The 71,775-nt window shown below is 51.0% G+C and overlaps 1 protein-coding gene across 3 annotated transcripts; it reads right to left on the bottom strand.

The window, feature by feature from the left end:
- Nucleotides 1-32,594: 32,594 nt before the first annotated feature.
- LOC139249528 (proline-rich protein HaeIII subfamily 1-like) lies at nucleotides 32,595-55,001 on the bottom strand. 3 transcript variants are annotated; one of them, XM_070872455.1, is made up of 9 exons: nucleotides 54,870-55,001; nucleotides 50,214-50,352; nucleotides 48,078-48,160; nucleotides 46,577-46,765; nucleotides 45,072-45,290; nucleotides 39,497-39,700; nucleotides 38,500-38,553; nucleotides 34,253-34,522; nucleotides 32,595-33,530 (listed from the first exon to the last, which is right to left on the bottom strand). In XM_070872455.1, exons 1-9 carry the CDS (start codon nucleotides 54,931-54,933, stop codon nucleotides 33,466-33,468), a joined length of 1,287 nt encoding a protein of 428 aa, XP_070728556.1. In that variant the 5' UTR covers nucleotides 54,934-55,001; the 3' UTR covers nucleotides 32,595-33,465. The 3 variants fall into 3 exon arrangements, with proteins under 3 accessions (XP_070728556.1, XP_070728557.1, XP_070728558.1); XM_070872456.1 differs by lacking the exon at nucleotides 38,500-38,553; XM_070872457.1 differs by lacking the exons at nucleotides 38,500-38,553; nucleotides 39,497-39,700.
- Between the last annotated feature and the right edge of the window lie 16,774 nt (nucleotides 55,002-71,775).

The raw sequence follows: 71,775 nt of genomic DNA, 5'->3' as shown, positions 1-71,775 counted from the left end.
GCAATGGAATTAACCATGTTAGAACGGCACTGTTCAAGCCCGCCTCAAACGGCCAGGCAGAACGAGCAGTGCAGATAATCAAACAGGGGATGCTCAGATTCCAAGGGGGTTCCCTACAAACCCGCTTATTACGCCTCCTGTTGGCCTATAGAACCTGACCACACTCGCTCACAGGGGTTCCCCCCGCAGAGCTACTAATGAAAAGGACGCTCAAAACCCGATTATCCCTTATACACCCCACCATGAAAGAAATTGTCGAGAGCAGGCACCAGTCACAATATCACTACCATGACAGGAATGCGAGGGCGCGATGTATTGATGTAAATTATCCTGTTTTTGTCCTCAACTACGCTGCAGGGCCCAAATGGCTCGCAGGCACTGTGGTTGCCAAAGAGGGAAATAGGATTCTGGTAGTTAAACTTACCAATGGACAAATCTGCCGCAAACATGTGGATCAAACAAAAAGGAGGTTCAGCAACCCCATAGAAGAAGCAGAGGAAGAGCACAATATAGAGTTCACTCCTCCACAGGTGACCGAACACCGGAACCAAAGGAAGGAGAGCCCAGTCACTGTGGACAGTCCGGACAGGCCTGAGGCACCGCAAACAGCAGACATTCAGGCCAGCGCCCAACAACCGGAGCCCCAACTCAGGCGCTCTACAAGGGAGCGTAAACCACCAGAGAGACTCAACCTGTGATCCCAATAAGACTTTGGGGGGAGGTGATGTCATGTATTCAACCAGCATTGTAACCCATGTATAAACTGACCTAAGTTGTACACTGTGAGAACAATGACCACTAGGTGGGAGACACTCCTAACCTGGACCTTCAGATATAAAAGGGGAAGCTCCACCCAACTTCATCACTTGAATGCTAAGGAATAAAGGACAGGCCACAGACTGACCTTCTCTCAAGCATGGGCCTCATGTGCATTTATACTGTGTAGTAAGGACGTATGAGGGATGGATTTTGTTGACAGCATTAAGGGCGATGTTTAAACAACTTAAGGAAAGTGAGGCAGAAAACCTACAGTTAAAAACAGCTGTTAAGGTTTTGGAAAGTCAAAACTCGACTCTGACTGAAGCGGTCCGCACTGCACAAGAACGGGCGGACAAGGTCAATGAACAATCAGAAACTTTAATATGCCGTCTGGCGACAGTACAAAATAAAAAGAAAGCCAGACGCCGGGAATTACAGATAGATCGGTGAAAGGTACGTGCGTTGGGAGCGGGACCCACTTGGGATCCGGCTCGTTGGGACGGAGACATGTGGTACTCCTCCGACTCAGAGTATGATGGACAGATGGAGGGGGGGGGGGCATTGGGAGGAAACTAAAGACCCTCCCCCATACGCTCCGAGCACGGAAGCTAGACCCCATATGACAAATAAGACGAAACAGCAAGATGGGGAACAGCCGGTAACCACTTGAGGGATGTGTGACTTCATCACTAGTGAGTTACAAGAAACAGGGTCTCGATTTCGCCAAAAACCCGGGGAATCATTGTCAGAATGGCTAACTTGGATGTGGGACTAGGGAGCATCAGGCGTAATACTTAACCCTGAAGAGTTAACAAAAATGGGGACTATGACTACGGACCACCTTATCACAACAGTGCTATGGAATGTCCAGGGCACAGGTTTGCTATGGGACATGGTTACTATAGGGGTCCGGCAAAATATCCCTCTGCCGTTGATTGGGAAGGGGAGGTAAAACCTTGGAATACTATGGCGGAGGGTGCGATACAGTTGTGCAACATGGCAACACAGGGAGGAATATATCACCAACAATATAGGGGGCTAGATCAGGAGCTCTTTACGGCAGGAATGCGGAGCAGGCTGATGAAGAGTGGCCCTCCTATGATGAGGGGTGCGCTACTCACATTATTGGGACCAGCCCGAGGACAGCGGGTGGGGCACGCTTGCCGATTGTTTGGACAGTTAGAGGATGCAGAAGATAGTGTGCGAGAGTCGAGAACGGCTAATGTAGAGGGGGATCGGGACCAGCGACAGGGTTCGACCTCTGGGAAAGATACAGGGTCGGGAAAGACAAAAAAAAGAATTACGCGGAGGGACGTGTTCGTGGCTTTACTGAAGGCAGGGGTCCCCAAGGGAAAAATTGATGGAATCCCAACAGGAGCGATGTATTCTATGTGGAAGCAACACTGCGTCCCGGGAGCAGGGAAGGGTGAAAGAAGGAGGTAAGGGAGACTAAGTCGGATAGCGATAAGTCTGCGGATGTTGAGAAACCACCTCCCACTAGCCTATACCCCAACGCAGAAGAGCTGTGGAAGGCTAGTAATCCCCTCGACTAGGGGTGTGGCCGGGATCCGGGAGTACCCTCCGTTAGAATCACATCAACCCAAGCTCCCGGGGACCTGAGGCCACACATTCCGATTACGATACATTGGCGGGGGAGGGGGAGCATACAAAGAGATGTGGCTTTACTAGACACAGGGACAGAAGTTACTATTATCCATGGAAATCCTAGGAAACGCACAGGGAGCCGTATGATGATTAATGGGTTCGGGGGGGCAGAAACGCCCGTGTCCGAACAACTGTCAGAATGGCATTGGGAAATGGGCCCCGCGCTGGGTAACGGTATTAATATCGGCAGTAAAGGAACATATTATTGGGATCGACCTTTAAAAGGGAACCACACACTACACCTCGTTCGGGTGATTCTCATTTGGGATATGGGCGATCACTGTGATAGCGGGAAACAAAGTGGGAACCAGTGGTAATACCAGGGCCATTGCGTATAGTGACTATGAAACAGTACCGAATACCTGGGGGGCACAATGAAATAGGGGAAACCATACAAGGGCTCTTGGGGGCGGGTATCATTAGACATGCGATGCCCCCCTACAATAGCCCTGTTTGGCCTGTGCAGAAACCCGACAAAAGTTGGAGGATGACTGTGGACTACCGACAACTGAACAAATGTGCCCCTCCCCTGGCAACTGCTGTCCCAGATTCAGTAACTAGAACAGAGCGGCTGTCTGAAGAAGGTGCGGAGTGGTATGAGGTAATCGACCTGGTCAATGCCTTTTTCTCCATTCCAGTAGTGGAAGAATCCCAGGACCAGTTTGCATTCACTTGGGAAGGGAGGCAATACACGTTTAAACGCCTACCTCAAGGTTACCTACATAGTCCTACCCTATGCCACGGATTGGTGGCCTGGGACCTGGACATGTGCACGTTGGCTCCTAATGTCTCACTGGCACACTACATCGATGATGTACTAATAAGGGGTCCCACCGAGGCAGTGGTGTCAGAAGCCCTAGCTACTTTAGTCCAACACATGCGGGACAGGGGCTGGGAGATAAATCCGAAGAAGGTGCAGGGCCCTAGCCAGACTGTCCAGTTTCTGGCGATCCAATGGTCTCGGGGTGAGCGCATCAGACCCGAGCCTGTGAAGAATAACATTCAAGAAATGGTCACCCCCACGAATAAAACTGAGACACAACGGTTTGTGGGACTACTGGGTTACTGGAGGAGACACATAACTCACCTCACGATGTTATTAAAACCGCTGTATGCCGTAACACGAAAAAAGGCCCACTTCCAGTGGGGAAAGGAACAGCAGGTGGCTTTTGATGCAGCCATAGAAGCCGGAGCTCAAGCTTTACCCCTCGCCCGGCGAGTGTTTGGGCAGCCTGTTGAGCCCCAGGTATCTGTTACCAGTGATACTGCAGTATGGAGTTTGTGGCAGGTTCCACATGGCACTCGTGTACGTTAGGGTCTGGTCTAGAATATTGACAGATGCTGCAACTCATTCCATTCCATTTGAGAAACAATTATTAGCATGTTATTGGGTCCTAACAGAAACAGAAGGACAGACAGGGGATGACAAAGTCAGTTTAAGACTAGACCTACACATATTATCCTGGGTTCTCTCAGAAAATGAGACACACAAGGTTGGGCGAGTGCAGCAAAGCTCCATAGTGCGCTGGAAATGGTATATCACAGACAGAGCAAGTAAAGGGAAAGAAGGAATCACCCGACTACATGAGCATGTGGCTGAATACCCACAAACAGCTGAGAGTGAACTTACGCAGTCGTCTGTCAGTTTAACCCAGGAGTCACCGATCTCCTGGGGCGTGGCTTTTGAACAGTTAACACCTGAAGAACGTAGCCATGCCTGGTTCACAGATGGCTCAATGGTCTGGCGAAACGGCCTTCGGCAATGGTGAGCCGCTGCCTTCAATCCAAAAACCCAGACAATTGAGCATGACGAGGGCGTGGGAGGCTCCAGCCAGCTAGCAGAACCAGCAGCTGTAGTCCTTGCGTTAGGAGAGGAACAGCAACAAGTACACATATATACTGACTCATGGGCAGTAGCCAATGGCATGGCGAGCTGGATGTGAAACTGGCATGAACATAACTGGCAAATAACTGGGAAAGACTTGTGGGGAAAGCACCTATGGGAACAAATATGGTCCAAAGCCCAGAAGATGAAAATAACTGGATATCATGTGGACGCTCACATGAAAAACACTTCAAAGACCTCTGAATATAATAACACCGTTGATAATACGGTACGGGCTGTCAAAGAGGCGGAAGGGGAAGAATATGGCATAGGCAAGTGGGCCCACCACAAATCTGGACATTTGGTCATTCAGGGTACGACACAATGGGCACGGAATAGGGGGTTACATTTGACTACGGACGGTGTTAAACAGATCATAAACACCTGTGAAATTTGTCAAAAGGTGAAGCATTTTCCCGACAACAACAACCCGGTGCCCATATTAAGAGAGGGACTCAACCAGCACAAATATGGCAAGTTGATTATGTAGGACCTTTACCATTGCAACAACGGTTCCAATATTTGCTCACTGCTGTTGATACCTATTCTGGACTTTTGATAGTTTATCCAGTGACTAAAGCGAATCAACAAAGTACGATTAAAGGACTGGAGAATTTAATCACATACTACAGTGAGCCAGCAGAAGTGCAGTCCGATAATGGGTCACACTTCACAGGTCAAACAGTGCAACAGTGGGCGGTAGACAACGGGATCTATTGGATGTTCCACATACCTTACTATCCACAAGCTGCAGGGTTGATAGAACGCATGAATGGACTACTTAAGCAACAGATTAAAATATTAACTCCCACTAACACATTGCAAGGGTGGTTAAAGGTCTTACCACAAGCAGTGCGCAATCTGAATCACCGACCATTGCGGGGGGGATCTCTCATAAGCCACATGTTAGGCAAAGTTAGTGTCCCTACTATTGAAAAAGGAAATCAGACTCAGGACACAGTTTGTGAAGGAGGAAAAGTGTGGGTGCAGTACCCCCAGAAACCCTTACAAGCAGGGGAAATCTTAGCGAAAGGATTGGGTGCTCCTGACTGGTCAAGATATTCCTCTCTGTGTTGACAAGGGTAAATTGACTAAACGGGGCTGAATTAATATACTTATGCTTCCTCCCACAGGAATTCTGCCCAAAATGGTGACTTAGCAACTCGTGCTGGCAAGTCTCTGTGTCTCGTTATCTGTGACTGTGTACTTCCATCCTCAAGCACAGCATGGGATGGCCGTATAGGGTGGCGGTTACCTAACACCGATCGTACACAAGACAATTAGGTGGCAGTTTATAGTGCTTCCCCACCTGTATGGCCAAAATCTGTGGGTACCCGAGTTCAAGGGTGGATGGATTGATGCTAGCAATAGAACTCACCAAGCTCAAGATTGTCAAATATGGCCTTTCGGTATCATATTTGTATTACTAGTATCTATCCCATTTATCTTGACGGTGCCCGTAAAGATCTTCCTCTGAATGCTTGCTTTAAAGATGTGTATACCATATATGACCTTTATTCTAAAAGGTCATATCGATTGGGGCGATGGAAAGATGTTGTGAGCCTCGGCATTACTAACCTTTCTCCCACTGTAGACCTAATTCGTTTCGCACAATTTCTAAAAGATAACTAAAAGTTCACTGACGAATTGAGCAAACGAGGGTGTACTCTTCATACTCTGCAAGTTGCTATGAGTCACAGTGAAGGCGCCTTGGTCAGAGTTGCGACAACGGTCACTGACCTTACGGTACACCATTGGTGGGACATCTTTTACGGAGGGTCCCCAAAAACATCCGCCGCTTTGAAGCTGTTACTACATCCTATCGTTGTTTTATTACTGATATTACTGCTCGTATGTATTCTTTGGTGTAGATTGCGGGCGTTGCTTGCGCTTACTCAACGTGTAACTGATGCATTACGCCTTCAACTCGATTATATTACTTAGAATGTCTCAATATCAAGGGTGGATTGTATTATATAGGGTTAATCACATCGGGTTAATGATGATATTCCGACATTTACAGTGTGTTTTCTGCTTCATGCCTCGTGGAATGTTGTTGATGCAGAGAGCGAGAGCGAGAGAGACCTTGATGCACACACCATCTTGTTTATCGGCGCCTCGAGATCTCATGCTTTGTGGAAGAACAGCTGGGGCCTTACAGATTAGGAGTTGGCCATAAGCCACATGCACCCATGTTTGTTCAATAGTATAAAGGAACGGAACTGTCCAGTAGCTCTTTGAACTTCACCTTGGACCGTGATTGGCGAGCGGTGCTGGGACCCCCAAGGCTCCTGACCAGCCGTCGTTGTGGAGTTCCCGACGGGCCGAAGGCTGTGAGCTTTGTTGCATCTTATCATACTTCTCTTTTCTTCGTAAACTCTATTATGTTTCTTTTCTCTCAGTAAATGGTGTTTTATCTTTACTTCATTTCTCTTGTCTCTTATTTAACATTCATCCAGATCCCGAACCTGGGTCTATTATTATCGATCCAAAACAAAAGGTGATGTTACGGAGGTGGAAACAGGTGGGTTTAGTTATGCTGTGGATATGTGGTCGAAAACTCATTTCAGGGTCAAACATGACACCCAGGTTGCGAACAGTCTGATTCGGCCTCGGACAGGAGTTGGGGAGAGGGAGGGATTTGGGGGCGAGGGAACGGAGCTTGTGGCGGGGACCGAAAACAATGGCTTCGGTCTTCCCAATATTCAATTGGGGGTGAGGTAGAGCTGGGGGCCGTCAGCGTACATGTGGAAACTGACGCTGTGTTTGCGGATGATGTCACCAAGGGACAACATGTAGATGGGGAATAGAGGGGCCAAGGATAGATCCTGGGGGGAACACCAGAGGTAACGATGCGGGGGCGAGAAGAGAAGCCGTTGCAGGAGATTCTCTGACTATGATTAGATGGATAAGAATGGAACCAGGGGAGTGCAGTCCCACCCAGCAGGACGATGGTGGAGAGGATGGAGTGGGTAACCGTGTCAAAGGCCGAGAGGGATGAGGAGGGATAGGTTGCCTTTGTCCCAGTCACACAGGATGCAATTTCTGACTTTGATGAGATCCATTTCGGTCCTGTGGCCGGGACGGAATCCAGATTAGTGAGTAGGTGGGACTCAGGATATGGTATGGTGGAGGAGTGTTTCTGGGAAACACAGGCTTGTTGGGCCTCGTGCCATTTCCTTATTGATCCATTCCGCTGTTGACCTGTATAAATGAATTCCTTGGTTCTGGTTAATGATTGAACTGGCAATGAGCTGCAAAGGGTGGGAAAATCTCCTCGCTCACTGAGCAGCTAAAAGTGTTGAGACAGAATCTGCTTCTGAGCTTGGTGCTGAAATTATCCCAGGGGGCTTGTTATCCCGCAATTCATCACTTGTGCGGTGGGGAGGGGAGGGTCTCTCAGTTCCAGGAACATCCTAATCTGTGTCACTCTCTCAATCAGGGTCTGATCGAGTTGGGCAATTAATTCCCTCGGACAGCCGTTGAAGGGACTGCAACTCATTGGTTCAAGAGACATCGAGGTGTGATTCTGGGCCTGCAACGCTATTGGTGGGGAGGTGGGGTTGAGGGATTGGCTCAGGAGCTGGTGTTGGACATCGTGAAAGTTCAAAGTTTAACAGTCGAACGACTTAGTATCTTAAAGCGACAGGCTTCCCTGGGAGGGCCACCAAGTGACTGCATGGCGAGGCTTTCCGATATTAGGAGGATAGCAGTGAAATGCCCGAGGAGACGGCACGGCGTGTTTCTGAAACGTAAAGTGCTCGAGTACGCGAGTGAGTGTGTGCAGTGACATGGTCCACCAAGGCTCAATACTCAGTTGTAGGGCAATCGACATGGGACGTAGAATGCAGTAGATACAGACATCAATTGGCCAAGAATGCCGCAGAACGTTACATTCGGAAGTCTCGAGTTAGGAGGAAGGAACAAAAGGGAAGGTCAGTGATTGGACAAAAGGCCACCACCACCGGATTACCGCCGAGAAAAGCCGCTAGGATTATTTCATTCAGATCGGTGAAAAATTAATCAACAAATGTAAAAAAAAAAACACAATCTACCCGGCGGGAAAATTTCCACACGGATTCTCGGCGGAAAACGCGATCCTGGTCAAATTCAGTCACATTTCAGTCAAATTTAGCCCGAGGCTGTGAGCTGGGAGGAGGAAAACACAAAAAATATATTTTCAAAAAAATTAAAAATCGGGAAACATTCACAGGACCGTTATCCGCGGAGTCGCTGCAAAAGAATTTTTAAAAAACCCGTTCAGGCACCCTTTTTTCGCAGGGTTTCATACCGACCGCCGGTCGAAGGACCAGAGCGTTTGGTTTCCGGCGTCGCGCGCCGGCAGTCCGCACCCCAGTGGTGTTTCCAAACCGCCGGCGGTACACTTTGATCAAACGCTCGGCGGGGTGGCATCCCACCCCAAAAAAAATACAAATACCACCAAAAAACGTGATGCAAGTGCCGGCCAAATCTCAGCCCGTTGAGACAAGAGGGGGCAAGGCAACAGGAGATGGCGATCGGACAAGTTAAGAAACAAAAGATGAGTCTAGTTAGGGTGTAAACGCACTCTCTGCTCCACTCTATCGAAACCTTTAATGACCTCGAATAGGCCTGCTCTGTTTTCAAGAGAAAAGAGACCCAGTCTGTACATCTTGGGTAGAACCTGGCACTTCGGGTATCATCCTTGTAAATATTTTTTTGTGCCTCTTAAATGCATCGATACTATTCGCCTCAACCCCTCCCTGTGGCAGCGAGTTCCACATTCTCACCGCTCTCTGGGGAAAGAAGCTTCTTCTGAGTTCCCCATCGGATTTATTAGTGGCTACCTTATATTTATGGACCCTAGTTTTGGATGTCCCCACAAGAGTAAACACCTTCTTTGTGTCTACAACCGAACCGAGGGGGCATAGTTTTAAGGTGGTTGGTTGGAAGGTTTAGAGGGGATTTGAGGGGGGCTTCTTTACACAGAGGGTTGTGGGGATCTGGAACTCGCTGCCTGGAAGAGTGGTGGATGCAGAAACCCTCACCACTTTTAAGAGATGGTTGGATGGGCACTTAAAGTGCAGCAACCTGCAGGGTTACAGACCTAGAGCTGGTAATTGGGATTAGACTGGATGACCTTTTGTTGGACGGAGCAGATATAATGGTAAGTACTGCAGGGAATAGTATATAGCCAGGGTGATCTCCTGGAGTAGTGTCAATCGCCTGGATGGGTCGGAGAGGAATTTTCCCAGATTTATTTTCCCCAATTGGCCTGGGTTTTTATCTGGGTTTTCCCCAGGAGATCACATGGCTCCGGTTGGGGTGGAGTGTAGAATGTTTCAGTATAAGGGGTGTCGCAGTTGTGTGGGGCAGACTGGTTGGGCTGGGTGCTCTTTGCCTTTTCGTCATTGTTCATAGGTTTATCAGTAACCTTCTGACCGAGGGCCGTGTGGCTCTTTGTCGGCCGGGGCGGACACGATGGACCGGAATGGCCTCCTCCTGCGCTGTAAATTTCGATGTTTCTATAATCTTAAAGACCTCGAATGGGTCACCCCTCATCCTTCGCTTTGCTAGAGAAATGAACCCCAGTCTGTTCAGTCTTTGCAGATAGTTATAAACCGCTCAGTTCTGGTATTTTCCTTCTGAATCTGTTTTGTACCCTCTCCAGTGCCTCTGTATCCTGAAGGAGTCGGGTGTGTGCCACAGGGAGAAAGCAAGAAAGAAAGACTTGCATTTATATAGCGCCTTTCACAACCACCGGACGTCTCAAAGCACTTTTGGAGTGCAGTCACTGTTGTAATGTGGGAAATGCGGCAGGCAATTTGCGCACAGCAGGATCCCACACACAGCAATGTGATAATGACCCGATAATCTGCGTTTTGTTATGTTGATTGAGGGATAAATATTGGCCCCAGGACACAAGCAGATGGCACCAGAGAGTGGCCTGGAGGGAAAAGCACGTTGTTTATGTGAATTCCCTGACTGCAAGAAGTCTCCAGACTTGAGATTACAGCAGTGTGGGAATTCCCTCAGGACTCCGGACAAGCGCTAACTGTTGCAAGAGAGAATCTCTTGAACTTTCTCTGTCTGCTTCAGAACACCAGGCATGATGTAATCGCATCCTGTGCTTCAAGCTGTGCCTTCCACGCAGTCCATTCAAGTCATGGCTCAATCTGAACCACAGGTCGTGGGTTCAAGGCCAGAGACTTGAGGTCAAAAAGTCAGCTGATACTCCCAGTGTAGTACTGAGGGAGCGCCGCACCGTCGGAGGGGCGGTACTGAGGGAGCGCCGCACTGTCGGAGGGGCAGTACTGAGGGAGCGCCGCACTGTCGGAGGGGCAGTACTGAGGGAGCGCCGCACTGTCGGAGGGGCAGTACTGAGGGAGCGCCGCACTGTCGGAGGGGCAGTACTGAGGGAGTGCCGCACTGTCGGAGGGGCAGTGCTGAGGGAGCCCCGCACTGTCGGAGGGGCAGTGCTGAAGGAGCCCCGCACTGTCGGAGGGGCAGTACTGAGGGAGCGCCGCACTGTCGGAGGGGCAGTACTGAGGAAGTGCCGCACTGTCGGAAGGGCAGTACTGAGGGAGCGCCGCACTGTCGGAGGGGCAGTACTGAGGGAGCGCCGCAGTGTCGGAGGGGCAGTACTGAGGGAGCACCTCACTGTCGGAGGGGCAGTATCGAGGGAGCATCGCATTGTCGGAGGGGCGGTACTGAGGGAGCGCCGCACCGTCGGAGGGGCAGTACTGAGGGAGCGCCGCACTGTCGGAGGGGCAGTACTGAGGGAGCGCCGCACTGTCGGAGGGGCAGTACTGAGGGAGCGCCGCACTGTTGGAGGTGCCGTCTTTTGGTTAAACCGAGGCCCCGTCTGCCCTATCAGGTGGATGTAAAATCTCCCACGGCCACTATTTTCCAAAGATGAGCAGGGGAGTTGGCCTCGATGTCCTGGCCAATATGCATCCCTCAATGTTTGAGACCACTGCTGTCTGTGGGAGCTTGCTGTGCACAAATTGGCTGCTGCGTTTCTTGCATCACATCAGTGAGTACACTCCAGAAAGTATTTCATCGGGTGTAACAGGCTTTGGGAGGTCTGGTCAAAGGCGTTTTGGGAATGGAAACAGTTCTTTTCTTTTATTTCTGCCTACAAGTGCGCTGTGTTGCTGGCAGACTGTGAGCCCCGTGGTCCAGAACTCGATAACCCCTACCCGACCCCTGCTCTCTCACTGCTGGCTGCTGACTCTGTTTTTTCAAAATTACATTCAAGTTACAGCGAGTTTACAGCCCAGAAAGAGGCCACTGGGCCCCACCGCTCCGTGCCGGGGTTTATGCTCCACACCAGCCCCCTCCCACCCCTCTCCATCTCACCCCATCACCATATCCTTCTATTCCTTCCCCCCCCCCCATGTGTTTATCCAGCTTCCCCTTAAATACATCGATACTATTCGCCTCAACCCCTCCCTGTGGCAGCGAGTTCCACATTCTCACCCCTCTCTGGGTAAAGAAGTTTCTGCTCAATTCCCCATTGGGTTTATCAGTGACTGTCTGATACTGATTGCCCCGAGTTCTGGTCTCCCCCACAAGTGGAAACATCTTTACGGATATCCTATCGAACCCCTTCATAATCTTAAAGACCTCTATCAGGTCAGCCCTCCGTCTTCTACATAAGAAATAGGAGCAGGAGTCGGCCATACGGCCCCTCGAGCCTGCTCCGCTATTTAATACGATCATGGCTGATCCGATCATGGACTCAGCTCCACTTCCCCACCCGCTCCCCATAACCCCTTATCCCCTTATCGGTTAAGAACCTGACTATTTCTGTCTTAAATTTAGTCAATGTCCCAGCTTCCACTGCTCCCTGAGGCAGAGAATTCCATAATTCCTCCTCATCTCAGTTTTAAATGGGCGGCCCCTTATTCTAAGACCATGCCCCCTAGTTCTAGTCTCCCCCATCAGTGGGAACATCCTCTCTGCATCCACCTTGTCGAGCCCCCTCATAATCTTATACCTTTCAATAAGATCACCTCTCATTCTTCTGAATTCCAATGAGTAGAGGCCCAACCTACTCAACCTTTCCTCAAAGTCAACCCCCTCATCCCCGGAATCAACCGAGTGAACCTTCTCTGAACTGCCTCCAAAGCAAGTATATCCTTTTGTAATTCTAGAGAAATGAGCTTCAGCCTAGTCAGCTTTTCCTGACATTTATAATCTCTCAGTTTTGATATTATCCTTGTAAATTTTTTTGCATCTTTCTCCAGAGCATCCATATCCTCTCTAGTGCCTCGATATAATTCGGCAATCAGAACTGTACACAATGCTCCAAGCGCGGTCTAACCAAAGTTTGACACAGGTTTAGCATAACTTCCCTACTTTACAATTCTACACATCTAGAAATAAACCCTAGTTCCTGGTTTGCTTTTTTTACGGCCGCAGTTACGCAGAGCGGCGCACGTGCCTGGCCTCGGCCGTGCTGTGGGAGGCCCTCAAAACCTGCCACCAAGCTCATGGTCTACAGGGCTGTAGTGATACCCGCCCTCCTGTGTGGCTCAGAGACATGGACCATGTACAGTAGACACCTCAAGTCGCTGGAGAAATATCACCAACGCTGTCTCCGTAAGATCCTACAAATCCCCTGGGAGGACAGACGCACCAACGTTAGCGTCCTCGACCAGGCCAACATCCCCAGCATCGAAGCACTGACCACACTCGAACAGCTCCGCTGGGCGGGCCACATTGTCCGCATGCCAGACACGAGACTCCCAAAGCAAGCGCTCTACTCGGAGCTCCTTCACGGCAAACGAGCCGAAGGTGGGCAGAGGAAACGTTACAAGGACACCCTCAAAGCCTCCCTGATAAAGTGCAACATCCCCCACTGACACCTGGGAGTCCCTGAGCCCAAAGACCAGTCCGCCCTAAGTGGAGGAAGTGCATCCGGGAGGGCGCTGAGCATCTCGCGTCTTGTCGCCGAGAGCGTGCAGAAACCAAGCGCAGGCAGCGGAAGGAGCATGCGGCAAACCAGTCCCACCCTCCCCTTCCCTCAACCACTGTCTGTCCCACCTGTGACAGGGACTGTGGTTCCCGTATTGGACTGTTTAGTCACCTGAGGACTCACTTTTAGAGTGGAAGCAAGTCTTCCTCGATTCCGAGGGACTGCCTCTGATGATGATGATGTGGGAGAGAGACGTAGAGCAGAGACAGAGCCGGGCAGAGACTGAAACAAAATGCCCCGGCAGTATTTCAGCAGCAGAGTTGGCAGATTGCAGACAGCATGTTGCCTAGCGACCATCGAGCCTGGAATGTTTCAAAGAGAAAGCAGCCAAAGTGGCTGAAGGGGAAATGTACATTGTTTCTTGAAATCACCGACTGCAAAAAGTACCCAGTCTTGAAATTACGGTCATGTGGGAACTCCCTCATGACTCTGCTCAAGCACTAACTGTTGCAAGAGAGAATCTCATTAACTCCGGCATAATGTGTTGAGAGAAAGGATCAGCCATGATCTTATTGAATGGCGGTGCAGACTCAAAGGGCCGAATGGCCTACTCCTGCATCTATTTTCTATGTTTCTGCTGTGTATGCAATAACTGTTAGACTGAGTACTGTTTAACTCCAAGAGGTATGACCTTGGCTCTGCTTTATTAAGGCCCAAAGTAACTAATATACAAAATGGCTCATTATCGATTGACTCGCCCCATGTCCAGTTCCATCGATACCGGCACCCCATTAAATTTCCCGTTGATCATTATCGGTTTGCTCTTAGTTAGGGACGAGTACAGTCCATACACTTCCTCCTCTGGTATCTCGGATTGTGTATCCGGATCCGCGCTAGTCTGACCATCATCCTCCACGTGGTATGTCGCAGCACGCTTGCTCATCTGCAGACACTTGCGCTGGAGATGCCCCACTCTCAGACAGCCTTTGCAACTATATTGCTTAAATCGGCACTGCTGGTGCCGGTTATTTCCCCCACAATGCCAACAAGGAGAAATCGGATGTATTCCCGCTGGCGGACTTTGGACAGCCACAGGTTTCACGTACGCAGTCGGATAGGCCCTGCCATGTGCCGCTCTGCCGAACACCGAATCGATCATATTTACAGCACTTGCCGAGTTTCAATTTTTCACCGATATCTGCTTTAGACTTCTATCCATCGCCATGCATGACTGAGCGATCGCGATGGCCCTGTTCAAGTCCAACGTCTCCACCGCCAGTAGTTTACGCAGGATCACAAAGAAGTCCCGCAGCATGTCTGCCAACACAGCCCCGAACTTACACGGTCCCGCTAGACGTCTCAGGTCGGCAACGAATTCCGCCGCATTCTGGCCCTCTGAGCGAACGTGCGTGTAAAATCTGTATCTCGAGATGATGTCTTCGTCTGGCTTAAGGTGGTCCTGTACCAGTTACACAATTCTTCGTACGTCTTCTCTGTCGGACTCACAGGCAGGAGTAGATTCTTTATCACAAATTTTTGGACCGCAAACCGCGAGGAACAGCGCCCGGCGCCGATCTGCGTCGCCGATCTCCTCCATTTTGTTGGCCACGAAGAACTGTCTCAACTGACTCACAAAGTCGGCCCAATCGTCTCCTTCCACTAATCGCTCCAACAATCCAATCATTTTTGCAGGCAAAGGTTCTTGTTGCCTCGTCGCCAAACGTTGTGTATGCAATAACTGAGTACCGTTTAACTCCAAGAGGTATGACCTTGGCTCTGCTTTATTAAGGCCCAAAGTGACTAATATACAAAATGGCCTACACACACGTGCGTGCAGCCCCAATGGCCTCCAACAGTGATGCCATCTAGTGGCTAGTGATCACAAAAGTATTTACATGACAATACCCCCCTCTGAGATATTAACAGTCTTTCACAAATTGAGACGGTCCGGTGTTTAACACTCCCGGGTTGACTGTCTCAGTTCAACTCCAGCCTTGGGTGAGTGTTCAGTCTGTTGTGACTGGTGGCTGGGTGGCTGACCTGTGGGAGTGGCAATGGCCATGTCAGGGATTGAAAGTCCATTTTCATTGAACATGTCAGTGATTGAAAGTCCCGATTCACTGATGACCACTGAGTCCTCTGATGACTGGGGGTAGGTTGGTGGGTCGTCGATTGTCTCTTCCTCCGACTGTTCCGGTTTGTCAGTGTGCCACAACTTTGTCTGATCCATATGTTTCCTGCATGTTTGCCCATTTTTGAGCTTGACGATAAATACTCTGTTGCCCTCCTTGGCCATGACAGTACCAGCGATCCACTTGGGACCCTGACCATAATTCAGAACATATACAGGATCATTTACAGAAATATCGCATGACACAGCTGCGTGATCGTGATACCCTTGCTGACTTCCCCCCGGCTAGCATTGCAAACAAGTCATCAGCCTTCGGTAACGGGTACTGATCCTGCTTTGAAACCCTGTTGATCGTAGCCTTGTAGTCTTCACAGATTCTGACTGTGCCATCACTTTTCAGCACAGGAACAATGGGGCTGGCCCATATATTAAATTCAACCGGTGATATGATCCCTTCCTGCTGGAGTCGGTCCAGTTCGATTTCGACCTTCTCCCTCATCATATACGGAACTGCCCGAGCTTTATGATGGATGGGTCTTGCATCCAAATCCACGTGGATCTGCACCTTGGCTCCTGTGAAGTTGCCGATGCCTGGTTCGAACAGCGAGGGGAACTTGCTCAGTACTCGGGCACATGTATCTTTCTCTGATGCCAATGCCTTGATGTCGTTCCAATCGCATCTGATTTTTTTAAGCCAGTTCCTGCCGAACAGCGTTGGGCCATTGCCTGGGTCAATCCATAGCGGCAACTCGTGAACCGCACCGTCATACCACACTTTAATTGTGGCACTGTCAATCACCATTATGAGTTCTTTGGTGCACGTGCACAACTTGGCATTGACTAGACTCAGCCTGGGCCTCACAGCCTTTGTATCCCACAGCTTGTTGAATGCCCTCTGGCTTATTATTGATTGACTCGCCCCTGTGTCCAGTTCCATCGATACCGGCACCCCATTAAATTTCACGTTGATCATTATCGGTTTGCTCTTAGTTAGGAACGAATACAGTCCATACACTTCCTCCTCTGGTATCTCGGATTGTGTATCTGGATCCGCGCTAGTCTGACCATCATCCTCCACGTGGTGTGTCACAGCACGCTTGCTCATCTGCGGACACTTAGAAACATAGAAACATAGAAAATAGATGCAGGAGTAGGCCATTCGGCCCTTCGAGCCTGCACCACCATTCAATATGATCATGGCTGATCATGCAACTTCAGTACTCCATTCCTGCTTTCTCTCCATACCCTTTGATAACTTTAACCGTAAAGGTCACATCTAACTCCCTTTTGAATATATCTAACGAATCAACAACTTTCTGTGGTAGAGAATTCCACAGGTTCACAATTCTCTGAGTGAAGAAGTTTCTCCTCATCTCAGTCCTAAATGGCCTACCCCTTATCCTAAGACTATGTCCCCTGGTTCTGGACTTCCCCAACATCGGGAACATTCTTCCTCCACCTAACCATTCCAATCCCGTCAGAATTTTATACATTTCAATGAGATCCCCTCTCATTCTTCTAAATTCCAGTGAATATAAGCCTAGTCGATTCAGTCCTGCCATCCCGGGTGTTGTGTCCTTACACACTACAGCAAATCAACACGAGGCACATACTGGATACAAGGTCACTCCATGACCTGTACCTTTATTCACAGGACCAAGGAGTGATGACCCTGCGTGGGACCTCCCTTTATATACCTGGATGACCAGGTGAGGAGTGTCTCCCACAAGTTCGCCCCCTTGTTGTTACATAAAGGTTACAGTTATGTGAAGGTTACATACATGACATCACCTCCCCCCAACGTCTTTGGGTCAAAGGTTGAGTCTTTCAGGCGGTCGACGCTCTTTCGTGGAGCGCCACAGTTGGGGCTCTGGTTGTTGAGCCTTGGCATGCGTCTCTGTCACCTGTGGTGATTCCGGCCTGTCCGGGCTGGCTGCAGGGACTGTGCATGTTGCTGAATGTCCTTGTTGCTCGTTCACTGGCGGTGGTGTGGGTGACATCTCATGATCTTCCTCAGGTCCCTCAGTGTCCATGCTGAACCTTTTTTTTACTTGGTCCAGATGCTTGCGGCATATCTGCCCATTGTTGAGTCTGACCACTATGACCCTATTCCCCTCTTTACCAATTACAGTACCCTCAAGCCACTTGGGCCCCAAAGCGTGATTAAGAACAAATACAGGGTCATCAATTTCTATCCATCTCTCCTTTGAGTTACGGTCATGGCACTCATTTTGGGACTGGCGCCTGCCCTCAACAGTGTCTGACAGGACAGGATGAATGAGGGACAGCGAGTTTTAAGTGTACGTTTCATGAGTAGTTCCGCGGGCGGGACTCCCGTGAGCGAGTGCGATTGGGACCTATAGACCAGCAGGAGGCGCGATAGATGGTATTGAAGGGATGGTCCTTGAATCCGGAGCATGCCTTGCTTTATGATTTGGACCGCACGTTCCGCCTGGCCATTGGAGGCCGGCTTGATCGGTGCCGTCTTGACATGTTTGATGTCATTACCTGACATGAACTCCCGGAATTCATAGCTAGTGAAACACGGGCTGTTGTCGCTAACCAGGATGTCCGGCAAGCCATGGGTCACAAAGACCACACGCAGACTCTCCACGGTGATGGATGTCGTGCACGAATTCAATATGATGCACTCGATCCATTTCAAGTATGCATCAACAACAATGAGGAACATTTTCCCCATGAACGGGCCCGCGTAGTCTACGTGATGGGCCAGGGCCACGGGCTGAGTGGGGCTTCCCTGGGGGCATTGCCCAGCTGGGCACATGTGCACCTGCGAACCCAGTGTTCCAGGTCTGCATCAATTCCCGGCCACCATACATGTGACCGGGCAATGGCCTTCATTAGCACTATGCCTGGGTGCTCGCTGTGGAGTTCCCTGATGAACGCTTCCCTTCCTTTCTGGGGCATGACTACCTGGCTGCCCCATAGTAGGCAGTCAGCTTGGATGGAGAGCTCATCCATCCGCCTGTGGAACGGTCTGACCTCCTCAGGGCACACTCCGTGTGCGGGCGCCCAATCCCCAGTCAGGACACATTTCTTAATCAAGGATAGGAGGGGATCTCTATTGGTCCAGATTTTGATCTGGCGGGCTGTGATGGGGGAGCCTGTGCTGCCAAAGGCATCGACAGCCATGACCATCCCAGTGCTTTGCTCCGCTGCCCTCTCAGTGGTGGCCAGTGGAAGCCTGCTGAGCGCGTCAGCGCAGTTTTCGGTGCCGGGCCGGTGCCGGATGATGTAATCATACACAGCCAGCGTGAGGGCCCATCGCTATATGCGAGCTGACGCATTGGCATTGACAGCCTTGCTGTCTGACAACAGGGATGTTAATGGCTTGTGGTCCGTTTCTAACTCAAACCTTCTGCCAAAAAAGTACTGGTGCATCTTTTTCACCCCGTAGACACATGCGAGTGCTTCCTTTTCAACCATCCCATCCCCCCTTTCTGCTTGGGAGAGCGACCTGGAGGCATAAGCCACAGGTTGGAGTTGGCCCTCACCATTACTCTGCTGCAACACGCACCCAACCCCATAGGATGATGCATCACATGTCAAAACCAATTTCTTACAGAGGTCGTACAGGGTCAATAACTTATTAGAACAAAGCAGGTTCCGCACCCGATTGAAAGCCCATTCTTGACAGTCCCCCCAAAACCAATCGCAACCCTTACGCAGGAGCACGTGTAGCGGCTCCAACAATGTGCTTAAGTTCGGCACAAAGTTCCCGAAATAGTTCAATAGTCCCAGAAATGACCGCAACTCCGATGTGTTGCTGGGCCTGGGCGCCCGGCGGATCGCCCCCGTTTTGGATTTGGTAGGCCGGATCCCGTCTGCGGCAACCCTCCTGCCTAAAAACTCGACCTCTGGGGCCAAAAACACACGCTTGGACTTCTTTAGTCGCAGGCCTACCCGGTCCAGGTTGTGGAGGTGTTCCTCGGTGTCTCGACCTGTGATAAGGATGTCGTCCTGAAATACGATTGTTCCGGGGTTGGATTTGAGCAAGCTTTCCATGTTCCTCTGAAAGATAGCGGCTGCTGAACGAATGCCAAACGGATACCTGTTTTAGACAAGCAGCCCCTTGTGCGTGGTGATGGTGGTCAGTAGCTTGGATTCTTTGGCCAATACCTGGGTCATGTAGGCCGAAGTGAGGTCCAACTTGGTGAACAGCTTGCCACCTGCCAGCGTGGCAAACAGATTCTCCACCTCGGAAGCGGGTATTGGTCCTGAAGGGACACTCGGTTGATGGTGGCCTTGTAGTCGCCACAGATCCTGACCGATCCATCCGTTTTTAGAACAGGAACGATGGGGCTTGCCCAGTCACTGAATTCAACGGGCGAAATTATGCCCTCTCTTAGCAGCCTGTCCAACTCACTCTCAATTTTCTCCCGCATCACATACGGCACAGCTCTGGCTTTGTGGTGCACTGGTCTGGCGTCCGGGGTGATGCGTATCCTTACTTTGGTGCCTTTGAAAGTCCCGATGCCAGGTTGAAATAATGACTCGAACTTTTGTAGGACCTGTGAGCATGAACTTCGCTCCACAGATGAAATGGCGTGCACATCCTCCCATTTCCAGTTCATCTCGGCTAGCCAGCTCCGCCCCAAAAGCACGGGACCATTTCCCGGGACAATCCAGAGTGGCAGCCGGTTCTCTGATCCATTATGTGTGACCACCAACATTGCACTGCCCAGCACTGGGATGATCTCTTTGGTGTATGTCCGTAATTGCGAGTCAATGCGTTCTAGTTTGGGTCTGCTAGCTCTGAGTGGTCACAGTTTCTTGAATTGTTGGACACTCATAAGTGACTGGCTGGCTCCTGTGTCCAGTTCCATGCGTACCAGGATGCCGTTTAACAGTACTCTCATCATCATAGGTGGCGTCTTTGTATATGAGCTGTGGATGTTTGCCACCTGAACCCGCTGAACTTCAGCGTCCATTGCTGTGTCCCAGACATACCCCTGCCTTGCAGACCCCTCTTGTGGTTCATCCACTTCGTAAACCAGCCTCGCTGTGGGCTTCCTGTACATCCTGACTAAATATCCACTCAAGTTACAATTTCTGCAGATGAATTGTTGAAACCAGCAGGTCTTCGCAGCATGTTTGCCCCCGCACCTCCAGCATGAGCTGAGATTGTTGTGAACAAAAGAGCTGTGACCAGGCATTCTTCTCTGATTGTCTCTTTGATTACTCTTGAGCACTCTGTTTGTGGGTGTCAATGGCCCCATCCCGGGACGTATTATCCCTTGTGATGGTGTAAATGTCCGTTCGACCTGCCATTGTCTCTGTTGAGGACCCACCCTAGAGTCTGTTGCTGTCTGGGATGTGTTGAATTGCCCTTGCCTGCCTGCGGGGTTCTGAGTCGCATTTACCATGTTAACTCCCTGCTCCATCGCCACGTTGGGAGCAGAGTTGCGTGCGCATATGATCTTGGTTTCCTCCTCCCCCGCCATGAAGGTTTGACCCATTAACGCCGCTGCTTCCAGGATCAAGTCCTTGGTCTCAATTAGCTTCCTAAAAATCCCGGCATGACCAATGCCCTCAATGAAGAAATCCCGTAACAGCTCCCCCCTGCAGGCGTTAGTGAACTTACAGAGGCTGGCCAAGCGCCGAAGGTCTGCAACGAAGTCCAGTATGCTCTGTCCTTCCCGATGTCGGTGCATAGAGAATCGGTGTCGGGCCATGTGTATACTGCTCGCCGGTTTGAGGTGCTCACCGATCAGTTTACTAAGCTCCTCGAAGGTCTTGTCCGCCGGCTTCTCGGTGCGAGCAGGTCTTTCATCAGCGCGTATGTCTTAGGTGGTCAGTAGATGCGCCCTTCGCTTGTCAGCCGCTGTCGCTCCCAGCCAGTCCTTCGTGACAAAACTCTGCTGGAGCCTCTCAAAGAAATTATCCCAATCCTCACCAACACAGTACCGTTCCTCCGTGCTACCGGTGGCCATTCTCTTGAGTTGTTGATTCCCGTTTCTCGTCGCCAAATGTTGTGTCCTTACACACTACAGCCAATCAACACGAGGCACATACTGCAGACAAGGTCACTCTGTGACCTGTACCTTTATTCACAGGACCAAGAAGTGATGACCCTGCGTGGGACCTCCCTTTATATACCTGGATGACCAGGTGAGGAGTGTCTCCCACAAGTTCGCCCCCTGTGGTCAAGGTGTGCATTTCTCAGGTGTATACAGTGTACAGTGTTGTTACATAAATGTTACAGTTATGTGAAGGTTATAAACATGACAGGGAGTCAGTCTGGTGAACCTTCGTTGCACTCCCTCAATAGGAAGAATGTCCTCCCTCAGATTAGGAGACCAAAACTGAACACAATATTCCAGGTTTGGCCTCACCAAGGCCCTGTACAACTGCAGTAAGACCTCTCTGCTCCTATACACAAATCCTCTCGCTATGAAGGCCAACATGCCATTTGCCTTCTTCACTGCCTGCTGCACCTGCATGCCAACCTTCAATGACTGATGTACCATGACTCCCAGGTCTCATTGCACCTCCCCCTTTCCTAATCTGTCACCATTCAGATAATATTCTGCCTTCCTGTTTTGCCACCAAAGTGAATAACCTCACATTTATCCACATTATACTGCATCTGCCATGCATTTGCCCACTCACCTAACCTGTCCAAGTCACCCTGCAGCCTCTTAGCATCCTCCTCACAGCTCACACTGCCACCCAGCTTAGTGTCATCTGCAAACTTGGAGATATTACATTCAATTCCTTCGTCTAAATTATTAATGTATATTGTTAATAGCTGGGGTCCCAGCACTGAACCTTGTGGTACCCCACTAGTCACTGTCTGCCATTCTGAAAAGGACCCGTTTATTCCTACTCTTTGCTTCCTGTCTGCCAAACAGATCTCTATCCACGTCAATACATTACTCCCAATATCATGTGCTTTAATTTTGACACTAATCTTTTGTGTGGGACCTTGTCAAAAGCCTTTTGAAAGCACAAATACATCACATCCACTGGTTCTCCCTTGTCCACTCTACTCGTTATGTTCTCAAAAAATTCTAGATTTCTCAAGCATGATTTCCTTTTCATAAATCCATGCTGACTTGGACAGATCCTGTCACTGCTTTCCAAATGCGCTGCTATTACATCTTTAATAATTGATTTCAACATTTTCCCCACTACCAATGTCAGGCTAACCGGTCGATAATTCCCTATTTTCTCTCTCCCTCCTTTTTTAAAAAGTAGGGTTACATTAGCTACCCTCCACTGCATAGGAACTGATCCACAGTCGATAGACTGTTGGAAAATGATCACCAATGCATCCACTATTTCTAGGGCCACTTCCTTAAGTACTCTGGGATGTAGACTATCAGGCCCCGGGGATTTATCGGCTTTCAATCCCATCAATTTTCCGCCTAATAAGGATTTCCTTCAGTTCCTCCTTCTCACTAGACCCTCGGTCCCCTAGTATTTCCGGAAGGTTATTTGTGTCTTACTTAGTGAAGACAGAACCAAAGTATTTGTTCAATTGGTCTGCCATTTCTTTGTTCCCCATTATAAATTCACCGGATTCTGACTGCAAGGTACCTACTTATGTCTTCACTAATCTTTTTCTCTTCACATATCTATAGAAACTTTTGCAGTCAGTTTTTATGTTCCCTGCAACCTGACTCTCATATTCTATTTTCCCCCTGGAGATGCCCCTCTCTCAGACAGCCTTTGCAACTATATTACTTAAATTGGCCCTGCTGGTGCCGGTTATTTCCCCCACAACGCCAACACGGAGAAATCAGATGTATTCCCGCTGGCGGACTTTGGCCAGCCACAGGTTTCACGTACGCAGTCGGGTAGGCCCTGCCATGTGCCGCTCTGCCGATCGCCGAATCGATCATATTTACAGTATTTGCCAAGTTTCGATTTTTCACTGATATCTGCTTTAGACTTCTATCCATCGCCATGCATGACTGAGCGATCGCGATGGCCCTGTTCAAGTCCAACGTCTCCACCGCCAGTAGTTTACGCAGGATCACCTCGTGGTTGATGCCGATTACAAAGAAGTCCCGCAGCATGTCTGCCAACACAGCCCCGAACTTACACGGTCCCGCTTGACGTCTCAGGTCGGCAACGAATTCCGCCGCATTCTGGCCCTCTGAGCGAACGTGCGTGTAAAATCTGTATCTCGAGATGATGTCTTCGTCTGGCTTAAGGTGGTCCTGTACCAGTTACACAATTCTTCGTACGTCTTCTCTGTCGGACTCACAGGCAGGAGTAGATTCTTTATCAGAACATAAATTTCTGGACCGCAAACCGCGAGGAACAGCGCCCGGCGCCGATCTGTGTCGCCGACCTCCTCCATTTTGTTGGCCACGAAGAACTGTCTCAACTGGCTCACAAAGTCGGCCCAATCTTCTCCTTCCACAAATCGCTCCCACAATCCAATTGTGGTCCAGAATGACATGAATAGCACATTTAGTGAGTTGGTCACACCACAAGTAAAGGGTACACAGCCAGATAGCAAATGGGTGACCAACAGGAAGAGAAGTGCAAGGAAGGTAGTGCAGGGGTCCCCTGCGGTCATCCCCCTGCAAAACAGATACACCGCTTTGAGTACTGTTGAGGGGGATGACTCATCAGGGGAGGGCAGCAGCGTGGCTGGCTCTGCTGCACAGGTGGGCAGGAAAAAGAGTGGGAGAGCGATAGTGATAGGGGATTCGATTGTAAGGGGAATAGATAGGCGTTTCTGCGGCCGCAACCGAGACTCCAGGATGGTATGTTGTCTCCCTGGTGCAAGGGTCAAGGATGTCTCGGAGCGGGTGCAGGACATTCTGAAAAGGGAGGGAGAACAGCCAGTTGTCGTGGTGCACATTGGTACCAAAGATTTAGGTAAAAAAAGGGATGAGGTCCTACAAGATGAATTTAAGGAGCTCGGAGCTAAATTTAAAAGTAGGACCTCAAAAGTAGTAATCTCGGGATTGCTACCAGTGCCACGTGCTAGTCAGAGTAGGAATCGCAGGATAGATCAGATGAATACGTGGCTTGAGCAGTGGTGCAGCAGGGAGGGATTCAAATTCCTGGGGCATTGGAACCGGTTCTGGGGGAGGTGGGACCAGTACAAACCAGACGGTCTGCACCTGGGCAGGACCGGAACCAATGTCCTAGGGGGAGTGTTTTCTCGTGCTGTTGGGGAGGAGCTAAACTAATATGGCAGGGGGATGGGAACCAATGCCGGGAGACAGAGGGAAACAAAATGGAGTCAGAAGCAAAATATAGAAAGGAGAATAGTAAAAGTGGAGGGCAGAGAAACCCAAGGCAAAAAACAAAAAGGGTCACATTACAGCAAAATTCTAAAGGGGCAAAGTGTATTAAAAAAACAAGCCTGAAGGCTCTGTGCCTCAATGCGAGGAGTATTCGGAATAAGGTGGATGAATTAACTGCGCAGACAGCAGTTAACGGATACGCTGTGATTGGCATCACAGAGACATGGCTCCAGGGTGACCAAGGCTGGGAACTCAGCACCCAGGAGTATTCAACATTTAGGAAGGATAGGCAGAGAGGAAAAGGAGGCGGGGTGGCGTTGTTGGTTAAAGAAGAAATTAATGCAATAGTAAGGAGGGACATTAGCCTGGATGATGTGGAATCTGTATGGGTGGAGCTGCGGAATACCAAAGGGCAGAAAATGCTAGTGGGAGTTGTGTACAGGCCACCAAACAGTAGTAGTGAGGTTGGGGACAGCATCAAACAAGAAATACGAGATGTGTGCAATAAAGGTTCAGCAGTTATCATGGGCGACTTTAATCTACATACAGATTGGGCTAACCAAACTGGTAGCAATGTGGTGGAGGAGGATTTCCTGGAGTGTTTTAGGGATGGTTTTCTCGACCAATATGTCGAGGAACCAACTAGGGAGCTGGGCATCTTAGACTGGGTGATGTGTAACGAGAAGGGACTAATTAGCAATCTTGTTCTGCGAGACCCCTTGGGGAAGAGTGACCATAATATGGTAGAATTTTTTATTAAGATGGAGAGTGACAAAGTTAATTCGGAAACTAGGGTCCTGAACTTAAGGAAAGGTAACTTCGACGGTATGAGACGTGAATTGGCTAGAATAGACTGGCAAAGGATACTTAAAGGGTTGATGGTGGATAGGCAATGGCAAACATTTAAAGATCACATGGATGAACTTCAGCAATTGTTCATCCCTGTCTGGAGTAAAAAATAAAACTGGAAAGGTGGCTCAACCGTGGCTAACAAGGGAAATTAAGGATAGTGTTAAATCCAAGGAAGAGGCATATAAATTGGCCAGAAAAAGCAACAAACCTGAGGACTGGGAGAAATTTAGAATTCAGCAGAGAAGGACAAAGGGTTTAATTAGGAGGGGGAAATTGAGTATGAGAGGAAGCTTGCAGGGAATATAAAAACTGACTGCAAAAGCTTCTATAGGTATGTGAAGAGAAAAAGATTAGTGAAGACAAACGTAGGTCCCTTGCAGTCAGATTCAGGTGAATTTATAATGGGGAACAAAGAAATGGCAGACCAATTGAACAAATACTTCGGTTCTGTCTTCACGAAGGAAGATACAAATAACCTTCCGAAGGTACTAGGGGACTGAGGGTCTAGTGAGAATGAGGAACTGAAGGATATCCTTATTAGGCGGGAAATTGTGTTAGGGAAATTGCTGGAATTGAAGTCTGATAAATCCCCGGGGCCTGATTGTCTGCATCCCAGAGTACTCAAGGAAGTGGCCCTAGAAATAGTGGATGCATTGGTGATCATTTTCCAACAGTCTATCGACTCTGGATCAGCTCTTATGGACTGGAGGGGAGCTAATGTAAAACCACTTTTTAAAAAAGGAGGGAGAGAGAAAACGAGTAATTATCCACCGGTTAGCCTAACATCAGTAGTGGGGAAAATGTTGGAATCAATTATTAAAGATGAAATAGCAGCACATTTGGAAAGCAGTGACAGGATCGGTCCAAGTCAGCATGGATTTATGAAAGGGAAATCATGCTTAACGAATCTTCTGGAATTTTTTGAGGATGTAACTTGCAGAGTGGACAAGGGAGAACCAGTGGATGTGGTGTATTTGGACTTTCAAAAGGCTTTTGGCAAGGTTCCGCACAAGAGATTGGTGTGCAAAATTAAAGCACATGGTATTGGGGGTAATGTACTGACATGGATAGGGAACTGGTTGGCAGACAGGAAGCAGAGAGTCGGGATAAACGGGTCCTTTTCAGAATGACAGGCAGTGACTAGTGGAGTGTCGCAGGGCTCAGTGTTGGGACCCCAGCTCTTTACAATGTACGTTAACGATTTAGATGAAGGAATTGAGTGTAATATCTCCAAGTTTGCAGATGACACTAAACTGGGTGGCGGTGTGAGCTGTGAGGAGGACGCTAAGAGGCTGCAGAGTGACTTAGACAGGTTAGGTGAGTGGGCAAATGCATGGCAGATACAGTATAATGTGGATAAATGTGGGGTTATCCATTTTGGGGGCAAAAACACGAAGGCAGACTATTATCTGAATGGCGGCAGATTAGGAAAAGGGGAGGTGCAACGAGACCTGGGTGTCATGGTACATCATGTCATTGAAAGTTGTCATGCGGTGAAGAAGGCAAATGCTACGTTGGCCTTCATAGCGAGAGGATTTGAATATAAGAGCAGGGAGGTCTTACTGCAGTTGTACTGGGCCTTGGTGAGGCCTCACCTGGAATATTGTGTTCAGTTTTGGTCTCCTAGTCTGAGGAAGGACGTTCTTGCTATTGAGGGAGTGCAGCGAAAGTTCACCAGACTGATTCCCGGGAATGGCTGGACTGTCATATGAGGAGAGACTGGATCAACTGGGCCTTTATTCATTGGAGTTTAGAAGGATGAGTGGGGATCTCATAGAAACATATAAGCTTCTGACGGGACTGGACAGGATAGATGCGGGAAGAATGTTCCCGATGTTGGGGAAGTCCAGAACCAGGGGACACAGTCTTAGGATAAGGGGTAGGCCATTTAGGATTGAGATGAGGAGAAACTTCTTCACTCAGAGAGTTGTTAACCTGTGGAATTCCCTGCCGCAGAGAGTTGTTGATGTCAGTTCACTGGATATATTCAAGAGGGAGTTAGATATGGCCCTTACGGTTAAGGGGATCAAGGGGTATGGAGAGAAGGCGGGAAAGGGGTACTGAGAAATGATCAGCCATGATCTTATTGAATGGCGGTGCAGGCTCAAAGGACTGAATGGCCTACTCCTGCATCTATTTTCTATGTTTCTATGTTTCTATGGTCATTTTTTCATGCAAAGGTTCTTGTTGCCTCATTGCCAAATGTTGTATGTGCAATAACTGAGATATGACCTTGGCTCTGCTTTATCAAGGCCCAAAGTGACTAATATACAAAATGGCTGGCCTTTTATACTTGGGCTGTACACACGTGTGTGCAGCACAATGGCCTCCAACAATGACGCCATCTAGTGGCTAGTGATCCCAAAAGTACATACATGACACTATGTAACTCCGGCATTTCACGTCTGCTTCAGAACACCAGGCATGATGTAATCGCATCCTGTGCTTCAAGCTGTGCCTTCCACGCAGTCCATTCAAGTCATGGCTCAATCTGAACCACAGGTCATGGTTCAAGTCCCACTCCAGAGACATGAGCTCAAAAATCTAGGCTGACACTCCCAGTGCAGTACTGAGGGAGCGCCGCACTGTCAGAGGGGCAGTACTGAGGGAGTGCCGCACTGTCGGAGGGGCAGTACTGAGGGAGCGCCGCACTGTCGGAGGGGCAGTACTGAGGGAGCGCCGCACTGTCAGAGGGGCAGTACTGAGGGAGCGCCGCACTGTCGGAGGGGCAGTACTGAGGGAGCACCGCACTGTCGGAGGGGCAGTACTGAGGGAGCGCCGTACTGTCGGAGGGACAGTACTGAGGGAGCGCCGCACTATCGGAGGGGCAGTACTGAGGGAGCGCTGCACTGTCGGAGGAGCAGTACTGAGGGAGCGCCACACTGTCGGAGGGGCAGTACTGAGGGAGTGCCGCACTGTCGGAGGGGCAGTACTGAGGGAGCGCCGCACTGTCGGAGGGTCATTCCTGAGGGAGCCCCGCACTGTTGGAGGAGCAGTACTGAGGGAGCGCCGCACTGTCGGAGGGGCAGTACTGAGGGAGAGCTGCACTGTAGGAGGGGCAGTACTGAGGGAGTGCTGCACTGTCGGAGGGTCATTCCTGAGGGAGCCCCGCACTGTTGGAGGGACAGTGCTGAGAGAGTGCCGCACTGTCGGAGGGTCAGTACTGAGGGAGCGCTGCACTGTAGGAGGGGCAGTACTGAGGGAGAGCTGCACTGTCAGAGGGGCAGTACTAAGGGAGCCCCGTGCTGTTGGAGGGGCAGTGCTGAGGGAGCACCGCACTGTCGGAGGGGCAGTACTGAGGGAGAGCTGCACTGTCAGAGGGGCAGTACTGAGGGAGCGCCGCGCTGTTGGAGGGACAGTGCTGAGGGAGTGCTGCACTGTCGGAGGGGCAGTACCAAGGGAGTATTTCATTGGCTGTAAATCGCTTTGAGATGGTTGTCATAGGTGCTATATAAATTGCAACATCCCCACCGACACCTGGGAGTCACTGGCCAAAGACCAGTCCGCCCTCAGTGGAGGAAGTGCATCCGGGAGGGTGCTGAGCACCTCGAGTCTCGTCGCCGAGAGCGTGCAGAAACCGAGCGCAGGCATCGGAAGGAGCGTGCGGCAAACCAGTCCCACCCACCCCTTCCCTCAACCACTGTCTGTCCCACCTGTGACAGGGACTGTGGCTCCCGTATTGGACTGTGCAGCCACCAAAGAACTCATGCTAAGAGTGGAAGCAAGTCTTCCTCGATTCTGGGGGACTGCCTGTGATGAAGGAGAGAGTGCCACACTGTCGGTGTTCCTGTCTGTCGGGTGAGGCGTTGAACCGAGGGACGTAAAAGATCCCACGGCCACTATTTCGAAGAAGAGCAGGGGAGTTATTCCCGGTGTCCTGGGGCCAATATTTATCCCTCAAAAGAAACAGATGATCTGGATCATTATCACATTGCTGTGTGTGGGAGCTTGCTGTGCGCAAATTGGCGTTTCCCACATTACATCAGTGACTACACTCCAAAAGTATTTCATTGGCTGATAAGCGCTTTGAGATGGTCGTGAAAGGCGCTATATAAATGCAAGTCTTTCTTTTTACATGTAAAAATTTTATTGCAAAAATAGACTCATATAGTACGGGAATATTGTTCCAAAATAACCGGACATATTACATAAAATTCACAATTCAGGACCTGTCATTGGGCCCCACCGCTCCGTGCCGGGGTTTATGCTCCACACCAGCCCCCTCCCAGCCCTCACCATCTCACCCCATCACCATATCCCTCTATTGCTTTCTCCCCCATGTGTTTATCCAGCCTCCCCTTCAATTGCGGTGTTTATTGTTAAAATCTGTACATCGTCAACACAGCAGTAACTCCATTGCCAGTACCAGGCACCAGTTGCCAACTCTGCTGGACATAATTCCTGGAGGTATCATCACTTATTTCCCATGTCTGATATTTTTAGCACTAATAAATAAAAGTTGTTCCATTTTTTTTTGCATAAAGCATCGCTTTAATTTTTCTCCCCGGGTTTTGACCTGGAAAGCGATTTTGAATTCCTGGAGACACCTGGCCAATCCTAGAGGGGTTGGCAACCCGAGTGCCCACCTTTGCCAGCTGCCACGTTGGTTTTTATTATTACTGAGGGATGGGCAGCGGGCGTACCGAGCCGCCCTGCAGGGAGGGGGCAGTGGGAGGGGTGGGTTAACTGTGTCCATTGCCCCAGCGATGCTGGGTGGCTCAGTGGGCAGCACCCGCGCCTCCGAGTCAGAAGGTGCTGGGTTTGGTTCCCACTCGAGTCTGACGATGCCGCTGCCTTGGCTGGGACCCAGACCTTACACACGGGGGGGGGGACGGCTAATGACTCAGAGACCCAAGTTCCACCCCCACCATGGCTGCTAAGTGAGTTAATTAAATAAATGGGGAATAAAAAAAATTGCTCGTATCAGCAATGACCATGAAACTATCAGATTGTCAGGAAAAACCCTCATCTGGTTTCGAAGCCCTTTGGGGAAGGAAATCGGCCACCCTTACCTGGTCTGGCCTACACGTGACTCCAGTCCAGACCCACAGCACTGTGGTCGAGTCTGAACTGCACCCCGACGTGCAAGAAGGGGGCTCAACACCACCTTCTCGAGGGGCAATTAGGGATGGGCAATAAATGCCCGGCCTTGCCAGCGATGCCCACATCCCGTGAACAAAAATATAATAATAATAATAATGATAGCCACCTATTTCCCGGGCTCAGAGCTGAGTGACAGACTGAAAGGTCTCCGCAGGAGCAAGGAGACTGGGTGGAAGAGGGAACGGGCACAGAGCAGTCAAAGAAGGCGGGCTGGGTCTGAGCGACTATTACAGAGGGAAGAGTTTGAGGTAACGTGCTGGGCTTGAGGGATGAGGGGAGAAGGTAGGCGTGAGGGAGATGGTGGGTAGGTGGAACCGGCTTCTACACAGTCTAAGGAAGCTGGTTTGAGATCCTTCAATAGGGTCTGTGCTGGTTGGGTCTCCTGCTCTTGCCTATTCCTAAAAATTCTTCTGCAACCCAGGAATGTGAGGAACCAGGGACCAGATCTATCAACGAGTCATGTCAATTTTGGGATGATGTCATGGAATGGTTGTAACGTACAGAGCACAGGCTTGGAACATATTCTGAAATGCTGGTGCAATGTTTAATAATGGTTTATCTCGCATATTACATGAGTGGTTATGGCACATAACGTTAGCACAGACAGTGACAGGCACAAGGTAACTGGAGGGAGCGAGGTCCTTCGTGCTGGACATCACCAAGATTGATGAGTAGGAGAGAGGGTTAATCCGGGTCAGAGACAGCACTTGCCGCTTGAAAATCTCTGACGCTTATAAGTCGGGGAGTCTGAGAGGAGCAAGAGTTGCTCAGTTTTGAAGTATAACTGGATTTGTAACACCCCCTTAATGTAGAATATACGTCACCAAGTGGTGAGAATGATTGAGCCAGAGTCAGAGAGAGCGTGATGAGTTGGTGCAGGAGAGAAGTTTGGGAACACATTTTCACGCCCCAGGTGCGACAAGTGTGGAACTCTCTCCCATAAAAAGCAGGAGATGCTCGCTCGATTAATCTGAGGTCAATAGATTTTTGCTCGACAAGGGTACAAAGAGATGTGGAGGCAAAGCAGGAGGATTTGGAGTTATTAAATGGTGGAACTGGTTCGAGGGGCCTGCAGGGCCTCCTCCTGTTCCTGTGAGCCTTGACTGAACCTTGATGAACATAAGATGTAAGAGTGGCCGGACTTGTACCTCAACCCTTTCCCTCCCAAGCCTCATTTCTACGTGGTAACGCTGCAGGGAGGAGGATATACCTGGAGTTCAGGGCTGGAGAGGGTTACAGAGATAGGGAGGGGTGTAGGGGGAGTGGGTTACAGAGATAGGGAGGGGTGTAGGGGGAGTGGGTTACAGAGATAGGGAGGGGTGTAGGGGGAGTGGGTTACAGAGATAGGGAGGGGTGTAGGAGCTGGAGGGGGTTACAGAGATAAGGAGGGGTGTAGGAGCTGGAGGGGGTTACAGAGATAGGGAGGGGTGTAGGGGCTGGAGGGGGTTACAGAGATATGGAGGGGTGTAGGGGCTGGAGGGGGTTACAGAGATAGGGAGGGGTGTAGGGGGGGTTATAGAGATAGGGAGGGGTGTAGGGGCTGGAGGGGGTTACAGAGAAAGGGAAGGGTGTAGGGGCTGGAGAGGTTACAGAGATAGGGAGGGGTGTAGGGGCTGGAGGGGGTTACAGAGATAGGGAGGGGTGTAGGGGGAGGGGATTACAGAGATAGGGAGAGGTGTAGGGGGAGGGGGTTACAGAGATAGGGAGGGGTGTAGGGGGAGGGGATTACAGAGATAGGGAGAGGTGTAGGGGGAGGGGGTTACAGAGATAGGGAGGGGTGTAGGGGCTGGAGGGGGTTACAGAGATAGGGAGGGGCTGGAGGGGGTTACAGAGATAGGGAGGGGCTGGAGGGGGTTACAGAGATAGGGAGGGGTGTAGGGGCTGGAGGGGGTTACAGGGATAGGGAGGGGTGTAGGGGCTGGACGGAGTTACAGAGATAGGGAGGGGTGTAGGGGCTGGAGGGGGTTACAGAGATAGGAAGGGGTGTAGGGGCTGGAGGGGGTTACAGGGATAGGGAGTGGTGTAGGGGCTGGAGGAGGTTACAAAGATAGGGAGGGGTGTAGGGGAGGGGGTTACAGAGATAGGGAGGGGTGTAGGGGGAGGGGGTTACAGAGATAGGGAGGGGTGTAGGGGGAGGGGGTTACAGAGATAGGGAGGGGTGTAGGGGGAGGGGGTTACAGAGATAGGGAGGGGTGTAGGGGGAGGGGGTTACAGAGATAGGGAGGGGTGTAGGGGGAGGGGGTTACAGAGATAGGGAGGGGTGTAGGGGGAGGGGGTTACAGAGATAGGGAGGGGTGTAGGGGGAGGGGGTTACAGAGATAGGAAGTGGTGTAGGGGAGGGGGTTACAGAGATAGGAAGTGGTGTAGGGGGAGGGGATTACAGAGATAGGGAGGGGTGTAGGGGGAGGGGGTTACAGAGATAGGGAGGGGTGTAGGGGGAGGGGGTTACAGAGATAGGAAGTGGTGTAGGGGAGGGGGTTACAGAGATAGGGAGGGGTGTAGGGGGAGGGGGTTACAGAGATAGGGAGGGGTGTAGGGGGAGGGGGTTACAGAGATAGGGAGGGGTGTAGGGGGAGGGGGTTACAGAGATAGGGAGAGGTGTAGGGGAGGGGGTTACAGAGATAGGGAGAGGTGTAGGGGGAGGGGGTTACAGAGATAGGGAGGGGTGTAGGGCGAGGGGGTTACAGAGATAGGGAGAGGTGTAGAGGGAGGGGGTTACAGAGATAGGGAGTGGTGTAGGGGGAGGGGGGTTACAGAGATAGGGAGTGGTGTAGGGGAGGGGGGTTACAGAGATAGGGAGTGGTGTAGGGGGAGGGGGGTTACAGAGATAGGAAGAGGTGAGACCACGGAAGGATTTGAAAGTTTGGTAATGACAGGCGTTGAGAGAGTGTGCAGTTGGCTTCATGCTCTGTATCACCGGGAGCGAGCGGCTTGTCTACAACGCATCGTAAACATCTTCAGTGGTTTCCTGGGCAGTCATGTGATACCCCGGACCGGCAGCTGGGGGAAAAAGGTTGGGCGACAGTGAGAACACGTCATACCACCGAGCAGCTATCTCTTTAAAAACATTCATTCATTCAGCCTTCGCTGGCAAGGCCAGCATTCATCGCCCATCCCAATTGTCCCTTGAGAAGGTGGTTATTTAAGGAGGGATCTACATAAAGGAGGCTGTTCAGAGAAGGTTCACTCGGTTGATTCCGGAGATGAGGGGGTTGACTTATGAGGAAAGGTTGAGGAGGTTGGGCCTCTACTCATTGGAATTCAGAAGAATGAGAGGTGATCTTATCGAAACGTATAAGATTATGAGGGGGCTTGACAAGGTGGATGCAGAGAGGATGTTTCCACTGATGGGGGAGACTAGAACTAGGGGGCATGGTCTTAGAATAAGGGGCCGCCCATTTAAAACTGAGATGAGGAGGAATTTCTTCTCTCAGCGGGTTGTAAATCTGTGGAATTCTCTGCCCCAGAGAGCTGTGGAGGCTGGAACATTTAATATATTTAAGACAGAAATAGACAGTTTCTTAACCGATAAGGGAGTGAAGGGTTATGGGGAGCGGGTGGGGAAGTGGAGCTGAGTCCATGATCGGATCAGCCATGGTCGTATTAAATGGCGGAGCAGGCTCGAGGGGCCTATGGCCGACTCCTGCTCCGATTCCTGATGTTCTTGTGTGTGTTTCTGCTGCCCTGCAAATGAAGTGTTCGAAGGAACAACCGGCCCTTACCTCCTCGTCCTTTCTTTTTGCAACGCAGGTAGGCGATGACGGAGAGGAGGAAAAGGGTGATGGGCACGAGAATCAGCACGGCCACCTTGCTGTTGCTCAGCACCATCCTCGGTCTCACCGCCCCCTCCTGCCCGCCTGCCCTGGCACTCTCCCCGGACGGACTGTGCTGCATTCCCGGCAAAACCGTGGTGTGCCCCTCCGACTGGTCCTTCGCCGGGCCGGAGGCAGGGTCTGGTGTCTCGGGGGGGCTCTCCCCGAACTCCCCGTGACCTGTCAACAAACACAGAAACCAGCCGTTAGCGGACACTCATAGCAACAGGCCATTCAGCCCCTCGTGCCTGTTACACAGGAACAGGAGGAGGCCCATTCAGCCCCTCGAGCCTGTTACACAGGAACAGGAGGAGGCCCATTCAGCCCCTCGAGCCTGTTACACAGGAACAGGAGGAGGCCCATTCAGTCCCTCGAGCCTGTTACACAGGAACAGGAGGAGGCCCATTCAGCCCCTCGAGCCTGTTACACAGGAACAGGAGGAGGCCCATTCAGCCCCTCGAGCCTGTTACACAGGAACAGGAGGAGGCCCATTCAGCCCCTCGAGCCTGTTACACAGGAACAGGAGGAGGCCCATTCAGCCCCTCGAGCCTGTTACACAGGAACAGGAGGAGGCCATTCAGCCCCTCGAGCCTGTTACACAGGAACAGGAGGAGGCCCATTCAGCCCCTCGAACCTGTTACACAGGAACAGGAGGAGGCCCATTCAGCCCCTCGAGCCTGTTACACAAGAACAGGAGGAGGCCCATTCAACCCCTCAGCACTGACCTGGGTGAGTCAGCATGGATTTTTGTGCTTAAGTCTCTGGAGTTGGACTCGAACCCACGACCTTCTGACTCAGGGGCGAGAGAGCTGCCCACTGAGCCATGGCTTACAATCTAGGGGCCTCGTGAGATTTATTCCCAAAATTCCCGTACTCCTCCCCCCTCCCTCAGTCTGCCGTTCCTCCTGGTCGCCAAACATTGCGTTGACTAATCGTAGCTCGCTGATTAACCTCGTCATCTTTGCAACCTTTCCACTCTCCAACAGGGGAGAGAGAGACGCTAACTATACAAATGCCAAAAAGAACACTCCAGTTCTGGCCGCAGAACAGGCCGGAGTCTACAAACTGGGGTCAGCAAGGGAGACGTACAAATTACGAAACTTGGGCAAACATCAATAAAATTCGTCTGCTAACACTTACTCAACTAAATCAACTCCTACTTTCCCAGGCTCTCAGGGAGACTGTGAGTGAGCTCTGCCAATACCTACTTCCTCAGACCTTCTAACACTCTATAAACAACACAGAAACAGGCCACTCGGCCCCATCGCTCCGTGCCGGGGTTTATGTTCCACTCAAGCCTCCTCCCACCCCTGTACATCTCACCCCATCATCCTCAAAACCTTGGCTGCTCTTTTTTTAAATCCATTCCAGGGATGTGGGCGTCGCTGGCCAAGGCCGGCATTTATTGCCCATCCCCCTAATTGCCCCTCGAGAAGGTGGTGGTGAGCCCCCTTCTTGAACCGCTGCAGTCCGTGTGGTGAAGGTGCTCCCACAGTGCTGTTAGGGAGGGAGTTCCAGGACTGGGACCCAGCGACGATGAAGGAACGGCCGATATATTTCCCAGTCGGGATGGTGTGTGACTGGGAGGGGAACGTGGAGGTGGTGGTGTTCCCATGGGCCTGCTGCCCTTGTCCTTCTAGGCGGTAGAGGTCGCGGGTTTGGGAGGTGCTGCCGAAGAAGCCTTGGCGAGTTGCTGCAGTGCATCTTGTAGATGGTACACACTGCAGCCACGGTGCGCCGGTGGTGGAGGGAGTGAGTGTTGGAGGTGGTGGAGGGAGTGAGTGTTGAAGGTGGTGGGTAGCGTGTCGATCAAGTGGCTGCTTTGTCCTGGATGGTGTTGAGCTTCTCGAGTGTTGTTGGAGCTGCAACTCATCCAGGCAAGTGGGGAGTGTTCCATCACACTCCTGACTTGTGTCTTGTAGATGGTGTAAAGGCTCAGGGGGTGAGACACTCGCCGCAGAATACCCAGCCTCTGACCCGCTCTTGTAGCCACAGTATTTATGTGGCTGGTCCAGTGAAGTTTCTGGTCAACGGTGACCCCCAGGATGTTGATGGTGGGGGATTCGGTGATGGTAATACCGTTGAGTGCCAAGGGGCAGTGGTTAGACTCTCGCTTGTTGGAGATGGTCATTGCCTGGCACTTGTGGGGCACGAATGTTACTTGCCACTTATCAGCCCGAGCCTGAATGTTGTCCAGGTCTTGCTGTATTGTTGATGCTTGTTGCATCTGTATCTTAATTCCCTCTCCCCACATTGGACCCATAACCTCTAATATCCTCACCAAACAAAAATCTATCTCGGTTGTGAATTTTTCAATTGAGCTGTGCAGTTGCCCCAGATTTCTGGGGGACGGGGTAGATGGGGTGAGAACTGTGGAGGAGACAGGAGTGGAGCATAAACTCGGCAAGGATGGTGGGCCCAACGGCCTGATTCTGTGCTGTCAATACATTGTGACATTTTGTATACTGCATCAGATTACACGGGATATACGGCAGAGGAACAGGCCTTTGGCCCAACCAGTCCATGCCGGCGTTTAGAACATAAGAATTAGGAGCAGGAGTCGGCCATTCGGCCCCTCGAGCCTGCTCCGCCATTTAATAAGATCATGGCTGATCTGATCATGGACTCAGGTCCACTTCCCCGCCCGCTCCCCATAACCCTTGGCTTCCCTATAGTTCAAAATTCTGCCTATCTCTGTCTTAAATATATTCAATGACCCAGCCTCCACTGCTCTCTGGGGCAGAGAATTCCACAGATTCACGACCCTCTGAGAGAAGAAATTCCTCCTCATCTCCGTTCTAAATGGGCGGCCCCTTATTCTGAAACTGTGCCCTCCCTTTTATGCCCCACTCGAGCCCCCTCCCCTCTTTCCCCATCTAACTCTATTAGCATAACCCTCTATTCCCTTCTCCCCCATTGGCTTGTCCAGCCTCCCCTTAAATGCATCGATACTATTCACCTCAACCCCTCCCTGTGGCAGCGAGTTCCACATTCTCACCCCTCTCTGGGTAAAGAAGTTTCTCCTGAATTCCCCATTGGATTTCTGGGTGACTATCTTATATTGATGGCCTCTAGTTATGCTCTTCCCCACAAGTGGAAACACTCTCTCTGTATCCACTCCATCAAAACCTTTCATCAGTTTACAGACCTCTATTAGCTCACCCCTCAGCCTTCTCTATTCAAGAGAAAAGAGACCCAGCCTGTTCATCCTTTCCTGATATGTATACCCTCGCATTTCTGGTATCATCCTTGTAAATCTTCTCTGCTCCCTCTCCAGTGCCTCTATATCCTTTTTATAATATGGTGACCAGAACTGTACGCAGTGCTCCACGTGCGGTCTAACCAAGGTTCAATATATGTTTGGCATAGTCTCCCGACTGAAGCTATCTTAGGATTTGGCAAACTTCACTTCCAGTCTATTTGACAACTTAGGAAAGTGGGAACTGTTTTAGCTGAATAATAATTGTCAGATGACTTGTGTAGATATTGGTCAAAATGTTTGTTTCATAAGATTTGGCAAAGGGCCGATCTTTTATATTTTGAAAAGATTTACGTCCCTAACTCATAAGAATACATAAGAACATAAGAATTAGGAACAGGAGTAGGCCATCTAGCCCCTCGAGCCTGCTCCGCCAATCAACAAGATCATGGCTGATCTGGCCGTGGACTCTGAAGCAAAATGAAATCTGCACCCCAACCTTTGCTTTTAATAAATGGATTCGTAGCTTATAGCCCAACCACACAGTCCGATATTCCCGACATCCGAAGACTTGGACACAAGAATTACCAGAAATTATTACAGTAACAGGGACTTCTCGGCTTGATTTGAGCATCAGTTCTAGCATGGACCAGTTAGTCCGAATGGTCTGTTTCTGTGTGGTCCAATCTGTGCATTTCTGTGCAGAGGAGCAGTACCTCAGTACCACCCCTCCGACAGTGCAGTGCTCCCTCAGTACTGCCCCTCCCTCAGTACTGCCCCTCCGACAGTGCGCTCCCTCAGTCCTGCCCCTCCGACAGTGCGGCGCTCCCTCAGGACTGCCCCTCCGACAGTGCGGCGCTCCCTCAGTACTGCCCCTCCGACAGTGCGGCGCTCCCTCAGTACTGCCCCTCCGACAGTGCGGCGCTCCCTCAGTACTGCCCCTCCGACAGTGGTGAACCTTTGCTGCACTCCTTGTGGCAAGTATATCCTTCCTTCGGTAAGGAGACCAAAACTGTACACAATAGGGAGATAGGAAAGAATGAAGGAGAGATATGTTATCTATGATGGAGAGATAGGATGCCATAACAATGCAGAAGGATCACCATGCATGCACTTGCCATCAGTACAGCACCCCCCCCACAATAGTTACGAGTAGCGAATCACAGCACTGATACAGACCGAGCCCGGCTAATCGCAGCACTGATACAGAACGAGCCCGGCCAATCACAGCACTGATACAGAACGAGCCCGGCCAATCACAGCACTGATACAGAACGAGCCCGGCCAATCACAGCACTGATACAGAGCGAGCCCGGCCAATCACAGCACTGATACAGAACGAGCCCCGCCAATCACAGCACTGATACAGAGCGAGCCCGACCAATCAAAGGACTGATACAGAGCGAGCCCGGCCAATCACGGCACTGATACAGAGCGAGCCCAGCCAATCACAGCACTGATACAGAGCGAGCCCGACCAATCACAGCACTGATACAGAGCGAGCCCGGCCAATCACAGCACTGATACAGAGCGAGCCCGGCCAATCACAGCACTGATACAGAGCGAGCCCGGCCAATCACAGCACTGATACAGAGCGAGCCCAGCCAATCACAGCACTGATACAGAGCGAGCCCAACCAATCACAGCACTGATACAGAGCGAACCCGGCCAATCGCAGCACTGATACAGAGCGAGCCCGGCCAATCACAGCACTGATACAGAGCGAGCCCGGCCAATCACAGCACTGATACAGAGCGAGCCCGGCCGATCACGGCACTGATACAGAGCGAGCCCGGCCAATCACAGCACTGATACAGAGCGAGCCCGGCCGATCACGGCACTGATACAGAGCGAGCCCGGCCAATCACAGCACTGATACAGAGCGAGCCCGGCCGATCACGGCACTGATACAGAGCGAGCCCGGCCAATCCAGCCGGTGCCATGGCGACCCTTACCCTGCTGCCTGCTGGGTGGGGTGGGGGTGGGGCCCCTTGTTGTTTCCCTGGGTACGGCTGTCCTTGGGCTGGGTGCGGTAGGCCGTGACCTCATGGCAGAGGGATCTCCCTCGGGGGTCGATGGGTCCGTGCGAAGTTGTCCTTCAGAAGTTGGGATCCCTGCTCCTTCACCCTGCGGAGGACCTGAGGGGTCTTCACTGCCGCCTGTTTGGGGAGAGGGCGATGTGGTCAGTGCAATGGGACAGCATTAGAACAGACAGGACCATTCCATTCATTAGCTCTCGCAGTGAACCCCTCCCTCGGGTACATGGACTCACCCAGTGAACCCCCTCTCCCGGTACATGGACTCACCCAGTGACCCCCTCCCTTGGGAACATGGACTCCCCCAGTGACCCCCCTCCCTCGGGTACATGGACTCTCCCAGTGACCCCCCTCCCTCGGGTACATGGACTCACCAGTGAACCCCCTCTCCTGGTACATGGACTCACCCAGTGAGGCCCCTCCCTCGGGCACATGGACTCTCCCAGTGACCCCCCCCTCCCCTGGTACATGGACTCTCCCAGTGACCCCCCCCTCCCTCGGTACATGGACTCACCCAGTGAACCCTCTCACTCAGTGAGGCCCCTCCCTCGGGCACATGGACTCACCCAGTGAACCCCCTCTCCTGGTACATGGACTCACCCAGTGAGGCCCCTCCCTCGGGCACATGGACTCTCCCAGTAACCCCCCCCCCCTCCCTCGGGTACATGGACTCTCCCATTGAAGCCCCTCCCTCGGGCACATGGACTCTCCCAGTGACACCCCCCCCCCCTCGGGTACATGGACTCTCCCATTGAAGCCCCTCCCTCGGGCACATGGACTCTCCCAGTAAACCCCCCCCCCTCCCTCGGGTACATGGACTCTCCCATTGAAGCCCCTCCCTCGGGCACATGGACTCTCCCAGTAACCCCCCCCCCCCTCCCTCGGGTACATGGACTCTCCCATTGAAGCCCCTCCCTCGGGTACATTAACTATCTCATGAGGTGAACCTGCTCACCAACAACACAATTTGGGAAATGGAGACATCTCCACCAAGATTTAGTTACGTTTCCGACAGCCGCTGCCTTGCACCCGCCAGCATTGAGTGTTTGCCAACAGTTGGACTCTCTCAGCCCGCCCGGAGATGCTCGGACGCTTACCCTGGGCCCCAGACGAGTCAGCAGCTTTGCCCGTGGTCTCGCTGTGGGCTGTGGTCGCTGGTGTGGGGCTGGGGACACCAGATGTTGGGCTTGGCCCTGAGCTTGTCCCAATCCCAGGGGTCGCGTTACTGGGGGCGGAGTGTTTTTCCGGCCTGTTGTTCTGTGATGCCTCACGTTGGCCGTTGGTCACTGTGTGAGAAGGTGAGTTAGGTCAGTGCTCCGTTACATCCCTGCGGCTCAGCGCTAAGGACCAAGCTCCGTCCAGTAGTCAGAATCTAGTTGGTCTTTCTCAGGAGTATTGTGCTGAGGGAGGCTCCTGATGTGGACCCTCGCTAATGGACATTGTCTCTGTTACCATCTGTTGAATATCGTAAAATTAACCCCAATGTGGATCAATTGGTGGCACCCTTACCTCTGAGCCCCAGTCTGGGTCTTGAACCAGGCTGACACCAGTGCAGTACCTATCCCGACTCACACTATCCCGGAACCAGTGCGCCACAGTCATCAGTGCATACGCCCCAACACTCGATGCAACAGATGAGGCCAAAGAGGGTTTTTACTCCAACCTCGAAAACTCCCTGACTTATGTCCCTGCGGTCGACAAACTGATCCTTCCTCGGTGACTTCAACGCCAGGGTCGGCAGGGACACAGCCCTCTGGGGAGGTGTGATCGGCAGAGAGGGGGCAGGGAAAGCCAACTCCAGCGGTACGCTGCTCCTGACAAAATGTCTAGAGCACGACCTTGTCATCACCAACACCTTGTTCCGTCAGAGGGATAAGTACAAGGCATCGTGGCAACACCCTCGCTCCTGCTCGACTATGTCATCGTCCGAGCCAGGGATCGCAAGGATGTGCGCATCACCCGCGCCATGGCAGGAGCTGACGACTGCTGGATTGACCACCGCCTAATCCGATCCATCATCAACATTAACATCGCCCCAAAGCAGAGGGGACAGCAGAAGCAGTGGCGCAAAAAAGTCAATGCCGGGGCACTTAGAGACCCAGCTCAGAGAGCCCTATACAGCCAGCATCTCACAGCTAACCTGGCGTGCCTTGATGACCCTGAGACGCAGAATGCCCACAGCACTTGGTCTGCCCTCCAGGTCTCCATAACCAGTGTCTGTGAAGAGACACTCCGTCACTCAACCAGGAAACACCAGGACTGGTTTGATGAGGATGACCAGGAGATCCAAGAGCTAATAGATCGCAAGCGCAGGGCCTTTCTGAGCCTTAAACAACAACCCAACTCGGGAGCAGCAAAGCAGCATTACAGACGGCTCAAGGCTGAGGTCCAACAAAAAACTCGCCCACCTAAAGAACAGGTGGTGGATGGAGAAAGCCCAGGAGATACAGCAGCTGGCCGACAGCCATGATGTGCGAGGATTCTTCACCGCAGTCAAGGCCACCTACGGCCCAAACTCCCAAGGCCCCACCCCACTGCTGGCCAAGAACGGGGAAACACTCATCAGGGACACCGAGGCAGTCAGGGCCCGCTGGAAGGAGCACTTCGAGGATCTCCTCAACCGAGACTCTGCCTTTGACTCGAGTGTTCTCGACTCCATCCTGCAACATGCGACCCGCCATTACCTCAGCGAGACCCCAACACTGCACCAGGTAGAAAAGGCCATAAGAGAACTAAAAAACAACAAGGTTACGAGTGCTGATGGAATCCCTGCTGAGGCACTAAAATATGGCGGAGAGGCGCTGTTGGCGCGGATACACGACCTCATCTCTCTCATCTGGAGGGAGGAGAGCATGCCGGGAGATCTCATAAACGTAGTGATCGTGACCATCTTTAAAAAAGGGGACCAGTCCGACTGCGTTAACTACAGAGGAGTCTCCGTTATCAGCCACTGGGAAAGTTGTTGCTAGAGTTCTCCTCAACCGTCTTCTCCCTGTGGCCGAGGAGCTCCTCCCGGAGTCACAGTGAGGATTTCGTCCCCTAGGGGCACAACAGACATGATTTTTACAGCGCGACAGCTGCAGGAAAATTGCAGGGAGCAGGGCCAGCCCTTATACATGGCCTTCTTCGATCTTACAAAGGCCTTTGACACTGTCAACCGCGAGGGTCTATGGAGCGTCCTCCTCCGTTTCAGAGGCCCCCAAAAGTACGTCACCAACCTCCGCCTGCTCCACGACGACATGCAGGCCATGATCCTTACCAACTGATCCATCACAGACCCAATCCACATCCGGACCGGGGTCAAACAGGGCTGTGTCATCGCCCCAACCCTCTTCTCAATCTTCCTCGCTGTCATACTCCACCTCACAGTCCAAGCTCCCCGCTGGAGTGGAATTAAACTACAGAACCAGCGGGAACCTGTTCAACCTTCGTCGTCTCCAGGCCAGGTCCAAGACCACCCCGACCTCTGTCGTCGAGCTACAGTACGTGGACGACGCCTGCGTCTGCGGACATTCAGAGACTGAACTCCAGGACACAGTCGACGTATTTACCGAGGCGTACAAAAGCATGGTCCTTACGCTAAACATCCGTAAGACAAAGGTCCTCCACCAGCCTGTCCTCGCCATACATCACTGCCCCCCAGTCATCAAGATCCACGGCGCGACCCTGGACAATGTGGACCATTTCCCCTATCTCGGGAGCCTCCTATCAACAAGAGCAGACATTGATGATGAGATCCAACACCGCCTCCAGTGCGCCAGTGCAGCCTTCGGCCTGAGGAAAAGAGTGTTTGAAGACCAGGCCCTCAAATCCACCACCAAGCTCATGGTGTACAGGGCTGTAGTAATACCCGCCCTCCTGTATGGCTCAGAGACATGGACCATGTACAGTAGACACCTCAAGTCGCTTGAGAAATACCACCAACGATGTCTCCGCAAGATCCTACAAATCCCCTGGGAGGACAGAGGCACCAACGTTAGCGTCCTCGACCAGGCCAACATCCCCAGCATCGAAGCACTGACCACACTCGACCAGCTCCGCTGGGCAGGGCCACATTGTCCGCATGCCCCAGACACGAGACTCCCAAAGCAAGCGCTCTACTCGGAACTCCTTCACGGCAAGCGAGCCCAAGGTGGGCAGAGGAAACGTTACAAGGACACCCTCAAAGCCTCCCTGATAAAGTGCACCATCCCCACCGACACCTGGGAGTCCCCGGCCAAAGACCAGTCTGCCCTAAGTGGAGGAAGTGCATCCGGGAGGGCGCTGAGCACCTCGAGTCTCGTCGCCGAGAGCATGCAGAAACCAAGCGCAGGCAGCGGAAGGAGCGTGTGGCAAACCAGTCCCACCCTCCCCTTCCCTCAACCACTGTCTGTCCCACCTGTGACAGGGGCTGTGGTTCTCGTATTGGACTGTTCAGCCACCTAAGGACTCATTTTTAGAGTGGAAGCAAGTCTTCCTCGATCCCGAGGGACTGCCTACGAGTGAGACTGCAGGAGTGCAGCATTGTCACAGCTTCTGGCCTCCAAGTGAGATATTCAACTGAACTAAAGGTCGGGGGAGTGGAGATGGGATAGCAGCTATAGGGAGATAGGATATTACAGATGGAGAGAAACGATAGCAATGCGGGAGAGATAGGACTGAATGAAGGAGATAGTATGCTATGAAGGATAGAGAGGATAGAATGCTCCAACGATAGGATAGAATGATGTGAGATATGTTATCTATGATGGGGAGATAGGATGCTACACCAATGCAGAAGGATCACCGTGCACGCACTTGCCATTATTACAGGCCCCCGTCCCCGCCCCAATGATTACGAGTAGCAAATCAACAGCACTGAAACAGAATGAGCCCTGCCAATCACAGTACTGATACAGAGTGAGCCCGGCCAATCACAGCACTGATACAGAGTGAGCTCGGCCAATCACAGCACTGATACAGCGCGAGCCCGGCCAATCATAGCACTGATACAGAGCGAGCCCGACCAATCACGGCACTGATACAGAGTGAGCCCGGCCAATCACAGCACTGATACAGAGCGAGCCCGACCAATCACGGCACTGATACAGAGCGAGCCCGGCCAATCGCAGCACTGATAAGAGCGAGCCCGGCTAATCACAGCACTGATACAGAGCGAGCCCGGCCAATCACAGCACTGATACAGAGCGAGCCCGGCCAATCACAGCACTGATATAGAGCGAACCCGGCCAATCACAGCACTGATACAGATCGAGCCCGGCCAATCACAGCACTGATACAGAGCGAGCCCGGCCAATCACAGCACTGATACAGAGCGAGCCCGGCCAATCACAGCACTGATACAGAGCGAGCCCGGCCAATCACAGCACTGATACAGAGCGAGCCCGGCCAATCACAGCACTGATACAGAGCGAGCCCGGCCAATCACAGCACTGATACAGAGCGAGCCCGGCTAATCACAGCACTGATACAGAGCGAGCCTGGCCAATCCAGCCGGTGCCACGGCGACCCTTACCCTGCTGCCCGTTGGGTGGGGTGGGGTCGGGGCCCCTTGTTGTTTCCCTGGGTACGGCTGTCCTTGGTCTGGGTGCGGAGGGCCCAGGTGTGGGCCGTGACCTCATGGCAGAGGGGTCTCCCTCGGGGGTCGATGGGTCCGTGCGAAGTTGTCCTTCAGAAGTTGGGATCCCTGCTCCTTCACCCTGCGGAGGACCTGAGGGGTCTTCACTGCCGCCGCCTGTTTGGGGAGAGGGCGATGTGGTCAGTGCAATGGGACAGCGTTAGAACAGACAGGACCATTCCATTCATTAGCTCTCGCAGTGAACCCCTCCCTCGGTACATGGACTCACCCAGTGAACCCCCACTCCCGGTACATGGACTCCCCCAGTGAACCCCCTCCCTTGGGAACATGGACTCTCCCAGTAACCCCCCTCCCTCGGGTACATGGACTCTCCCAATGACCCCCCTTCCTCGCGTACATGGACTCTCCCAGTGACCCCCCTCCCCCAGTACGTGGACTCCCCCAGTGACCCCCCTCCCTCGGGTACATGGACTCCCCCAGTGACCCCCCTCCCACCTCGGGTACATGGACTCCCCCAGAGACCCCCCTCCCTCGGGTACATGGACTCCCCCAGTGAACCCCTCCCTCGGATACATGGACTCACCCAGTGAACCCCTCCCTCGGGTACATGGACTCCCCCAGTGAGGCCCCTCCCTCGGGTACATGGACTCACCCAGTGAACCCCCTCCCTTGGGAACATGGACTCTCCCAGTGACCCCCCTCCCTCGGGTACATGGACTCTCCCAGTGACCCCCTCCCCCGGTACATGGACTCTCCCAGTGACCCCCCTCCCTCGGGTACATGGACTCTCCCAGTGACCCCCCCCTCCCCCCACCTCGGGTACATGGACTCCCCCAGTGACCCCCCTCCCTCGGGTACATGGACTCCCCCAGTGACCCCCCCCCTCCCTCGGGCACCCACGGGGTCAGAGCTCAGGGGGCGCGACTGAATTTCACAATGGGAGGCGGACCACAAGCTCGGGGTAAAACCCGGAATCTTCTCCGCCGCGCCCACACGCACCTCCCCGCGGTCACAACTAACGAAAACACGCCGAACTAAACAAAGCAGATAACCTTCGCTCGTTCTCTGGGCGATTGTGCCCAAGACCCGCTGTGTGCTCACCACGTTTGTCAGGCTGTAAGAACGCCTGGCGGTTAGGCCGCCGCGAAGACCGAATATCGCGGGAGCAGCGCCAAGGGGGCGTTGCCCGCCGGATGATGTCACCACGCGGGTGGCGCTAGAGGTCACGGCGTTATCTCTTGGCGTCTCTGCCAAAGACCCAGCTCGATTTCTCCGGAGGTGCGTACGGCGCTCACCGCTGGCGCTAACGGGCGACGTTAAAAAAAACACAATTTCGATCCTTTAGTTACGTTTCCGACAGCCGCTGCCTTGCACCCGCCAGCATTGAGTGTTTGCCAACAGTTGGACTCTCTCAGCCCGCCCGGAGATGCTCGGACGCTTACCCTGGGCCCCAGACGAGTCAGCAGCTTTGCCCGTGGTCTCGCTGTGGGCGGTGGTCGCTGGTGTGGGGCTGGGGACACCAGATGTTGGGCTTGGCCCTGAGCTTGTCCCAATCCCAGGGGTCGCGTTACTGGGGGCGGAGTGTTTTTCCGGCCTGTTGTTCTGTGATGCCTCACGTTGGCCGTTGGTCACTGTGTGAGAAGGTGAGTTAGGTCAGTGCTCCGTTACATCCCTGCGGCTCAGCGCTAAGGACCGAGCTCTGTCCAGTCCTTGAAGGAAAGAAAGAACGTGCATTTCCGTAGCGCATTTCTCAACCTCTGGATGTTCTGCAGCACTTTACAGCCAATGAAGTACATTTGGAGTGTGGTCACTGTTGTGATGTAGGAAACGCGGCAGCCAATTGGCGCACAGCAAGCTCCCACACACAGCAATGTGATAATGAGCAGATCACCTGTGTTTACACATTGGTTGAGGGCTAAATATTGGCCAGGACACAGGGGAGAGCCTGCCGTGGACTTTTCATATGTGAAGACAGTCAGGACATCTGTTCAATGTCTCACCTGAAAGACGGCACCTCCGACAGTGTGGCACTCCCTCAGTACTGCCCCTCCGACAGTGCAGCGCTCCCTCAGTACTGCCCCTCCAACAGTGCGGCGCTCCCTCAGTACTGCCCCTCCGACAGTGCGGCACTCTCTCAGTACTGCCCCTCCGACAGTGCGGCACTCCCTCAGTACTGCCCCTCCGACAGTGCGGCACTCTCTCAGTACTGCCCCTCCGACAGTGCGGCGCTCCCTCAGTACTGCCCCTCCGACAGTGCGGCGCTCCCTCAGTACTGCCCCTCCGACAGTGCGGCACTCCCTCAGTACTGGCCCCTCCGACAGTGCGGCGCTCCCTCAGTACTGCCCCTCCGACAGTGCGGCGCTCCCTCAGTACTGCCCCTCCGACAGTGCAGCGCTCCCTCAGTACTGCCCCTCTGACAGTGCGGCACTCTCTCAGTATTGCCCCTCCGACAGTGCAGCGCTCCCTCAGTACTGCACTGGGAGTGTCGGCCTGGATTTTTGTGCTCAAGTCCCTGGAGTGGGACTTGAACCCACAACCTTTCTGACTCAGAGGCGAGGGTGCTGCCCACTGAGCCACGGCTGACACTGTCAGGATGGTCTTGACGGGGTTATGTTGTGAAGTGACATTCCCGGTGGGACACAGTGATGGAGGGATCGGTTAGCAATAGTGGAGGGATAGGAGAGAACGGCGGAGAGAGTGCTGATCAGTGATGGAGCGATAGAGGTCAGACAGCAATGATGGAGAGACAGGATACCAGGATCATTCAGATTAATCTGCATGCATGCACGCCCCATCGCAACATCCTCCTCCGACTGATACACGTTGGGGGATGAACAACATTAAATAAATGGCAGCTGAAGGGCGTTTAATTGGAGAAGCAACACTCGAATTTCCCAGTTCTGGTCAGCTGTCAGAGGATTGGGTGGGATTGACAGGACGTACCTTTATCAAGATGTTCCATCAGTTTCTGTGTCCATTTCTGCTTCGGATCCGCACACAGCTTCCCACGTTTACGGATCTTAAATCTGAAACAAAAAGCGAGTCACTTTGGGAGCTTTGAGGCTGGTGTGGGGGTTACTGTGGATTGCCCAACCACATGGCAGCCCCCCAGGTTACAGAACTTCCTTTCCCCAGCCTCCTCTCCCCAACCAATCCATCGCATCCACAGCTAAAGCTGGGCGTACCTCCGATCGACGGTGGGTGTGCAGACAACCAGGGGCTGGGACAGAGGGAAGGGCATTGAAAGAAGAGATTACTGTTGGGGTTTGATGTAAGTCAGCACCACTGGAGAGACAGGAGCACAGGCAGCGCCCATAACATTTAACAAACTATCTAACCCCGTGCTGTACCTGCCCTGGGAGTGTTTGATGGGACAGTGTAGAGGGAGCTTTACTCTGTATCTAACCCCGTGCTGTACCTGCCCTGGGAGTGTTTGATGGGGACAGTGTAGAGGGAGCTTTACTCTGTATCTAACCCCCTGTACCTGCCCTGGGAGTGTTTGATGGAACAGTGTAAAGGGAGCTTTACTCTGTATCTAACCCCCTGTACCTGCCCTGGGAGTGTTTGATGGGGACAATGTAGAGGGAGCTTTACTCTGTATCTAACCCCGTGCTGTACCTGCCCTGGGAGTGTTTGATGGGGACAGTGTAGAGGGAGCTTTACTCTGTATCTAACCCCCTGTACCTGCCCTGGGAGTGTTTGATGGGACAGTGTAGAGGGAGCTTTACTCTGTATCTAACCCCCTGTACCTGCCCTGGGAGTGTTTGATGGGCCAGTGTAGAGGGAGCTTTACTTTGTATCTAAGCCCCTGTACCTGCCCTGGGAGTGTTTGATGGGACAGTGTAGAGGGAGCTTTACTCTGTATCTAACCCCATGCTGTACCTGCCCTGGGAGTGTTTGATGGGACAGTGTAGAGGGAGCTTTACTCTGTACCTAACCCCATGCTGTACCTGCCCTGGGAGTGTTTGATGGGACAGTGTAAAGGGAGCTTTACTCTGTATCTAACCCCGTGCTGTATCTGCCCTGGGAGTGTTTGATGGGAACAGTGTAGAGGGAGCTTTACTCTGTATCTAACCCCGTGCTGTACCTGCCCTGGGAGTGTTTGATGGAACAGTGTAGAGGGAGCTTTACTCTGTATCTAACCCCGTGCTGTATCTGCCCTGGGAATGTTTGATGGGACAGTGTAGAGGGAACTTTACTCTGTATCTAACCCCGTGCTGTATCTGCCCTGGGAGTGTTTGATGGAACAGTGTAGAGGGAGCTTTACTCTGTATCTAACCCCCTGTATCTGCCCTGGGAGTGTTTGATGGAACAGTGTAGAGGGAGCTTTACTCTGTATCTAACCCCCTGTATCTGCCCTGGGAGTGTTTGATGGGGACAGTGTAGAGGGAGCTTTACTCTGTATCTAACCCCCTGTATCTGCCCTGGGAATGTTTGATGGGACAGTGTAGAGGGAGCTTTACTCTGTATCTAACCCCGTGCTGTACCTGCCCTGGGAGTGTTTGATGGGACAATGTAGAGGGAGCTTTACTCTGTATCTAACCCCCTGTACCTGCCCTGGGAGTGTTTGATGGGACAGTGTAGATGGAGCTTTACTCTGTATCTAACCCCCTGTACCTGCCCTGGGAGTGTTTGATGGGACAGTGTAGAGGGAGCTTTACTCTGTATCTAACCCCCTGTACCTGCCCTGGGAGTGTTTGATGAGACAGTGTAGAGGGAGCTTTATTCTGTATCTAACCCCCTGTACCTGCCCTGGGAGTGTTTGATGGGACAGTGTAGATGGAGCTTTACTCTGTGTCTAACCCCCTGTACCTGCCCTGGGAGTGTTTGATGGGACAGTGTAGAGGGAGCTTTACTCTGTATCTAACCCCCTGTACCTGCCCTGGGAGTGTTTGATGAGACAGTGTAGAGGGAGCTTTATTCTGTATCTAACCCCGTGCTGTATTAGTTCAGGAGATGTCGATGGCCTTAGGCGTGACCACCAAGGAGCGAAGGAGATGGGGGAGTAGACATGAGGCGGTAGTTGAAGATATGATAATGAGACACAGTACCACACAGATCGATCCAGCACATACTCACACAATAGCCTTTTTGCCGGTGCCACAGAAGTCAACCATTTCATAAGTTTCTTCAAACTCGGAGAAGCGCACTCGTTTTTTCATCTGGCTGTAACTGGAACAGCAAGGCTTGGGCCGAGTATCGGCTTTATCCGCAAAGGCTGTGGGGACAGAAAACCAGCCTGGTGAGCGTAACTCAAACAGGGCACATTATCTCGCGTCTCCGTGGTCCTGTAGATTCGCAGCAACAAACACCTGCATTGGTATAGGACCGGATTTTAGGTGATGGGTGAGTGGGACTCAGTGCGAGTTTGGACACGGGGCACAGGGGGTGATGGGTGAGTGGGACTCGGTGTGAGTTAGGACACGGGGCAGTGAGCACAGGGGGCGATGGGTGAGTGGGACTGGGTGTGAGTTAGGACACGGGGCAGTGAGCACAGGGGGTGATGGGTGAGTGGGACTGGGTGTGAGTTAGGACACGGGGCAGTGAGCACAGGGGGTGATGGGTGAGTGGGATTCGGTGCGAGTTAGGACACGGGGCAGTGAGCACAGGGGGTGATAGGTGAGTGGGACTGGGTGCGAGTTAGGACACGGGGCAGTGAGCACAGGGGGTGATGGGTGAGTGGGATTCGGTGCGAGTTAGGACACGGGGCAGCGAGCACAGGGGGTGATGGGTGAGTGGGACTCGGTGCGAGTTAGGACACGGGGCAGTGAGCACAGGGGGTGATGGGTGAGTGGGACTGGGTGTGAGTTAGGACACGGGGCAGTGAGCACAGGGGGTGATGGGTGAGCGGGACTCGGTGTGAGTTAGGACACAGGGCAGCTGAGTTTTGGAAGACCTGTATTTTATCTAGGGTAGAATGTGGGAGGCCAGCCAGAAGTTAAACATCGAGGTGAACAATTTCAGACCATAACCTCTGCCCCCATTTTCTCAGACAGTTGATGATTCTGCCATTGCAATTTACACCTCCTCCGGACCCATCTTGTGTTCTTTAACTTGTCCCGTTACCATCTCCTTTAGCCTCGCACCCTCATCCCTTCTGTCTCTCTAATCTCTCCTACCTTCCACCTGATCACAGATCTTCCCCTTTGAACTCTACCTCCCCTTCCCCCTTCCCCCTTTCCCTTTTCCCCGCACTTGCTTAAAACCGGTTGCATCTCGACCTTTTCCCAGTTCTGACGAAACGTTAACTCGGTTTCTCTCTCCGCAAATGCTGCCCGACCCGCTGAGTATTTCCAGCATTTTCCTGTTTTTTATTACAGATTTCCAGCGTCCGCCATGTTTTGAACAAATTCTTTCGATGGCCTGCGGTCGGGAGCGGGAGGGGTCAGAGATGAATTTCCCAGGGTGCTTTTTCCCATTATTGGCCCTCGGATAATTCTCTGTATTTTCCGGCTGACAGGAAAGTGTCTGGAGATGATGTCCCAACCATCATGTGTTTAGGGCCAGGCTCAGTTTCAAGTCAAGCTGGGATATGGTTTCTGGGTGAAATTAATCCTTGAAAGAAGCAAATGCCATTCTAAATCTTTGTTGCAACCACCTCTCGGTCACCTCCTTTGCAGGTTAGAAGGTTCCAATTTACGCCCGTTATAACTGGGTCCTGGAATATTAAGGGAGACAAGGGATATGGGAATAATGCAGGGAACTGGAGTTGAGTTAGCAGATCAGCCATGATCTTATTTGTGTTTACGCTGCGAGTTGTTGTGATCGGGAACGCGCTGCCTGAAAGGGCGGTGGGAGCACATTCAATAGTAACTTTCAAACCGGGAATTGGATCAATACTTGACGGGGAAACATTCACTGGGCTGTGGGGAAAGAGCAGGGGGAGTGGGACTGATGGGATCGCTCGCTCACAGAGCCGGCACAGGCTCGATGGGCCCAATGGCCTCCCTCTGTGCTGTATCGCTCTATGATTCGCTAATTCGACAACATTCGTGAAGTCCCCATTTCTCCCTGCTGTGGGCCGTATCCCAATGTGTCTCCGGTGCCATTTATCTGCCCGTTTACAGATTATGTCCAATTCATTTCGAACTGCCTCTCCCATTTTTCTGCCACCTACAGATTTATCCAAGGTTGCGTTGAAGGGGGTGGGTTTCTGAATGCAAAAGGTTCACGTGAGCAGATATTTAAGAATATAACAATACAAGAATTAGGAGCAGGAGTCAGCCATTCGGCCCCTCGAGCCTGCTCCGTCATTGAATGAGATCACGGCTGATCTTCGACCTCAACTCCACTTTCCCGCCCGATCCCCATATCCCTCGATTTCCCTCGACTCCAAATATCTATCGATCTCAGCCTTGAAATATTCAAAGACTGAGCCTCCACTGCCCTCTGGGGCAGAGAATTTCCAAAGATTCACCACCCTCTAAGTGAAGAAATTCCTCCTCATCTCAGTCCTAAATGGCCGACCCCTTATCCTGAGACTGTGACCCCTGGTTCTAGACTCCCCAGCCCGGGGGGAAACATCCTCCCTGCATCTACCCCATCAATCCCCCTTAGTGAGCGTGGATTCTATAGGCCATTATCTAGCTCAATAAGTTTTGAGCTTAGAATTTCTTGGTGCGTGTAACCTTACTTTCTGGAGGGTTTTTTTATTTCAAAATATACTTTATTCATATAAAAATTTGTACAGTACATTCAAAAGCAGTTCAGTCCATTTATCTGCGGTCAGTAATCCCATACACTACATTTGGGTGCTGACGGCAGTTCCGTTCGATACATTCCCTTGCTTTTCAGTTCAAGTACAATTACTTTCTGGAGTAGCACATGTCAGGTTGGCCTATATCGCTGTGTGGTCACCCCTGACTGATTTAAATTGTATCGATACACTAAGTCAGCGACCATTACACAGTTAAGCTGGCAGCATTTCAGATCAGTGGCCAATCCAGCTCAACAGTCGGGATAATGTGTTCATTTTGGAAGTCAGAGTCAGCGTGACACATACCTTCCTGGACAAAGTGGGGAGTTTTTGTTGAAAACATTTCTGATTCACCATCGCAAACGTAATAACAAAATGGCTTGATGTCTTTGGCCATGATCACCAAACGGCAGCTCGTTTCATAGCCACAACCATGTTTATATCGTGTCCCTCCAACCTCTTGTCCTGATCCCAATCACCCTCCGACCTCCTCTCCCGACCTCAACCACCCTCCGACCTCTTGTCCTGATCCCAATCACCCTCCGACTTCCTCTCCCGACCTCAATCACTCTCTGACCTCCTCTCCCGACCTCAATCACTCTCTGACCTCCTCTCCCGACCTCAATCACTCTCTGACCTCTTGTCCTGACCCCAATCACCCTCCAACCTCCTCTCCCGACCTCAATCACTCTCTGACCTCCTCTCCCGACCTCAATCACTCTCTGACCTCTTGTCCTGACCCCAATCACCCTCCAACCTCCTCTCCCGACCTCAATCACTCTCTGACCTCCTCTCCCGACCTCAATCACTCTCTGACCTCTTGTCCTGACCCCAATCACCCTCCAACCTCCTCTCCCGACCTCAATCACTCTCTGACCTCCTCTCCCGACCTCAATCACTCTCTGACCTCTTGTCCTGATCCCAATCACCCTCCAACCTCCTCTCCCGACCTCAATCACTCTCTGACCTCCTCTCCCGACCTCAATCACTCTCCGACCTCTTGTCCTGATCCCAATCACCCTCCGACCTCCTCTCCTGACCCCAACCACCCTCCGACCTCCACTCCCGACCTCAATCACTCTCCGACCTACTGTGCTGACCCCAATCACCCTCCGACCTCCTCTCCCGACCTCAATCACTCTCTGACCTCCTCTCCCGACCTCAATCACTCTCTGACCTCCTCTCCCGACCTCAATCACTCTCCGACCTCTTGTCCTGATCCCAATCACCCTCCGACCTCCTCTCCTGACCCCAACCACCCTCCGACCTCCACTCCCGACCTCAATCACTCTCCGACCTACTGTGCTGACCCCAATCACCCTCCGACCTCCTCTCCCGACCTCAACCACCCTCTGACCTCCTCTCCTGACCCCAACCACCCTCTGACCTCCTCTCCCGACCTCAATCACCCTCCGACCTCCTCTCCCGACCTCAATCACTCTCCGACCTCTTGTCCTGATCCCAATCACCCTCCGACCTCCTCTCCCGACCTCAATCACCATCCGACCTCCTCTCCCGACCTCAATCACCCTCCGACCTCCTCTCCTGACCCCAACTACCCTCCGACCTCCTCTCCCGACCTCAACCACCCTCCGACCTCCTCTCCCGACCTCAATCACCCTCCAACCTCCTCTCCCGACCCCAATCACCCTCCGACCTCTTGACCTGATCCCAATCACCCTCCGACCTCCTCTCCCGACCTCAATCACCCTCCGACCGCCCGTCCTGACCAATAGCGGGGGCCCGCCCGCCCAGCGTCCGTGCCTCTGGCCGAGGCCGCGCGGAGCCTCAGCCGAAAGCGGGTAGTGTGGGACTGAGGCGACGGTGCCTGTAAAGGCCCCGACATGGGAGAGTGGGGAACACCGCGGCGATCCAGCACTCCCAGCGCGGAGCGAGGGAAGTCCGGGCCACGAGTCTGCGGCCCTTCCTCCCTCCTCGCTGGGAGCACGTGGCCCCTCCTCCCTCCTCGCTGGGAGCACGCGGCCGATGAGTCGGAAGAACGAAACAATGAAATCAATTATAACCCGGCTGAAACTCACCGGACCCTGGCAGTAGCATCGTCAGGGCGACCAACGCCAAGCTCCATGGGAACGCAGGCCGCATCTCCTTGTGCTTTACGAGATGAGAGCTCTACCGTGTGCATTGGAGAGGCCGAGAGACTGAGCTCTGAGCTCTACCAAACCCACATAGAAGTGGCATGATTCTTGTAACTAACATCGCACTTTACATTTCCATCCACATCCGGTGCTGGGGAATTCCCTGCGGCTGACACAGAGTGGGGGAACATTGTGACATAGCAGGCAGATTCCTGAATTTCCCTATGCATTACACTGCCACTCGCAGGAGTGTGAGAGCAACAGGATTACAGCACAGTGAGTCACGGGCAACATACCAACAATAAAGCTAATCTAACATTTGCAATATGTATAGCGCCTTTCACAAGCACCGGATGTTCCAAACACTTTACACTCAACAAAGCACTAACTGGAGTGTAGTCACTGTTGTAATGTGGGAAACGCAGCAGCCAATTTGCGCACATCAAGCTCCCACACACAGCAATGTGATAATGACCAGATAATCTGTTTCAGTGATGTTGGTTAAGGGATAAATATTGGCCCCAGCACACCGGGGAGAACTCCCCTGCTCTTCTTCAAAATAGTCCCCTGGGATCTTTTACGTCCACCTGAGAGAGCAGACGGGGCCTCGGTTTCACGTCTCAACCGAAAGACGGCACCTCCGACAGTGCGACACTCCCTCAGTACTGCCCCTCCGACAGTGCGGCGCTCCCTCAGTACTGCCCCTCCGACAGTGCGGCACTCCCTCAGTACTGCCCCTCCGACAGTGCGGCGCTCCCTCAGTACTACCCCTCCGACAGTGCGGCGCTCCCTCAGTACTGCCCCTCCGACAGTGCAGCGCTCCCTCAGTACTACCCCTCCGACAGTGCGGCGCTCCCTCAGTACTGCCCCTCCGACAGTGCGGCGCTCCCTCAGTACTGCCCCTCCGACAGTGCGGCGCTCCCTCAGTACTACCCCTCCGACAGTGCGGCGCTCCCTCATTACTGCCCCTCCGACAGTGCGGCCCTCCCTCAGTACTGCCCCTCCGACAGTGCGGCGCTCCCTCAGTACTGCCCCTCCGACAGTGCGGCCCTCCCTCAGTACTGCCCTCCGACAGTGCAGCGCTCCCTCAGTACTGCCCCTCCGACAGTGCGGCGCTCCCTCAGTACTGCCCCTCCGACAGTGCGGCCCTCCCTCAGTACTGCCCCTCCGACAGTGCAGCGCTCCCTCAGTACTGCCCCTCCGACAGTGCGGCGCTACCTCAGTACTGCCCCTCCGACAGTGCGGCGCTCCCTCAGTACTGCCCCTCCGACAGTGCGGCGCTCCCTCAGTACTGCCCCTCCGACAGTGCGGCGCTCCCTCAGTACTGCCCCTCCGACAGTGCGGCGCTCTCTCAGTACTGCCCCTCCGACAGTGCGACGCTCCCTCAGTACTGCCCCTCCGACAGTGCTGCCCTCCCTCAGTACTGCCCCTCCGACAGTGCGGCGCTCCCTCAGTACTGCCACTCCGACAGTGCGGCCCTCCCTCAGTACTGCCCCTCCGACAGTGCGGCGCTCCCTCAGTACTGCCCCTCCGACAGTTCGGCGCTCCCTCAGTACCGGCACTGGGAGTGTCAGCCTAGATTTATGTCCTCATGTCCCTGGAATGTGATTTGACCCCACGACCTTGTGACTCAGAGGCGAGGATGCTGCCTACTGAGCCACAGCTGACACCAAGGAGTTTGCCCCGGGGGCCTGGGGCCAATATTCATCCCTCAACTAGCATCACTAAAAAAGTCGATGATCTGGGTCATTATGCATATTGCTGTTTGTGGGAGCTTGCTATGCGCAAATTGGCTGCTGCTTTTCCTACACTACAACACTTGAAAAGTATTTCGGTGGCCGTAAATTGCTTTGGGACGTCCGGTGGTTGTGAAAGGCGCGATATAAATGCAAGTCTTTGCTTCTTTCCGAACCCCTGGCTTCAGAAGGAGCAGGGGTAGGATAGTCCCCAATTCGCGAGTGTTCAATTACCTCACTGTGGCTGCACTATGATTGGAGGAGCCTCAATGATCAGACACTTGGCTTAACACTTGACCTTCTCTTCTGCCCCGCAGCTGAACTTAGAAGGCAACGAATGAGTAATCGTCGATGACGTGTAGATGCTTGATTTAGAAGTAGATGTTTCCTCCTCCACAGGTTCCTATCTGACTTTTAGGACAATGGATAGTCCCTAGAGTCTTTATCAACAGTTGCTATTTGCACAGAAGGTCTTGTAACCAACTTGGACAATCTATTACAGCCCTAATGTTAAAGCGTCTGCATATTATCTAAAGACGTTCCTTAAAATGGCCTTAATGGTGTTGATACAACCATAGAATCACAGAACGGTTCCAGCACAGAAGGAGGCCATTGGGTCCGTTGAGCCCATGCCGGCTCTCAGCAAGAGCCCCTCGGCCAGTCCCACTCCCCCGCCCTTTCCCCGTAACCCTGCAATGTTTTCCCTGCAGGTATTTGTCACAGCTGCCCCCTTTGCCCCACTGACCAGCCCATTCCCCAGACCCTTATAACATGGACACATGCTGGAAAGGCCGGCATTTATTGCCCATCCCTAATTGCCCCTTGAGAAGGTGGTGGTGAGCCGCCTTCTTGAACCGCTGCAGTCCGTGTGGTGAAGGTGCTCCCACAGTGCTGTTAGGGAGGGAGTTCCAGGATTGTGACCCAGCGACGATGAAGGAACGGCCGATATATTTCCCAGTCAGGATGGTGTGTGTGACTGGGAGGGGAACGTGGAGGTGGTGGTGTTCCCATGCGCCTGCTGCCCTTGTCCTTCTAGGCGGTAGAGATCGTGGGTTTGGGAGGTGCTGTCGAAGAAGCCTTGGCGAGTTGCTGCAGTGCATCTTGTAGATGGTACACACTGCAGCCAGGGGGCGCTGGTGGTGGAGGGAGTGAGTGTTGAAGGTGGTGGAGGGAGTGAGTGTTGAAGGTGGTGGAGGGAGTGAGTGTTGAAGGTGGTGGATGGGGGGCCAATCAAGCGGCTGCTTTGTCCTGGATGGTGTCGAGCTTCTCGAGTGTTGTTGGAGCTGCAACTCATCCAGGCAAGTGGGGAGTGTTCCATCACACTCCTGACTTGTGTCTTGTAGATGGTGGAAAGACTCAGGAGGTGAGACACTCGCCGCAGAATACCCAGCCTCTGACCTGCTCTTGTTGCCACAGTATTTATGTGGCTGGTCCAGTTAAGTTTCTGGTCAATGGTGACCCCCAGGATGTTGATGGCGGGGATTCAGCGATGGTAATGCCGTTGAATGTCATGGGGCGATGGTTGGACTCTCGCTTGTTGGTCATTGCCTGGCACTTGTGTGGTGCAAATGTTACTTGCCAATTATCAGCCCGAGCCTGAATGTTGTCCCGGTCTTGCTGCATGTGGGCACGGACTGCTCCATTATCTGAGGAGTTGTGAATGGAACTGAACACTGTGCAGTCAAACATCCCCACTTCTGACCTTATGATGGAAGAAAGGTCATTGATGAAGCAGCTGAAAATGTTTGGGCCTAGGACACTGCCAGTTCCAAGGCTTCCTGTCCCTAATGGGCCCCTCTAAGCATCTGTCAGTGCAATATCTTCGAAGCTCGATCATCTCCGCTGGACAGGCCACATTGTCTGACGAAGGGTCATCGACCTGAAACGTTAACTCCGCTTTCTCTCCACAGAGACAGAGAGGGAGCAGCACCATGCAAGGAGGTTGGCGGCAGAGCGGGACTACAAAGGGCAGCGGCAGAGAGGGAGCAGCATCGCGAGAGGAGGTCGGCGGGTGAGCGGGACTACAAAGGGCAGCGGCTGAGAGCGAGCAGTGAGCTGCAGCCATGGCAGAGGCAGGAAGTAAACAAAGAAGTAAAAAGTAATGGAAGTGTTACATCACAGCCAAGAGGGTAAGTGATTGGCTGGCTAATTGGTGAGTAGTTTTTCTTTTTTCTTTATCTTTTTTCATTTTCTTTTTAAGTAATTTAAGGGTTAAGTCATACCAGTTGAGTACAGTGCCGTGCCATGCTCCTCCTGTGCTATGTGGGAAATCAGGAACACTTCCAGTGTCCCTGACTACTATGTGTGCAGGAAGTGTATCCAGCTGCAGCTCCTGACAGACCGCATTGCGACACTGGAGCTGCGCATGGATTCACTCTGGAGTATCCACAATGCTGAGGATGTTGTGGATAGCACATTTAGTGAGTTGGTCATTGTAAGAGAAATTTGGCATTAGGGGTACCAGCGGGACACGGGTTAAAGTGCTGCTTCCTGCACCGACCCATAAGGAGGTAAAAGGCCTCTCTTCGGCCTTGTACCAAGTCTCCAGGAGTTATCAATTCAATAATATTCCGACAGGATACGATGTGAGAACCTAAACAGACATTGATAAGACCTTGCGAAGAGGCTCAAGGCAGGCTCACGGGCATCAAGGAGAATCAACAAATTCTGACCTAATGAAATCATTCTATTCACGGCCCAAGGTGATTACGAGGGTCTTGGCCTGTCAATCCAAAGTAGCACTAATAAAGTAGTCCAATTAGAGAGTAGCACTGATAAGGTAGTCCAATTAGAGATCTAGGGAGGTCTTACCAGGGAACGGAGGGGTTTTTGAAATGTATAAAAGTTGTATGATTGTGCTGTTCGGAGAGCATCTCCACTCACAGGCGGCTGTGATAAGAGGTGTTCCCGGACGTTCGTAATAAAAGATTGTTATACCTTGCCATCCGTCTCTGTCTGCTAACTCCGGGGGCTGTTACGCGGGTTGGGGCGAGCGTCGACCCTCTATATCAGGGGGCCCGCTCGTGGGAGGAGAAGCCTTCCCATTTTCCCCTGACATTTGGCGCTGCGAGCAGGGTACAGACTTCCCGAATGGAACAATGGCCCAGCTGTTGGGGTGAGTATGTTTTCATTTACCACCTTCAAGTTAGAGCTGTGGCATTGTAAACTGCAAGGGAAGGACATCAAGCTTTAGCAGTTTAGAAAAAAGACATTGTAACGACCTTGAAACTGGAATTTGAGATAACAAAAAGCAGCCCTCAAAGCCTACGTGCTAGACTCCATTCTAGTTATGGAGAAAAGAAAAAGTACTTGCCTTTGAAACTTTGAAAGTAAACAGATTGAACGAATTTGAAAGAAAAAGTGCCTTCGATTGTCTGATGATTTTAAATTAACAAATTTACGGAGTCACGAGCCCTCCGTGTAAAATACAAAACCTAATTTGAAGAAAGGTGATCTGAAAAAAAAAGACTTAACGCACTAATTAGGTGCTGGAAAAAAAAGGGGGTGTTTGCGATGGAAAAAGACATAACTTACTAAATACTAGTTGATATCGGCTGTGAAAAAGATATTGGTTTAATTGAAAAAAAATAATTTGAAGAGGTAAAAGACACTCTCCATTGATAATGATTTTAAATTATGAGAAAGTTTCACTGCAGTTTGAAAGATTTCCAAAATGGATGTTATTTATCAAGAAAAGTCCCGTGTCTAAACAAGCAGGAGGAGTTTTGAAAATAATGAGGAGAAAAGATCTAAGCTATGCGATCTCAGCACAGAAAGAAAAAAAACTGGGAATTAGAGGACCTTACTAAATTTTAAAATTCTTATAGAAAATGGAACTGGCACGGAAGTTTAGATTTTGTGCTGAGAGAGAAATAAAACACAAGATTTGCCCAGTGAACGGGACAGTAAAAAAAAACGAAATAGCTATTAAAAATGTGTGGTCTCGTTTTAAATCAATTAAAAGAATCTTTGGCAAGTACTTGAATTAGAAGTTAAGAAAACATTGGAGTTTAATCCAAAATGCCGTCTTTCCTGATGAGAATTCTTTTATTATGACGGCTTTACTAATGATTTCTGCTGTTTTAATGGATTCCTAATTTCGAAGCAAGTTTTGAAGGCACAAAGACTTAAAAAAAAAATTTTTAGGATGATTACACGAAGTCACGTAATGACATCAGGCTTTCTTACAAACCTGTAAAGGAGTTAACCCTTACCAGTGACAGTTGTTTTATACTGGACATTATTAATTTGGATTTCTTAATAGAATAAAAAAGACTCACCTAACAGATAGAGGAAATGGTGGGATAGTTAGAATAAAAATAAAACAGAACTAGCCTATGTAATAATACTCCCCTGATACAAATAAAAGAAAGATACTCAAACAAAACAAATTCAAGAGTTAAAAGCTAAGATAAATAAGCTGGAAGAGATTTTTTAAAACCGGGACCAGACGGATAGTGCAGTGCACAGCCATAGCACCATCACCTCTGGCAATAGAGCCAATGTACCCCACGGTGGGTAAGTGTAGTCTACAAACCCAACCTAACTTTACCTCCGATTTCACAGAGTGACCGCAACATGCATGGATAAAAGATGAGTAGACCAGAACCTAACACTTGGTGACGACCAGGCTATCTGGTTAAAATTTGTAGATATAACACTCACCGAGATGGGACCGCAGTGGTTACTTCGACTCTGGAGACTCAGGATACTGGGAACCTTAAGGCCCAAACAAGCACTGGATAATACAGATGGACTACGAGAGATATAGCACACGCAGGAAAGACACAACTACATGAACTAGCTTTGTTTAATTTAACTGCCGAAATATGCATCCCAGCAGCCAAAGACTGGAGCAAGGACAGAACTTATTTTAACGCATGGCTATGTATAGTGTATTAAGTAAGGTTGTAATGCAGCAGGCTGCCGATGCCATGGGCGCCAGTAGATTCCGAGGACAGGAGCAAGTTCATAGGACCAAAAGGGGAAGGGCGCAGAAATCCAGCTGGATGGAATTTCAGCTCGAGAAGCTCATGCCTGGGCAGACCAAGCTGCAAATCAAGCAGCCAAATCCACCCCGCAAGAGAAACAGAAGTGTGGGAACAAAACGGAGCAAAAAGGGGGTGGGACCCCAGGATGTTCAGGAAAACTGGCCAGTGGGATAAAATGAAGACCAAGGGAGGTCTCTGGAATATAAGGTGTATGTCCTGAAGCGTGTCACGGGTATAACACGGAGAAGCCAGTATTGATCATGCGCAGCGCAAACAAGAAGGAATACAACCTAAAAAGGGGGGCGGATGGAGTGTGGAGGAAAGATGACAATAAAGGTCCGGCAGGGACACCAAACATGCCCAAAGGGACCCTGGGAAGCCCTACCACTGCCCCAACAACCACCCTGGGGACAACAACTCTTCCCAGCACAACCACCCAAGTCCCCCCCTTAAGCCCGTCCATAAAGACTGGAGCCAAAGGGGGGCTAGTAATAAAAGAATCTAAAGAAAGGATATAATTTGGGGTGCATCAGCGACTACTTAACCTAAATCTAATGGATATCATTCTTCCTAGCTTCTGTGGGAATGAAACTACCAGAACCTGACACAACGGATCCTCGAAGGCCCGGAATCCACTACCCTGAGATTTAATGTCAGAAAGGGAACAGGGCAAGGTGGAACAAAAAGGGGAATACTGGAAACACTAGGCACGGGTTATGCGGCAGGGATTACGACGATGAATTCCATAGACCTGTATGCAATATACGACCGGGTTAACAACTTAATGTAAATCTTGAGGGGTTTACTGGGGAGGGACTTGTATAACCAAGCCCTACAAGCGCGGTTGGGAGATGGCGTGGAAGGGGAACTGTTACAAGTGGCCCATACATTACAGAAACATGCCAAGACAATAAATTTGATCCATGCAATGGGGAACGACATAAGTAAACGATTACAAGCTGAGATAATTTGCTCCGGGTATGGAGCCTGGATTAAGTGAAGTACAACATAACTTGGAGCAACTCCAGAATGGGGACATACCAGATTGGATCCCGAACAGCATACTTAACCATTGGACTCTAAATAAAAAAAATGAATGATACATGCAAGGTATGAAGGAATAGTCACGCATGGGTGCCAAATTTCAGATGTGTTACTGGGCGGGTGAATATGATCGGATTTGTGTTGTCCATACCACAGTACGATGTAACAAAGGAAGACCCCTTATACCAGATCGATAATATCGGTGAAGTAAAAAACCAAACTTGGTTGCATTACCATCAGCCTGCCAGACGGGTGATTAAAATTAAATTAGTACCAAAGGCATTGATATAACTGATTGCTATAAAAATAATGATGATTGCAGATTCCACCAAACAAACGGATGCATGCTGAGTACCACTCCTCTCGAACACGATTGCGAAACAATCGCTGCTCCACAAGGGAATGGAGCTCAGGAGCAGCCAACCCGACGATTAAGACCAGGGGAGGAGTCACCCCCTGTGTCATCACCAACCCTAACTTATGTTTCAGCCCATGGGAAAAATAGACATAAATGGATACCACATACATCCCGAGACAACGGAAATCATCCACGGAACAATCACGGATACCCTCCGAGAGGGGTACAAGGAGGTGGTATGGGAACCGCAAGGCACCGGAAGTAAATGAGGAACAATTACGTTTGGTGCAAGGAATCCAGAATAAAAGACGACAGTATATCCAGCTGATGGAAGAAGTAGACAACCTACACAGAGAGCGATGCTGGCTGATCAGCCCTGGTATTCAAAGCTGTGGGACATTGGACTTAATATTCAAATCCACCCATGGATAAGAATAATATCACATGTACTTGTAGTAATACAGGGCCTGGTTCTGATGGTCATGATGGGATTAACATGCACACGAATTAAACAGGCCAAACGATACATCAGGGTACGCACTATGATTAAGACCATAAGGGATGAAAATTTAAGCAGTCCTACAGGAAGGACTTACCTTATATAACTCTGCGGGAAAGGTCTCAGGAGGTCCTGAAGCTTGGGAGATGGCCACCCAGGTGAATGAACCTATCTGGAACTTGCCTACAGGGAGAAAGTTATCGGGAAATATGGCCAGCTTGGCTGAATTTGTAATACAGATTGAGGGTGAGGAAGTAGTGTCTCAAATGAGCGTACTATGCTTAAACAAAGGAGACTACAGTGGGATGAGGGCAGAGTTGGCTAAAGTAGACTGGAAACACAGACTAAACGGTGGCACAACTGAGGAACAGTGGAGGACTTTTAAGGAGCTCTTTCATAGTGCTCAACAAAAATATATTCCAGTGAAAAAGAAGGGCGGAAAGAGAAGGGATAACCAGCCGTGGATAACCAAGGAAATAAAGGAGAGTATCAAATTAAAAACCAATGCGTACAAGGTGGCCAAGGTTAGTGGGAAACTAGAAGATTAGGAAAATTTTAAACAACAGCAAAGAATGACTAAGAAAGCAATAAAAAAAGGAAAGATAGATTACGAAGGTAAACTTGCGCAAAACATAAAAACAGATAGTAAAAGCTTTTACAGATATATAAAACGGAAAAGAGTGACTAAAGTAAATGTTGGTCCCTTAGAAGATGAGAAGGGGGATTTAATAATGGGAAATGTGGAAATGGCTGAGACCTTAAACAATTATTTTGCTTCGGTCTTCACAGTGGAAGACATAAAAACCATGCCAAAAATTGCTGGTCACAGGAATGTGGGAAGGGAGGACCTTGAGATAATCACTATCACTAGGGGGGTAGTGCTGGACAGGCTAATGGGACTCAAGGTGGACAAGTCCCCTGGTCCTGATGAAATGCATCCCAGGGTATTAAAAGAGATGGCGGAAGTTATAGCAGATGCATTCGTTATAATCTACCAAAATTCTCTGGACTCTGGGGAGGTACCAGCGGATTGGAAAGCAGCTAATGTAACGCCTCTGTTTAAAAAAGGGGGCAGACAAAAGGCAGGTAACTATAGGCCGGTTAGTTTAAAGTCTGTAGTGGGGAAAATGCTTGAAACTATCATTAAGGAAGAAATAGCGGGACATCTGGATAGGAATAGTGCAATCAAACAGACGCAGCATGGATTCATGAAGGGGAAATCATGTTTAACTAACTTACTGGAATTCTTTGAGGATATAACGAGCATGGTGGATAGAGGTGTACCGATGGATGTGGTGTATTTAGATTTCCAAAAGGCATTCGATAAGGTGCCACACAAAAGGTTACTGCAGAAGATAAAGGTACGCGGAGTCAGAGGAAATGTATCAGCATGGATAGAGAATTGGCTGGCGAACAGAAAGCAGAGAGTCGGGATAAATGGGTCCTTTTCGGGTTGGAAATCGGTGGTTAGTGGTGTACCACAGGGATCGGTGCTGGGACCACAACTGTTTACAATATACATAGATGACCTGGAAGAGAGGACAGAGTGTAGTGTAACAAAATTTGCAGATGACACAAAGATTAGTGGGAAAGCGTGTTGTGTAGAGGACACAGTGAGGCTGCAAAGAGATTTAGATAGGTTAAGCGAATGGGCTAAGGTTTGGCAGATGGAATACAATGTCGGAAAATGTGAGGTCATCCACCTTGGGAAAAAAAAGGGAATATTATTTGAATGGGGAGAAATTACAACATGCTGCAGTGCAGAGGGACCTGGGGGTCCTTGTGCATGAATCCCCAAAAAAAGTTAGTTTGCAGGTGCAGCAGGTAATCAGGAAAGCGAATGGAATGTTGGCCTTCATTGCGAGAGGGATGGAGTACAAAAGCAGGGAGGTCCTGCTGCAACTGTATAAGGTATTGGTGAGGCCGCACCTGGAGTACTGCGTGCAGTTTTGTCACCTTACTTAAGAATTATATACTAGCTTTGGAGGGGGTACAGAGACGATTCAGTCGGCTGATTCCGGAGATAAGGGGGTTACCTTATGATGATAGATTGAGTAGACTGGGTCTTTACTCATTGGAGTTCAGAAGGATGAGGGGTGATCTTATAGAAACATTTAAAATAATGAAAAGGATAGACAAGATAGAGGCAGAGAGGTTGTTTCCACTGGTCGGGGAGACTAGAACTAGGTGGCACAGCCTCAAAATACGGGGGAGCCAATTTAAAACCAAGTTGAGAAGGAATTTCTTCTCCCAGAGGGTTGTGAATCTGTGGAATTCGCTGCCCAAGGAAGCAGTTAGGCTAGCTCATTGAATGTATTCAAGTCACAGATAGACAGATTTTTAACCAATAAGGGAATTAAGGGTTATGGGGAGCGGGCGGGTAAGTGGAGCTGAGTCCACGGCCAGATCAGCCATGATCTTGTTGAATGGCGGAGCAGGCTCGAGGGGCTAGATGGCCTACTCCTGTTCCTAATTCTTATGTTCTTATGTTCTTATGTTCTTAACACATTATTAAGGAGGGACATTAGCGTGGATGAGGGGGAATCTGCATGGGTAGAGCTGCGAAACACCAAAGGGCAGAAAACGCTAGTGGGAGTTGTGTACAGACCACCAAACAGTAGTAGTGCGGTTGGAGATGACATCAAACAGAAAATGAGGGATGCGTGCAATAAAGGTACAGCAGTTATCATGGGCGATTTTAATCTACATACAGATTGGGCTAACCAAACTGGTAGCAATACGGTGGAGGAGGATTTCCTGGAGTGTTTAAGGGATGGTTTTCTCGACCAATATGTTGAGGAACCAACTGGAGAGCTGGCCATCCTAGACTGGGTGATGTGTAATGAGAGAGGATTAATTAGCATCTTGTTGTGCGAGGCCCCTTGGGGAAGAGTGACCATAATATGGTAGAATTCTTTATTAAGATGGAGAGTGACACAGTTAATTCAGAGACTAGGGTCTTGAACTTAAGGAAAGGTAACTTCGATGGTAGGAGGCGTGAATTCGCTAGGATAGACTGGCGAATGATACTTAAAGGGTTGACGGTGGATAGGCAATGGCAAACATTTAAAGATCACATGGATGAACTTCAACAACTGTACATCTCTGTCTGGAATAAAAATAAAATGGGGAAGGTGGCTCAACCGTGGCTAACAAGGGAAATTAAGGATAGTGTTAAATCCAGGGAAGAGGCATATAAATTGGCCAGAAAAAGCAGCAAATCTGAGGACTGGGAGAAATTTAGAATTTAGCAGATGAGGGCAAAGGGTTTAATTAGGAGGGGGAAAATAGAATATGAGCACAAGCTTGCAGGGGACATAAAAACTGACTGCAAAAGCTTCTACAGATATGTGAAGAGAAAAAGATTAGTGAAGACAAATGTAGGTCCCTTACAGTCAGAATCAGGTGAAGTCATAATGGGGAACAAAGAAATGGCAGAGCAATTGAACAAATACTTTGGTTCTGTCTTCACTAAGGAAGACACAAATAATCTTCCGGAAATACTAGGGGAACGAAAGTCTGGCAAGAAGGAGGAACTAAAGGAAATCCTTATTAGTCAGCAAATTGTGTTAGGGATATTGATGGGATTGAAGGCCGATAAATCCCCAGGACCTGATTGTCTGCATCCCAGAGCACATAAGGAAGTGGCCCTAGAAATAGTGGATGCATTAGTGGTCATTTTCCAACATTCTATGGACTCTGGATTAGTTCCTATGGACTGGAGGGTAGCTAATGTAACACCACTTATTAAAAAAGGAGGGAGAGAGAAAACAGGAAATTATAGACCGGTCAGCCTGACATCGGTCGTGGGGAAAATGTTGGAATCAATTATTAAAGATGTAATAGCAGCGCATTTGGAAAGCAGTGACAGGATCGGTCCAAGTCAGCATGGATTTATGAAAGGGAAATCATGCTTGACAAATCTTCTAGAATTTTTTGAAGATGTAACTAGTAGAGTGGACAAGAGAGAACCAGTGGATGTGCTATATTTAGACTTTCAAAAGGCTTTTGACAAGGTCCCATATAAGAGATTAGTGTGCAAAATTAAAGCACATGGTATTGCGGGTAATGTAACTTAGAGAACTGGTTGGCAGACAGGAAGCAGAGAGTAGGAATAAACGGGTCCTTTTCAGAATGGCAGGCAGTGACTAGTGGGGTGCCGCAGGGCTCAGTGCTGGGACCCCAGCTATTTACAATATACATTAATGATTTAGATGAAGGAATTGAATGTAATATCTCCAAGTTTGCAGATGACACTAAGCTGGGTGACAGTGTGAGCTGTGAGGAGGATGCTAGGAGGCTGCAGGGTGACTTGGATAGGTTAGGTGAATGGGCAAATACATGGCAGATGCAGTATAATGTCGATAAATGTGAGGTTATCCACTTTGGTGGTAAAAAGAGGAGGGCTGATTATTATCTGAATGGTGACAGATTAGGAAAAGGGGAGGTGCAACGAGACCTGGGTGTCATGGTACATCAGTCATTGAAAGTTGGCATGCAGGTACAGCAGGCGGTGAAGAAGGCAAATGGCATGTTGGCCTTCATAGCGAGGGGATTTGAGTACAGGGGCAAGGAGGTCTTACTGCAGTTGCACAGGGCCTTGGTGAGGCCTCACCTGGAATATTGTGTACAGTTTTGGTCGTCTAATCTGAGGAAGGACATTCTTGCTATTGAGGGAGTGCAGCGAAGGTTCACCAGACTGATTCCCGGGATGGCAGGACTGACATATGAAGAAAGACTGGATCGACTAGGCTTATATTCACTGGAATTTAGAAGAATGAGAGGGGATCTCATAGGAACATAGAAATTTCTGACGGGATTGGACAGGTTAGATGCAGGAAGAATGTTCCCAATGTTGGGGATGGCCAGAACCAGGGGTCACAGTCTAAGGATAAGGGGTAAGCCATTTAGGACTTAGATGAGGAGAAACTTCTTCACTCAGAGAATTGTGAACCTGTGGAATTCTCTACCACAGAAAGTTGGTGAGGCCAATTCACTAAATATATTCAAGAGGGAGTTAGATATGGCCCTTACGGCTAAAGGGATCAAGGGGTATGGAGAGAAAGCAGGAAAGGGGTACTGAGGTGAATGATCAGCCATGATCTTATTGAATGGTGATGCAGGCTCAAAGGGCCGAATGGCCTACTCCTGCATCTACTTTCTATGTTTCTATGTTGGGGTGCTGGGGGGGGGGGCCTGGGGTTGGAGGGGGGCTGGGGTGGGTTGTGGAGGGGGGCTGGGGGTGGGGGCGCTGGGGGCTGGGGCAGGCAGTGCAGTGGAGATCTTTGAATGCCAGTCATTCCCTTGTTCAATTTGTTGCATCACAACATTCTCATCGCCCAGGGAGAACAAAGACATTCAAAGGGAAATATCATCATCATCAGAGGCAGTCCCTCGAAGCGAGGGTGACTTGCTTCCACGCCGAAAGGGATGAGTTCACAGGTGTTTCAGTGAAGGATCTAATATTCCGGATCCCGAACTGTATATTGAAGGGTGGAAGATGCCTGTGGGTGGATTGTTTTAACGTGGGGTGACCGTTGCACACCAGCCACCACACGGGGCTTGACAGAGCGAGGTCTGGGTCCAGTGACAAGGGTTAACCAGGACGACTGGAGACCAGCTCTGCTGCACGGACCTAGTGCACACATATATCGCAGTGTGGGCTGGTCCGTGCTGCCCCTGGGCCCTCGCCTCTCCTGGGCCCCGGTCACTTCCCTCTATGGACTCTCGCCGCTCCTTCGCCCCTCCTGCTGCGCCCGCCCGCAAAGACAAAGATAGAACTATAATTGATCCTTAGTTTTAGTACACATGACATTTTGCCATGAAATTCAGCTGTACATGATCAGTGATACACTCAACTCTACACCGTGCTCTCAATACCAGCTCGGTAACTACCTACCCACTTCCTGCTCCGACTCATTCACAACGCCAAAGAAAACTGGCTTGTGCTCTTTATTTTTAAGATGTTTTGAATAGCTCCCTTTATGTGTTTTTAAGCTGATAACTTCCTTGTTTATTGTTAATTTTTTTCACATTATCCATGTCGGAGTTCTGCGCATGCCCAGGAATGTTGCCAGACAAGAAAGTTTCAACCTGTAGTCGGAATATTTGGGAAAAAGTCTCGATTCTGTTTCACCCTCCAGACTTGACAATTCCAACGCACTCCTGGCCAGCCTCCCACATTCTATCCGATGTAAACTGGAGGTGATCCAATACTCGGCTGTCCCTTTTCCTAACTCGCACCGAGTCCCGCTCACCCATCACCCCCTGTGCTCACTAACCTCGTATCCTAACTCGCACCGAGTCCCGTTCACCCATCACCCCCTGGGCTCCCATTTTGAATTTCAAAATTCTCATCCTTGTTTACAAATCCCTCCATGGCCCTCGCCCCTCCCTATCTCTGTAATCTCCTCCAGCCCCACAACCCCCCGAGATGTCTGCACTCCTCTAATTCTGCCCTCCTGACCATCCCTGATTATAATCGCTCCACCATCGGTGGCCGTGCCTTCTGTTGCCTGGGCCCCAAGCTCTGGAACTCCCTCCCTAAACCTCTCCGCCTCTCTCTCCTCCTTCAAGATGCTCCTTAAAACCGACCTCTATGACCCAGCTTTTGGTCATCTGGAGTCGGGACATGAACCCAAACCACTGAGCCACAGCTAATTGTGTAAATAACTGAAAAGGAGCACATTCTCAGGGCTGTGGGGATAGAGTGGGATTGTGGGACTAATTGGATAGCTTTTTCAAAGAGGCGGCACACTCGATGGGCCGAATGGGCCTGCTTCCGCGCGGTGTGATTGTATGTGGTTCAGTCACACATGGGGAGGTCAGCTCAGTGACTGAGACATCGTGTTTCGATCAGAGTAAACACATTGTCAATCTGCGCTCGAAGCTGGAAGTGGTTAAACTGGTTGTTGAGTGACAGGAAGCAACTGTTGTGGGTGGCTCGAGGGATAATAATGATCTCACTGGCACAGAGGCCTGGCAAATCACGAATCAGATTGCATTAGCTCTATTCAGGAGCTGGCTATCTCAGAGAAAACTCCCTGAGCTGTGATGGATCAGTAATTGTTTACAAGCTGTTCTTTGTGCATGGCACCATGTCTAATTGTTGCATTGGGAAAGTACAGAAAACCACGCCATCGACTGTTCCCCCTCGTTCCAAGAGGAGCAGAACAGAAACACTGCTGTCTCCTCAGGGCTGCTGCACATTCCTAAAATGTTCAGTAAGCGCCACATAACAGGCTTGTCAACAAAGTTGAACAAAAGTGACAATGGCAGCGTGGATAGGAAAAGGGCTCAGTGGCAGGGAACAGAGAGTAGTGTTGATTGGGTGTTGTTCACACTGCAGTGGTGTTCCCCACGGATGGGTACACTGGGACCATCGCTTTTCTTAAACATAGAAACATAGAAAATAGGTGCAGGAGTCGGCCATTCGGCCTTTCGAGCCTGCACCGCCATTCAATGAGTTCATGGCTTCAGTTCAGTACCCCATTCCTGCTTTCTCGCCATACCCCTTGATCCCCCTAGTAGTAAGGACCTCATCTAACTCCCTTTTTGAATATATTTAGTGAATTGGCCTCAACAACTTTCTGTGGTAGAGAATTCCACAGGTTCACCACTCTCTGGGTGAAGAAGTTTCTCCTCATCTCGGTCCTAAATGGCTTACCCCTTATCCTTAGACTGTGCCCCCTGGTTCTGGACTTCCCCAACATTGGGAACATTCTTCCTGCTTCTAACCTGTCTAACCCCGTCAGAATTTTAAACGTTTCTATGAGGTCCCCTCTCATTCTTCTGAACTCCAGTGAATACAAGCCCAGTTGATCCAGTCTTTCTTGATTGGTCAGTCCCACCATCCCGGGAATCAGTCTGGTGAATCTTCGCTGCACTCCCTCAACAGCAAGAATGTCCTTCCTCAAGTTAGGAGACCAAAACTGTACACAATACTCCAGGTGTGGCCTCACCAAGGCCCTGTACAACTGTAGCAACACCTCCCTGCCCCTGTACTCAATTCCCCTCGTTATGAAGGCCAATATGCCATTTGCTTTCTTAACCGCCTGCTGTACCTGCATGCCAACCTTCAATGACTGATGTACCATGACACCCAGGTCTCGTTGCACCTCCCCTTTTCCTAATCTGTCACCATTCAGATAATAGTCTGTCTCTCTGTTTTTACCACCAAAGTGGATAACCTCACATTTATCCACATTATACTTCATCTGCC

Source organism: Pristiophorus japonicus, unplaced genomic scaffold (assembly GCF_044704955.1).
Source record: "Pristiophorus japonicus isolate sPriJap1 unplaced genomic scaffold, sPriJap1.hap1 HAP1_SCAFFOLD_317, whole genome shotgun sequence".
Taxonomy (NCBI): Eukaryota; Metazoa; Chordata; class Chondrichthyes; family Pristiophoridae; genus Pristiophorus; species Pristiophorus japonicus.
The sequence above is the reverse complement of the archived record's forward strand: the minus strand, read 5'-3'. Positions and strand labels throughout refer to the sequence as shown.

Coding starts and splice junctions, on each gene's coding strand:
- LOC139249528 (XM_070872455.1), bottom strand. CDS start 54,933: ATGCGGCCTGCGTTCCCATGGAGCTTGGCGTTGGTCGCCCTGACGATG. Junction 50,353..54,869: donor GATGCTACTGCCAGGGTCCG/GTGAGTTTCAGC, acceptor CTGTCCCCACAG/CCTTTGCGGATAAAGCCGAT. Junction 33,531..34,252: donor CAAAAAGAAAGGACGAGGAG/GTAAGGGCCGGT, acceptor TTTTTCCCCCAG/CTGCCGGTCCGGGGTATCAC.